At 40.6% G+C, this 63,525-nt stretch overlaps 4 protein-coding genes and 1 long non-coding RNA gene across 19 annotated transcripts in view; 3 read left to right on the top strand and 2 right to left on the bottom strand.

The window, feature by feature from the left end:
- Nucleotides 1-2,531: 2,531 nt before the first annotated feature.
- LOC117964958 (B-cell receptor CD22-like) lies at nt 2,532-9,891 on the bottom strand. 6 transcript variants are annotated; one of them, XM_059011027.1, is made up of 11 exons: nt 9,623-9,887; nt 9,111-9,252; nt 7,909-8,010; nt 6,624-7,001; nt 6,133-6,390; nt 5,356-5,622; nt 5,013-5,045; nt 4,690-4,774; nt 3,754-3,787; nt 3,448-3,528; nt 2,532-2,765 (listed from the first exon to the last, which is right to left on the bottom strand). In XM_059011027.1, the coding sequence occupies exons 3-11, from the start codon at nt 7,961-7,963 to the stop codon at nt 2,739-2,741; spliced, it is 1,218 nt and encodes a 405-aa protein (XP_058867010.1). In that variant the 5' UTR covers nt 7,964-8,010; nt 9,111-9,252; nt 9,623-9,887; the 3' UTR covers nt 2,532-2,738. The 6 variants fall into 6 exon arrangements, with proteins under 6 accessions (XP_058867010.1, XP_058867011.1, XP_058867013.1 ...); XM_059011028.1 differs by having other exon boundaries at nt 9,659-9,887; XM_059011030.1 differs by having other exon boundaries at nt 6,624-6,878; nt 9,623-9,886.
- Nucleotides 9,892-12,963: 3,072 nt separating this feature from the next.
- LOC131709101 (myb-related transcription factor, partner of profilin-like) lies at nt 12,964-18,442 on the top strand. The gene is made up of 4 exons (XM_059010989.1): nt 12,964-12,998; nt 15,685-15,991; nt 16,427-16,813; nt 17,267-18,442. Exons 2-4 carry the CDS (start codon nt 15,730-15,732, stop codon nt 18,058-18,060), a joined length of 1,443 nt encoding a protein of 480 aa, XP_058866972.1. The 5' UTR covers nt 12,964-12,998; nt 15,685-15,729; the 3' UTR covers nt 18,061-18,442.
- A 1,578-nt stretch (nt 18,443-20,020) lies between these two features.
- On the top strand, nt 20,021-33,628 carry LOC117972151 (serine protease hepsin-like). The gene is made up of 13 exons (XM_059010742.1): nt 20,021-20,590; nt 20,862-21,004; nt 23,674-23,775; nt 24,452-24,493; nt 24,758-24,887; nt 25,071-25,193; nt 27,035-27,075; nt 27,871-28,036; nt 28,272-28,459; nt 29,175-29,270; nt 29,634-29,776; nt 30,716-30,880; nt 31,465-33,628. The coding sequence occupies exons 2-13, from the start codon at nt 20,989-20,991 to the stop codon at nt 31,501-31,503; spliced, it is 1,251 nt and encodes a 416-aa protein (XP_058866725.1). The 5' UTR covers nt 20,021-20,590; nt 20,862-20,988; the 3' UTR covers nt 31,504-33,628.
- A 10,599-nt stretch (nt 33,629-44,227) lies between these two features.
- LOC131709060 (phospholemman-like) lies at nt 44,228-49,102 on the top strand. 2 transcript variants are annotated; one of them, XM_059010740.1, is made up of 8 exons: nt 44,228-44,383; nt 46,021-46,070; nt 46,315-46,350; nt 47,308-47,334; nt 47,619-47,693; nt 47,895-47,931; nt 48,374-48,426; nt 48,836-49,102. In XM_059010740.1, exons 2-8 carry the CDS (start codon nt 46,037-46,039, stop codon nt 48,853-48,855), a joined length of 282 nt encoding a protein of 93 aa, XP_058866723.1. In that variant the 5' UTR covers nt 44,228-44,383; nt 46,021-46,036; the 3' UTR covers nt 48,856-49,102. The 2 variants fall into 2 exon arrangements, with proteins under 2 accessions (XP_058866723.1, XP_058866724.1); XM_059010741.1 differs by having other exon boundaries at nt 44,229-44,383; nt 46,025-46,070.
- The window catches only part of LOC131709061 (uncharacterized), an 18,126-nt gene continuing 1,538 nt past the window's right edge, over nt 46,938-63,525 (bottom strand). The window contains exons 2-13 of one of the 9 annotated variants that reach the window (XR_009311354.1): nt 59,587-59,838; nt 58,763-58,940; nt 57,765-58,016; nt 56,789-56,966; nt 56,031-56,282; nt 55,219-55,396; nt 54,281-54,532; nt 53,301-53,478; nt 52,543-52,794; nt 51,731-51,908; nt 50,733-50,984; nt 46,938-50,112 (exon numbers count right to left, since the gene is read on the bottom strand). This is a non-coding gene — a long non-coding RNA (uncharacterized LOC131709061). The remainder of the gene's footprint in view (nt 50,113-50,732; nt 50,985-51,730; nt 51,909-52,542; nt 52,795-53,300; nt 53,479-54,280; nt 54,533-55,218; nt 55,397-56,030; nt 56,283-56,788; nt 56,967-57,764; nt 58,017-58,762; nt 58,941-59,586; nt 59,839-63,525) is intronic. The other 8 variants (XR_009311356.1, XR_009311355.1, XR_009311362.1 and 5 more) reach the window with 8 other exon arrangements.

Below are 63,525 nucleotides of genomic sequence, written 5' to 3'. Positions count from 1 at the left end.
CTTCTGAGCCATGATGCAATGCAATAAGAAAAGTGGCAAAAGAGAAGGCGATCATAAAAAAAAAAACTGTTTTTAATGTACTTGACTTTTGAATCTATTTTAAAATGTAGCTTTTTAAATATAATACATAAAAAATAAATATGTGGCCAGTTGTACATATAATTAGACACAATACGCAGTAATACACGTTCCATACATATGAATAACAACAATAGCTTCAAAAAAGCAATACACATTTTGAACGAGTCCCGTTCAGCTCGTCGAGACGTACGTCACATTGGGATCTGTATTCATTAATGTGTCAGACCCATAATGTCTCAATAAGGGACGTTTTCTGAGTGTCTGCGATACACCGAACACTTCTTTCCTTTCCGAGCGCAGTATCATGTCTTCGAATATCGAAGGTTCTCAAAACTCCAAGCAAGTTCTAAAAAGCCGCATCTTTCTTCCAGTTTGCGCATTATTAACTCTGTCAATTAGTTTGAAGTGATTCGTTATTACTTCACTAACGATTAAGGGAGCTCTACGCTGCCGGGTTTTACCATGAACCTTCCCACACGTAAACTATAGCAGAACCTTTCATTTTGAAATGCCCACGTTTACAACACATAACGCTGTCATGTCAACATGCTGCAATTGAACTGCAAATGTTAAAGGTATGTTAATAAAGAAAAGACAAAGAGCAAGAACAATGTAGCCTTAATTACTTCAAAAACGATGCATGCACTAGAACATGTACTGTATTATTATTGTACAATAGTACATGACAAAACATATACATAAATTAAATATACGACTTGCTTTAGTTACATGAATTGATTGCAGACACAATCTCGGCATGAATTCAATACATTCTGCGATGTTGTCTCTAAACTTTCTCAGACGGGTAACATACCGGTACTTTATTACATCACCCAGACGGACGAGTGATCGATCATAAAGGGAATTATCAGTGTGTGTCAGTCCTCTGTGGGGACCGACACACATTGATACATACAGTCCAGTGTGACTGTGCGGCTACCAGGTCTGCAGAATCCTTTTTTGTATTACATTCCACTGTTTTTGTGTTTAATGTATAATTTACACCTTTATATTTAAGATCTAAAGAGACATTTGATTTGCTCTTCAGCAGTCATGTTTTTGTTCAAATAATATATAACTCACCTGTTACTTCGATTTTAATTGAAAGTCACAATTTCATTAATTACTGACAGATCTCTGCAGAAAGGCTAATCAGAACTGTTTCAAAGCAGTGGAGCAATAACTGGCGCTTCAGTGCAGAACCGCACGTTCCGACCACAGTGACGCGAAATCAGTCGTCACAATTAGCAGCACAATGGGTTGGTTAGAATGCGTTATATTGCCAGCCAATTACACGTTTTGCAAGCTAGAGGGCGCTAAGTCGTTAGAAACTGTACAGCTATGTACAGCAACGTTGTAAAACATCAAACACGCCAGATTGTTTTACCTTCCAGGGATCACTTTTGAACCTTTAACCAGCCAGTTGTGCATCATCTTTTACTAAATTCCAGCTGTGCACTTCTCATAGTTTTTAATATGAAAGAGGCTGCAAAAGCAAGAAAACTTCACACAGACGTCGAGGGGCTTGGTGGTTGTATTTCCATGCGATTAATACCATGTTATAGGACACAGGTATCTTTCAGGTCCAGGACATATACACCCCCTAAATTATAAATACAGTTTTATCGATATCATTCAGATGATGCAATGATTGTAACTTAATTTCTACTTTTTTCTTTCAGAATTGTCTGTTCTGATCATGTGGCTGGTAAGGAGGTCTCAGATAGAAATGTATTGTAATGTGCACGTAGGGCTGGTAGGTGACGTAATCACACACAAAGACATAAGCCCGATATACGCTCCTTACAAGGGAGCCGGATCTTTTGTACAGCGGTATCAGCTGTGTATGGATCGCCTGCCTGCGGGAACCAAGATCGCTACAGTATTATTCTTAATACGCGTCGCTGTGCTTTTTGTGACCCTTGTGTTTCTCTATGGTATGGTAAAGGGGAACCTGTGTCTTGTCAGTTTACTGTGTGTAGCTTGGGAGCTTCTGTTCATTTCCTTTCTCATGTGATTGTAAGCAGATATGCAATGTAGAAACTTCCTCTTTATAAAACTGCATCTGTCGTTCTTGTTTTCTATAACTACTGTTGCTATAACCACTCATTTTATTCTATTCATTCTTAAATCTGTGTTGATATTCAAACCATTTCCTACTGCTGGTTTACAGCCACTTACTACACCACTTATTTTGTAAATATTGTGTTTACATTAAACCGGCACACACGCTTGACTATTATAAATACAAAACACTAAACATGTTATTAATATAAAACAAATAAAAGAGCAAAGACAGCGGGGAGCAGCACAAGCTCTATGTAATATACAACACAAGTAAAAACAGGTATTGATACACTATGTAATATACAACACAAGTACAAACAGGCATTGATTGCCAATAGAACATCACACTTTAAACTTTCAGCACAATATTACATACAATGGTATTTGTTACTGGTATTTTATTCATAAAAACAAACTATTTACAGTCAAACACCTAGACTTCAGAAATAACATAATAATAATAATAAAACAAACAGGGTTCTTCCTCCTCTCACAGAAACCCTTTTCCCACTTTGTAAATAACGCCCTTTCATACACTGCAAAGTTAATTTCCATCTGCCACTAAATAGCAGTTCATTCACAACTCCTTGTCACTTGTAATCAGCTCGATGTTTTACCTGAAAAATAAAGAGTGATACATTGTGTGTGTGTGTATATATATATATATATATATATATATATATATATATATATATATATATATATATATATAAATCTGCCATGTTGGTGGGGATGGGGACACATTTGGGGGGGAAATATAAACATCCCTCAGACCCCGGACTAGAATGGTAAAGGCTCATACAGATTGTAAGCGTGTCATCTATTATCCAAGTGCAATCAAGGCGCTGCACTGAGAACTGTTTGTGATACTGTCACACACTGTCCAGAAATACACATCGAGACAAATAAAATAAGAGCCTCAACATATGGAGCAGTAGAGTTGAGCGTTGAACAAATAAGTTCTCTATGGGCGAGTTATGAAACTGGCATCAAGCACTTATTTTTGTTGGCTCATCCAGCTCATTCGTGAAACGTGCTTGTATTATTATTTATTTATTTAGCAGATGCCATTATCCAAGGCGACTTACAGAGACTAGGGTGTATGAACTATGCATCAGCTGCAGAGTCACTTACAACTACGTCTCTCCCGAAAGAAAGAGCACAAGGAGGTTAAGTGACTTGCTTAGGGTCACACAATGAGTCAATCCTACATGGGGTGGACAGTTCAGACTGGACTGATTTCTAGTAAATTTGATAGAAGCAGGGCATTGGTATTCTCTTGTTTGTTATTGGGCTCACCTGTAAAGTGTCGTAATCTGAGCTGAGGGTTTTTAGATCAATAGTAGCGTAGGTGTCACCTCCACTGCTGGGCTGGATATTCTGTAAAACAGCACACATACTATACAATGTATTGAATGTTAACTTGCAATGCTGACAGAATACCCTTTAACTCCATAGCCAAGTCCAATTTCAACATGTAATGGTTAAAAACAAGGGGCATGTTATTTTTGCAAAAACATGTTTTATGATTTTATTTTATTACAGTTTAGTTTGCACAGTTATTTGTTTGTAAGTTGGCTTTGTAAATGTAAGAGCTTACTGTACCTGGCTGTTTTCTTGTGGTGATTTTGATTTTAACCTTTTAGAGAAAAGAAAAACGTCAGATGGATTTTGATAAATGTTTGGCAGACAGTCTTAAGTTTTAAACCCATAACTCAATACGTGTACATGAGTTATAACATATAAATTGATGTATACATCATTAGGGCAGCAGTGTGGAGTAGTAGTTAGGGCTCTGGACTCTTGACTGGAGGGTTGTGGGTTCCCAGGTGGGGGGACACTGCTGTTGTACTCATGAGCAAGGTACTTTACCTAGATTGCTCCAGTAAAAACCCAACTGTATAAATGGGTAATTGTATGTAAAAATAGTGTAAAAAAAAAAAAGTAAAAGTATTTGTTTTAATTCTGTATTAACTGTAGATTGAATCACGGTTGCTGCAAGGACTATTTCATTAGAAGAAGGTCATTAGTTTTGTGTATAAAATGTATTTTATATCTTTATTTACACCTCCTTTTCCACATAGGATCCTTGCCATGTAAATCATGCTCCACTGCATTGCCGTTTGCATCTGTCATCTTTGACACAATCCTTGCAACATTCTCTTGTATTCACTGATGGCTTCCTCGATCACACCCATTGCCAGTATTTTGTATTGCAATTGGTCTAAGGTTTGTCATGGGTGCAAGCGAGCAATGTTGTGACGTATCAAGACATTTTACATTTAAAAAGATTGTGAGATACAGTGCATACAATACAGGAGGCAACAGTGGTAAGCAATGTGTTTACCAAACTTAACTATAGGTTTACTTATATAAATATGTACAATTTGCAATAAATATCAACATGTATGTGTTAATTTTAAATGTAGATCGGATCTGTCTAGTGTATAATGGATGATGAGTTCACTGATGTTTTAGGTAATCCTTTCCAGTCATTATCCCAATGTATAAGTCTGCAGATTATATATTTTGGATTTTTACCATTGGACACAAATAACTACCAGGAGGGCAAAGATGATGGCTGCTTGTATTCCCACTATTGCGACTAATATAGTATTCATTTTGTCTGAAAGAAAAAAAAAAAGAGGAAAATAAATTGTTAATGCTGGTGTGCTAAACACTAAACCCTAAGCCCTAAATGCGTCTCCAGTCCTGGTAGTCACCATTACATAACAAAGAGCACATGTCCCGACCAGCTGCTCTGCTGAGATTCAGAACGGAAGGAGAAAAATGTCAGGAAGCACTTTTTTTTTTTTTTTTTTTTTTTTTTTTACACAAAGTTATAAATATATGGAATAGCCTACCAGGGTTGGAGTCTGAGGTGTCCCTTGGACCATCTGTAGTGAAAGAGATTGATAATGAACGTTCAATGTACCAATACTGGTACCTTGTCTATAACTTACCTTCCATTTAGTCAACAGGAAGAGGATTGATTGAGACTGATGTATGTTTTATTTATTTATTTATTGTGTAAAAAACAGTGTAAAAAACAGTACTTGAATTAAACAGAGCATCATCGCCAAAGCTGATAACACTTTTTACAAATGCTGAAACTGTTCTTGGGTATTTTGTTTTTTTTAAAAAAAGAGCGCATAGTGTATACAAAGTGCAACACAGTCCTTGTGCAGGCAAACAGACAGTACTTACATTTTACACGTATTTGCACTGCCGGAGATATTTGTCTTCCAATCTCATTGCTTGATTCACAGTAGTACTCTCCACTGTCACAAAGGCTGATGTTTGCAAAGATGAGATTCTGTTCACTCCCTGATTTCATGACATTACTTTGATTCTTGAACCAGGTGTAGCTGCTGACTGGAGGGTTTGCATTGCTGGTGCAGGTCAGCGTCACTGAGCTCCCTTCCACTATTCCACCAGGAGCCCTGACTGAGACAGAGGTGTTCTTTGGGGAGTCTGAAAGTCAGCACAGAATGAGCAGATCTTTATGATTAAATACTTAAGTGTGTTTCAGGAGCAGGTTCTCAATATTCTAAAGCATCACTGTTTTCTTGCAGTAGTGCGAGAGCTAAAGGGGTAGCAATGACTTGTGCATGTCAGGCTGATCCTGTGCACAGCACTAGCAGTGGAGCAGTAGGTGCTAAAGTAATACAAAGAACATGAGACATGGAAGAGATAACGGGGAGCCAGAGGGATGTGAATGAGTCAAACCCAATAGAGGCGTGAGTTAGCAGGCTGTTTCTACAATTGCATGAGTGATGTGCGTCAGGGGCAGTCTTCCCTTCCGGACCTACGCTTTTAAACTTCATTTTCTGGTCTTGGTTACTGTTTTTATTGCTGGATTGATGGATTAATAACAGTGCTGTTGGAGTATACTGTGTGTGAATATGACTTATTGAAAGTATTCAATACAGTATATCATAGTGTTCATTAAAATGCCTCAGAGCCCTTGTTCACTATACTCACATTTCACAATCAAGTTAATTTCTTCAGATTTAATGCTGCTGTTCTCAGCAACAGCACAGCAGTACTTCCCAGAATGCTCATAAGAAACATTAAACTGAAGTTTGTTTAATTTTTCGTTGCTGATTGGCTGCCCCTCCCTGTACCAGACAAAGCTGCTCTCACTCAGGGTGCAGCGGTCAAAGCCACAGGTCAGGTGAATGAAAGATCCTTCTTTCACAGTATGATCTGGAACAGGAGGGTCCAGGGTAACCTTGGGCTCTTCATGGAATAAAAAGACATGTTGGTTAAATAACAAACACTCAATTCTAAAACCAGAGAAAAAAAAACAAAAAAAAAAAACACACACACACAACAGATCAAGAAATCTCAGCCCAGTAAGCACACATTGACAAGATATTTTCAGTGATATGAAACAGAATACATGCTCAGTATGGTTTGGGGCAAAGTTTATTAAAACATGTTATTGGAGGAAACTTCTCAAAAACACTCACCAGTTATTGAAAGGGACACACCAGAGACACCAGTCCATTTAACATGTTGTAGATTTGTTTCAAATCTAAAATAATATCGGTCAGTGTCACTGCTTTGCAGATCACGTATCTGTAGCGTGCAGTTCTTCACTTTGTTCCCCAGATACTCTGTCCGGTGTTTATATTCAGGACTCACATTGATCCCAGTGCTGTGATACACGTATGTGTCTCGATCAGAAATACCAGGAAAAGAACTCCTGAACCACTTCACAGTTTCTACAGTTAAATTTGTAAAGCGTTCAGGATAATCATATGTACAGGGTATGACTACAGAGGATCCTCTCAATGCACACATCTCTTGCGGAGGATAATTCACTCCCCAGTCATCACCCTGAACAGCTGAAAAAGATTACATTGCGAACATGGAATAACATTTAACATGCTTACTAAAAAAAAAAAAAAAAAAACACTGTTGTGTGCGTCTAGTACAGTAGAATAATTCAGATCAATTGGATAAAGGAAAGATTTCCAGACTTATCTTTCATTGCTGAGAACTACTGCCTGCACAAGACTATTCATAAACACATTATTGAATCTGAAGCCAGGGAATTAAAATCAAACACTAAGGATATACAGTGGCTGCTTGAGATCTTGTTTCATGTTGATATTCACTCACGCGGTTTATGTGTGCATTTCAGATTAGGGAAGCTCTCAATGGTAAAGCAAAGCTTCAGCATTGTTGTTAATGCAGTCGTGTTTTCAAGGAATCTAATGCTATGTCTGTTTTTGATTGTAAAGCTCCACAGCACAAGACAGTACTGCATGTGTTAAATGGGTGCTGTTCTTGTGTGTATTCCACAGACACGCTGTCCGCTGTTTGAAGGCAGGACTCACATCCTGCTTTTCAATGGGTTTCTTTTTTAATTGAAGATGATCAGTGCCATGCCAGGGTAACATTGTCAATGAACCAAGATCCATGATAATGAGGGCTTTTCTTACTGAGTTTAAACATGTTTAACAGCGCTAGTGCTAGCAGGAGCTGCCTGCTGCTCAACAGGCTTACAAAGTGTCAGTGTGAACGGGTTTGAACAATGGAGGCTGCACTGCGGAGGGGGTGCTAAACAGACACCAGGTACATAGAGTTTATTAAAAACACTGTGGCACAACCAAGTTTTAAACACTTGCATATCGAGAATGTTCCTTCAATACAATATACATTTCTATTGCATTGTTTTTAAATATTCACACACAATACTGTCCTTAATAATATATTCTAATACATACTGTATAGAAGTAGTAGGCTTACCAGGCACAATGAAAAGACTTGTCACTAATGTGCAGAATATTTCTTTGACAAACATTGCTGCTTGTTCCAGTTTGTGATTTTTATGTGTATTGTTTTTTCATTCTGATAGAGAAACAAAAGAAATGTAATGTAATTACACAACCAATACAATGAATGTACATTCCTGTATGTATCTTATATTTAAACATTGTATTCAAAATCACTAAATGATAATATATCTCCTAATATACCCTTAATGAAATGCAAGTGTAAAATACTGTATAGTCTAATACTGTGTAGTCTAATACTGTATTAATGTATATTTAAAATAGTCAAATATGGTTCTACTTTATTTCAGAGTAATTTGTTTAGTTTATTCACCGTTACAGTTTATTTCAAATACAACAGAGGATGCTCATTTGGTGTTAATAGTTAGTAAATCTATATTAACATATTTGCAAAGCAATAAAAAAAATGTTTAATAAAAAAAAAACCTAATTTGCTGAAAACTAACCCAATTTCAATGATATCATGTACTTGGAGCTGACAATTCCAAAAAAGGGACTTTATGTTAATGTACATAGGTTACTATATATATGCCAACACTTCTCAAATAAACATGTGTTCATATGTAAGTGAGCAAGTTAATAAACATTTACTACAATTTAAAAAGCCCTAAACAGGGTGACAGGTATTAGTCTAAATCCTATTGAATTTTATATTCTGTTGTGGTAAGCATTTACCTTCCCTAAATAAATAAACATTTTCCCCCCATACTGTATGTCATCTGTACTTAAATCAGTAAATATAGGGTGCACAAGGTCCTGGAGAGCCCCTAACCAGCAGGTTTTATGGGTGTCTTTTGCTATATCAGTGGCTAAAGACCAGGAACACCTGTTCATCTTAACTAATTAAGCCAATAATTGGTTCAATTAAGTAACAGAGAATGGTTAAAACAAAAACCAGCAGCCCCACTAGCTCTCCAGGACCAGGGTTGGAGACCCCTGCCCTAGGGAGTACAAGCCAAGGCTAGTCAAAGTTTGTATCCTTGCAAAGGAGACAGTTGTGTCCAAGTGCAGTAGAGACGGCAGGCTTCGTGCTGCTTTGTGCAATAATACATAAATCACAATACCAACAACAAGAGAAAACATAAAATATGCAACATGTAAAAGTGCCCCATGTTATTTGACACTATGGAAACATTACAAGGGAATGTTACTCACCAGTTTGATTGAGATGAAGAGCAATAACCAAGGCTTAGGCTCACTCCTGCTAGATATCTTTGGATAGACAGTCAGTGCTGACCGACTCAAATTTGTAGAACTACTTCAGGATTGAAGTGGTTTGCAGATATTTCTCCATTTCCTAAAACAATTTACACAGCAAATTTGAATCCGCGAATTTAACACAGAGTGTTAAATTCAACACTTTTGAAGTGTTGAATTTAACACAGTGTTAAATTCAACACTTTTGAAGTGTATATATGGGAACCACCACAAAAGTGTTAAATCAACTGTAAACGAGTTGTCACTCACTGTCGTTCGCTGCCCCTTTAAAAATTGTAATAAATAAATGCATTTTTACTACACAATAAATGCATTTTTACTACACAGTTGCGCTAATTTTAATAAACAAATACAAAAACAAACAAAAAACAAACACCTAGCTCCTTTGGAGCACTAACTAAACTGTATGCAGGTCCCTGATTATCCTGCAGGACAGCAAAGCCGTTTACCTGGCATCAACAGAATACACTCTAACCACTTCATACAAGGGTGACTGCCTGGAAACACAGCACACCACCTTCTGCTTCCTTCTAACAACAATCATGAGCAGAGTGACTGCCTCTCTTAAATACCCTGCACCTGGTTCTGATTTACAACTACCACCAGGTGCAGGGGATAATTAACAATCAAATAATTAACTGAAAATTAAACAATAAACAATTAGACTAAACAAATGTGCCTATGCACATGTTTTCTGCAGGGAGGATTTAACCCACTCCCTGCTGTCTTACACAACACTTTTAAAAGTGTTGAAATTCTAACACCATCTCAGAGTTCATTTTCTAACACTGAGTGTTGGACATAAACACCACATCTGTGCTAATAGCACTATGCTCAGTGTTGCAACACAGCATTTTCCCAACACTAGCTAGAGTCAAAAATGTACTCTGTACCAGTGTAAACAACACTAGCACAGTGAAAAATGAGCATGTCTCTGAACATTGAGTTAGAATATTACCCTGTACCGTGTAGCCAACACCAATAAAGTGACAATATGGCGTGTTTTTCAATACTGTTTGTAGTTACATTTTTACTCAATTCCAGTGTAACTAACACCAGCAAAGTGAATACCTTATTCATGTTACCTTTTGCCAGTTGGTCAATGATATTCTAAAAGCTAAGTTCAAAACACTGCACAAGTTACAATTTAGAAAACTGACAAGTGGAATAATTAAGACATTTATTATGAACCGTGGCAGAATTGCATAAAATGTCATGTTGAAACATAACATAGAAGTTCCATTGACACAAAACGGAGTCTGCACAAAAGATCATTGGGGTGCACTAATCCTCAAAATATATGACATGAGATGGTGGACATTTAAGTCCTGATTTTTTGCAATTCTGCATTTTAAGCCATATCTACAATGTCTGCACAAATCATAAAATCATAAAAATGTCATTTTTAAAAATCAGTTCAAGTGCTTTTGACCATATTCACTTATCCACAGCGAGTCAATAGCATTCTAGAGATCACTCAAATAAATGGTGAGGTATCAGGGTATCAGCCACAATGGTAAAATTAACTTAAGCCTGGATTTAAAACAGCCAAATTCCCAGGGAAATGTTAAGACCAACATTTTTCCTGGCTTCCTATTTAACCTAAACTGCTTTTTTGACCAAATTGGCCTCATTGGCCGAACAAGCATATGACTTATCATTCTTAGAATACTAATCTTAGTTTCAGAGTAATTGAAAAATACATTTCTCTGTAAATTTGGCTGTTTGAATCCAGGCCTTAGTGTACATTGAATATTACACAAGGCAACAAACTGAAACAACATAAAAAATGAGTCATTTCTATATGACATCTGTAGATCAGACGGTTTATAATATCTCAAGTTGACCTGTTTGGCCACTGACACCTGTTTCTCCTCATTTTCCACAACATTAAATGCATGAAGCTGCTCAACAAAAAAGTTTTCAGCTCAAATACCACAAAAAAAATCTGATCGCTTTGCAAAAAGATATCAATTATTTTGCTAAACACCGGCATTTCATCTTTAATGTCTGTACAAATTGCAAGACCAATGCGATATTCAACTCCATTGCATCTGACCCAGGATGTAAGACGTATCTCGCTTAAAAGACCAAATTGTAGGTTTTCGGAGATCAAGTCACAGTTATCCATCTCATTCAGCCGCTGTGTTTTAACTGGCCCACACTCAATACCTTTGATGGCCATTGACTCCCAATGGTAGGCTAAGGCTATTTGATGTTTTTTCACAAGCGAGTTGGTCAAGTTTTTGAAATTCTTAATGCTGTTCTTAAAGAATTTGTGCTTCGCTTCAAACCTCATGGTCCAAACATGTAGCAAAGGACCAATTCTGCGTATGCACTCTGGATAATGTATCATAAAATGATGCTTTGGAATTAGGTTATTGACAGGGTACAACTCTTTAAACAATCTGTGATGCTCTTGAATAAGGTGCTTAAGGTAAATAGTCGTTCCTTCTGTAACACTTGGGAAGAACACAATGTTGATTATGTCCAACAACAACAATAGTATTATTTATTATTTTGCAGACACCCTTATCCCGGGCAACTTACAATTGTTGCAAGATATCACATTATTTTTACATACAATTACCCATTTTTACAGTTGGGTTTTTACTGGAACAATCTAGGTAAAGTACCTTGCTCAAGGGTACAGCAGCAGTGTCCCCCACCTGGGATTGAACCCACGACCCTCCGGTCAAGAGTCCAGAGCCCTAACCACTACTCCACACTGCTGCCCCAGTGTGGTGTAAATGCCAATGTCTGTTTCCTTCAGGCACAATATCTCCAAATATAAGAGAGGTTTGTAATTAAACACTTGTTTGGGTAGCATTAAGGTCAATACCATTGCCAGCCTGCTGCAAGTTTATCTTTATTGGACAATTCTTTTTCTCGAAATAGCCATAGTTAAATGCATAAATTCTACAGAGCAAGTTCTCCCTTGAGATGAAGTTTTTAACCAAATATTCAAAGAGCATTTTTATTTCATACTGTCCTACCCCCTCCAAGATGTAATGCATGATGTCAAACACAAAATTGTCAGACACATTGAAATATGCCAAGGTCTTTAGGATGCTGTTGCACTTTATGCCAAAGCCTGACGTTGTTAAACACTTTTTTTAAAGGCATGTTTAGTTCTTTAAAAAGTGTTTTACAAAGTGGGGATGTCCCCACAACGTCGTTTTTTCAGGAGTTACTATCTTTGTGGGGACATTTTCTCAAATCTTGTCCACACATTGATAGTAATATCTACCCCCCCCCCCCTATTTGAAATATTTGGTTACAGTGCAGAACGAAACCCGTGACAGGAGCAAAGCTGTGTCCTGCGCCAAAGTGGTTACCGTCGATGTGTATGACAAACACGTCATCATCCCACCTCAGCCACTGACCCATTGTGTGACCCTGAGGAAGTCACTTAACCTCCTTATGATCTGTCTTTCGGGTGAGACGTAGTTGTAAGTGACTCTGCAGCTGATGCATAGTTCACACACCCTAGTCTCTGTAAGTTGCCTTGGATAAAGGCATCTGCTAAATAAACAAATAATAATCATGCGCAAGGGAGACCAAGGGCAAGTCATGGCATGGTATCATTATAATACATTTAGCTTTGGTCAAGATTTCTTCTCTGGAAGCCTGGAAAAACTCATTGGTCCTCCTGCAGACGGGATTGGAGTATCAAACCTGCAAATGCTTATCTCCCAGTGCATTGCTGGAGTGGAAACAGGTGCATCTTGTGAAGTGTTGAAAGTTTCTGAGAAATTAGACACCTGTAGCATGTCTGCTGCATGAGAGAAACCCAACACTGAATGTCATGCAGGGGGTGTTCGGGTGAGGATTGAGCTCAGAAAACATGAACATGAACAGGATGCTGGGGAGGGTAAAAGGGTTTCTCAGTGGTGTGGTCAAGGGGAAGCTGTGTGTAGCCAGTTTACTGTGTGTAGTCTTTGTCTGGTTTGGGAACTGTTAATTTCCTCATGTGATTGCGCAGATATGCAATGTTGAAACTTCCTTTTTATAACAATATTACTGTCGTTCTTCTTTTCTCAAACTATTGTCGCTATAATTATTCATTTTCTCCACATTATTAGTCACACGCACAGGGGATAATACACAGTTTATGAAATTGCCAAGAGATTTCTTGTGAGTGTGTGTGTCTGCGTGTGTTTGTGGAAGTCAGTTCTGGTGACAGCGGAGCGTATCACTCCGAAGCAAGAGACGAGCACAGAGCACACACTTCTAGCACCGTGTCTCTGGTTCAGATACGTGTGTATCTTTAATTGTACATTTGTCAGAACATATTGTGCTATATATATATATATATATATATATATATATATATATATATATATATATATATATATATATGAGCTATCTTGTTTTGTTTTAAACTTTGCACAGCACTCTGGGATGCCATGGCGTGTAGGGCGCTATATACAAATACATTTCTATTTTATTGTATTTAAATAGTGTCTGCATTTCGGTCCGCCGCTGTTTCCATTCATTAAGCAGACTCCGCGGTGTTTTATTCTTTCACTCCGAGTCAATATGATTGCAATATACACTGCAATATAATTTGCACCTTTATATTGAAGCAGTAAAGAGACATTTGATTTGCTCACCTGTTACTTCGATTTTAATTGAAAGTCACAATTTCAGGATATAATATCATTAATTACTGACAGATCTCTGCAGAAAGGCTAATCAGAACTGTTTCAAAGCAGTGGAGCAATAACTGGCGTTTCAGTGCAGAACCGCACGTTCCGACCGCAGTGACGCGAAATCAGTCGTCACAATTATCAGCACAATAGGTTGGTTCGAATGCCGTTAGCTAACCAGCTTTTCACTCTAGAGGGCGCTAAGTCGTTAGAAACTGTAAAGCTATGTACAGCAACGTTGCAAAAACCTCAAACCCGCCAGATTGTTTTACTACCCAGGGATCACGTTTGAACCTTTAACCAGCCAGTTGTGCATCATCTTTTACTAAATTCCAGCTGTGCAATTCTCATAGTTTTTATATGACAGTTGCACAGGGTAGCTATTTTGGATTACAATATCCAATTATATTACTATTGGGTAGCTTTCAGTAACAATTTGTCCAACCCCAGCTTTCACTGCGTCACCGCTATCTTTACTTTGACCAACCTTAATCTACACCTACTGACGGGGCGCTCATCCAATCAGGCTTTTAGGATAAAACTTTCAGCCAATAATGAACACCGCCTTTCCAGCTATGGCTCAGAGGACAAACCGATGTCCACCAATCAAAGCCTTCAAAAACCAAGACTTTTGTATCTGGAAATCCCGATTGGCTGTTAGTCTTGTCGCTCTAAAGCGTATTCAGGCAGGTCCTGTGTTGCGAGACAATGAGGAAGAAAACATTGCATCTGGGTATATAAATATATTTATTTGAACTGCGTTTTTTGATTTATACGTTTTAGAATACAGAAATGAGACTCAGATTGTAAAACTAGCGTTAAACCCTACTGACTGTATGCTCGGAGCGCTTCTTACATCAAACCGGGAGGACAGCAGCCAGCGCCGAGCAGGTAATCCGCCTCACAACTGAACTGGACTCTATATATTTCTGGATGTATTGTTATTATGTTTAGATCACTTGGCATGCAGCAAAAGTCGTCAGATAGATTTCATGATGGCTTGGCATACTAGTTTTATCTAGGGCTCTGTTGCACCGGATCTGACGTAGTCGCAACTGAGCGCTGCATGGTGTTCACAATAAAATGAGAGTGTAATTACTATGAGTGTCTGGTAAGCAGGGATCGACCTAGTACAGTACTGGTGTGTGTACACTACGCCCCGATCGATGTGTGTTGCGGCTTTAGTTGTAGGTACACTCATATGTGACGTGTGCATTAGAGGGTAACGTTAGAGTTGTTAGCTTGCTCTTGTTAGATTACAGGTAGGTTCTGTTACTATGATTTACAGATTTTCTACACTGGAGTTGACTTCAATTCAAATGAACCGCTAATACTGTAGCAGCAGGCGGGTATGACGGTCTTCTGCAATCCCTGCTGTAGCGCTACTTGTAGTTTAATATTGTAAATGTGACATGTACCTGGAGGGCAGGCTGTGTATTACTCTATCTACCTAGATTACGATACTCCATATACTTGTGCCACATATTTCGTTGTGGGATGTTTGTTTATTTCCTTATCGGGGCATTCTTTGCTGTGTGTTTTTAATGACAGGCCAACTCTGAGTGCAGAATGCATTGCACAGGTAGACTCCATAGAGCTCAGAATGATAGGGAACCGACACATAATAGGATATCAAACTGTTATGAAAATTGTGAAAATGTCAGCGATGTAAAGTATCAATTTAGGATATTAAAACTGCAATATACAAATATAGAATTGTATGTAATTACTGTGTGTCAGCGTGGGGTGGGATTATACATGAATAAACCATAACCAGATATTTAAAACCCGCTGTCTGAATGCAAGCCTGAGAGTGTGTGTTTTTATTTGATTTTATTTTTTTGTATTTTCTTTTTCAGGGTTCAGTGAATGCCCCTTTGTTGGGTAACAAAGGATGTCCTGCAATGGATTCAGTGTACATTAAACAGGAAGCCCCTGAGTGGGAATCTGTGTTCATTAAAAAAGAGGAATCTGATCTGGAACCAGCACGCATTGAACAGGAAGAGTTGAGTGGAGACGTGAGCACTGCCATTGAGAAGGAGGTGCCTGAACTGGGAATAGCTCAGGGGAACCGCCTCCTCCCTGACGTGTGTGTGAGAAGAGGAAACTTGACAGCTGCCAGTGATCAGAGAGCAAGAGCAGTGACTCCCAAGAGCAATATAAAGGGCAAGTTAAGCTGAAATGCAGTTATGTTACAAAGTGATATTTGTGCATTTACAATGTTTTTTAATATATATATATATATATATATATATATATATATATTAAATTGTGCATATAGATATGTGTTTTATGTAACAACATGTTTACTTTAATTGTTTATAAAGTTTACTTGATGATCTGTAAAGCAGGTAGTTACATTCTGTTTCATGTTTCTTACGTTTTTATTCTGAAGTGCCTGAGAGGCCCACGAGGAGCTCTATGAGAGCTGCAGCATGCTGGGAATGGGCAGCTATCTGATACAATGTCCTGCTGAATCTGTGGCAAGGAGTTGGCGGTTTCCTGCCTCTGTTGACTAATGACCAGTATACTTGAATATTTGTTTTCTGCAGTTTTCAAAGCTTTCTTGTGAATATCGCTCTTCCGGTTTATTGCCCACAGATCTGAAGCGACGGCACAGGTTTTCCGAGGAAGAGGACATCGTGCTGAAGGAGGCGGTTGCTCTCAGGCACAATCTGCTGTATGGCAGGGAAAGCTGCCGGCTGGGGAGAGGAGGAAAGAAGAAGCTGTGGCAGGAGATTGCCAGCCATGTTAACAATGTGGCCGAACACCGGCGCAAGCCAGATGATGTCCGGCGCCGTTTTGAATTTATAAGAAATAAACTGCGGTCAAGAGCAGGGTGTCTGGCTACGGGAGGAGTGAGTCGGGGATCCGCTGTGCCCAACGGCCGCAGGTCTCCAGACACAACCTCTGATGAGCTGACACCCCTGGAGGAAGAGCTGATGATGGGAGTCTCCAATGCTGTGGACATCCTCACGGAGTGGCGTGGTGAGGAACAGCTGTCACAGAAGAGTTTCAAATGCAAAGATTACTACAGCAGACTACAATTCTATTGCTTTGCACTGTCAGAAACGTTTGACGGGCAGCTTTACTTTGTGGAGGCGTGCGCATGTGTGCTATAACATGTTTTAACCTGTTCCGTGCCACACTTGGCTATGCATCCAATTGTGATAAGACTTTGTATCGAACAAGCTATTCACAGTAACATAATTACTGAAGAAACAAGCAAGGTTATATCTTCAGGGCTGTTTGCTGTAATGTGTAACTTTTGCATTGACATTTGTTACAACTAGCTTTTCCACACACTGTGAATGACTGTCATTATGACCTACTTAACTTATTATGTGTTTCTTATGTCCTTGGCAGCAATATGTTTGTGCTGCAGAATAAATGACCTCCTAATGTGAGCCATTCCCTTTCTCTTCTGTCCTTGTTCCACAGATACCCCTTTGAGACTACAACCACCACCACCACCACCACCCCCTTCACTGGGCAGTCCTGCTAACTTTTACACCAGCTTCTCCATGGATGCACCACACCAAGATGCCACCAGTGTAAACGATGCACCTCACAACCCACATTCCCCCAACACCCGGGCTCCGAGTCTGTGCAATGAGGAGCTAATGCAGGAGCCGCATCACCCCAGGCAATGCCTATCACAAATAGAGGAACACAAAACACCAGCTTGGAACTTAAAAGGCCAACCACAGACAAAAAGAAGTCGTCCTCCATCCAGGAACACACCGACGCAACCAACGATTTCACCCAACCCGCCTTCTGCAGCAAGACCTCAATCTGCGCAAGCAACAGTTAGCCAACAAAAGAGTTCTCTGGGCAGAGTCAGGGGATCAGGTGAGGGCCAGGAGGGGTATGGGGTGCATGGGGCTCTGGGAGCAAAGAGATCAAGCCCTCAACCCCACCAGAATGACCCTGGATCTGCAGTGGAGCGAGGCTCTCTTCTGGAGCGGAATTATACGATGGAGGCCATCCAGGAGGCTCGACTGCAGGAACTGCGTGCAATCCGCCAAGTCCTGGAGAGAATGGAGGAGAAACAGAGCGCCTTCCTGGGTGCCATTGCCAGCAGGCAGAATGAAGAGCTAGAGACGCGGCAGGCTCTTGTCCAGGCTATTGGGAGCATAGGGACCATGATGAACAGATACTTTGAACATCTCATACAGAACTCTAACAGGGACCACAATGAGCGGGTACCTTCAACATCTCATACAGAACTTTAACTCGACCTTGACTCCTCCGGAAAAGCTTGATCCACCAGCGGGGGCGGATTCCCCAGCACAAGAAGCCAGTGACATATCTCCCACTGCCCCCCCTGGTGACACAATCCCAGGGGACAGGGAGAGGATGTCTTGAAAGCTTCCCACTGATCCATCCAAGTGCCTTCATACTGTACATCAGTTTTAATAATGTAGGTCCAGGCTTATACATATCTGTATGTCTGTAGGCAGAGGATGTTCTGCAGGGCGGTTCTCCACACAGAAACAGGCTTTCCCTTCCTTCTGAAGTCGTAGAGGATTGTATTACAGGGCTGTGTCCTACACACAGCCCTTGCTCCTATCCTGTGAAATACTAATTAAAGATCATTTACCAATACTGAATAAATGGTTTTATATTATTTAAGCATGGTCTAATCTAGGCTACATTTCACACAAAAACTGATTTGGGAACCCAGTATTTTAGTTACAGAACTTTAATTGGATCCAATTAAATATTCAGGTACAGTATATACAGTACAATATTTCTTACCAGTTTCATAATCCTGCATTACAATAGTAAAGCTGTTTTTCCATTCTTCCACAAGGTGTCGCTGTGAGACTAGGTATTCTTATTACTTCAATGAGAAAGTAAAGTAGTGAACTAGCTGAATTCAGCAAAACAGATGATATTAGTGCAATATTAGTCTAAATAATAATTACTTCCACTTCCAACATCCCAATTTTGAAACGATCCCAAAGCAAATATTAATTTAGTGCCAACACAGAATGATTAAAATGCATAAACACAATGTACTGTACTGTAAGAAGTGCAATCACTAACACTGTGCCATGCTTTCACAATGTACTGTAAGAAGTGCAGTCCCTAACACTGTGCCATGCTTTCACAATGTACTGTAAGAAGTGCAGTCCCTAACACTGTGCCATGCTTTCACAATGTACTATAAGAAGTGCAATCACTAACACTGTGCCATGCTTTCACAATGTACTGTAAGAAGTGCAGTCCCTAACACTGTGTCATGCTTTCACAATGTACTATAAGAAGTGCAATCACTAACACTGTGCCATGCTTTCACAATGTACTGTAAGAAGTGCAGTCCCTAACACTGTGTCATGCTTTCACAATGTACTATAAGAAGTGCAATCACTAACACTGTGCCATGCTTTCACAATGTACTGTAAGAAGTGCAATCCCTAACACTGTGCCATGCTTTCACAATGTACTATAAGAAGTGCAATCACTAACACTGTGCCATGCTTTCACAATGTACTGTAAGAAGTGCAATCCCTAACACTGTGCCTTGCTTTCACAATGTACTATAAGAAGTGCAATCACTAACACTGTGCCATGCTTTCACAATGTACTGTAAGAAGTGCAATCACTAACACTGGCATACTTTCACAGTGTACTGCAGTGCAATCACCAACATTGTTCCATGCTTTCAACTGTCTATTCCCAGCTTATCAACTCCAATGCTCAGATATTCCAAGATATTGAATCTGCCCTTCAAAGGAATATAACACGAGTTTTCCCAGGTGGGAAGTGGTATGCTGTTGCATTGAATATTCATCCTGCCCAATCCTCTGCGTACACTGCAGTCTAGCCGTTTACTTCTGTCCATACTGTAAACTGTCATATTATTATAATAGAAGAAGAAGATGAAGTCCTAGCCAAGGCTTTATACTATAACTTCATGCATATTATCAACATTAATGCCATTATGACGTGCCAACCTTATATTATCCAGGGGCTAAAGATTATTATTTTATTAGTCATAGTATTATTAGCGTTTTTTCAAAGCACTACACGGCAGCAAAATAAAGTATGTCTTCTTTATCAATTTACCATTTGACTGTTTATGGTCAAGATCAAGTGTTAAGCTACATGTGTGGAATAACACGATTAGTTGGCTAGTTGTGATCGTATATTTCCACGTCCACTTGAAGTGGTTCGCTTTAAGTTCTGACATGATCTGTAGGTGACTGCAGTGAATTCAGTGAAGGGGCCCCCGGTTATTCCAGGTAGACAGTGTTTTCCGGAGACAGGAGAACGGGGGGAGGGGGCTTTTATCTGTCGGCTGTGGTGATTGAATTACGTCAGCCTCTCTGTCTCTTGTTTGCTTTTTTGGGTCAAAGCGAATCACAAACAGCCCTTTACCAGAAGGTGATGAATCCTGCTTCATTGGACGCTAAGTACAGTAAAATAAAGAATAAAATATATCGAGTGCTTTAGCCGGTCACTTTTTCAGAGAGCTTAAAGGTGTATTTCTGAAGAACAAAGAAACAATCTGCTGCCAGCTCACCTTCTGAAGTCGTCTCTCTCTCTTCACTCAAAAGGCAACGCTCGGTTAGGAGAAATAACGAACTACTTCAATTATACCTTAGCCTGTTATTTATTGATCAATTCTGGCTACGGCTGGCTGTTTGTCTGGCAGGCACTTTGTATTGGAGGTGGATTTCTTAACCTCTCCTGTTTCTGAACTTTTAAACAGAATTGAATTACATTTTGGGCTGAAGTTGAATTCTGATCGCCAAGGTGAGTAAAACAGGATCTTCTATTTAAAAAGAAGTAAAGGTTAGATGAATGTTTAGATGGTTGTTTTAATAGAGTGATTTAGAAAGTATAGAGTATTTTATAAATATGATGAATAACAAACACCAAAGGAATACATATACATTTTTTTTAAAAGTACTTAACCCATGTATTTTGAAATTGCAGCATTGAGTATTTTTACAATATTATTATTATTATTATTATTATTATTATTATTAATATTATTATTATTGTTGTTGTTGTTGTTTTACAGATTTGGAAAAAGTCACATAAAAAATAAATAAAAAATAGCAAAATCCAGAACTTGGCAGAAAAAAGAATCAATCTTTTCCATGGGATACTAAGTCCAGTGCTTTGGGTGGATTATTAACTATTGAGACATGCAAGAGAAACAGGGTGAGTGCAACAGAACGGTCTCACAGCATCAAACCGACTCTTTTAAGTTAAACATTAATGGAATTTAACTTGGGCAAGCGAATAGCACACAGTGTACAGACTGCACTTGAATTCATACGGTCCCCATACCGGTCGATGGGTAACCCCCCCTCGGTCCAGTTTGAATGGCGTTCAGTTTTGCTTTGTTTCTGTTGTTGTGCAGTTCAGTTCAGGCAGGTGATATTGTTTGAGATGCTTCATTCACCTGTGTTTCTTCTGCTCGTGCTCTTGACTTTCTTCTCTTCAGCTTCATTCATTGGGAGGGGGGGGGGGGGGAGGGCATTCCTCCAACATGACTCGGTCGGTTGGCCACGCCCAGCAGCATCACACTCAGGTTGGAGATTGTGAGGATGCAGGAACAGGCCGATCCTGCATCTTTCTATTCCCAGGCTCCATGTCGGCTCTTGCTGTCTTGTGTTCTATAAAATTGTACAAACCAAATCCACTCTTAAAAGGATGTTAGCTCAGGGATGGAAATCAAAACTCCCATTGCATAGCAGTTTTATCTATTCCTGGTTTCACTGTGAGTTTAATAAGACACACCTAAGCTGGTCTGTTCTACAACTGATGGCTCCCTGCTTTCTTCTGAGTTCTGCAGAGCTGCAGCCCCTCCTTCCTCACTGAAACAATTGAGACTTGTGTTCCCTCTCAAGCTTCCTGGCATTGCACTCTGCTAGTTGGGAGTCAATCTTCAATCACTTGGAAAGGAGCCCTTGAAACTCCTTATTATAAACACACACACACACACACACACACACACACACACATATATATTAGTAATAGCATTTTACTGCGTGTTTATATTACTACACCTTTAGATGTTCTTTGCAGAAGCTTCCTAAAGGTTTAATGGGGTAAAAGAAAATTCTATAAAAAAGGCCAACAAAATGCTTGGATATATAAAGAAGTTGAATTCTGATTCTGATGTGATCAGAAGTGCAAATGATATGCCTGCTGGTGTCAATCACCTTATGTCAGTCACCTGGGTGCCCTTGAGCTATTATTAAGTGAATGCAGCAGAGTTCCCAGTGTGTGGGGGTATTAAGAGCATAACTTTACATTGTTAAAGTATAGCTCCAATGTGTGGGGGTATTAAGAGCGTAACTTTACATTGTTAAAGTATAGCTCCAATGTGTGGGGGTATTAAGAGCATAACTTTACATTGTTAAAGTATAGCTCCAATGTGTGGGGGTATTAAGAATGTATCCATTGGAGCTATACTTTAACAATGTAAAGTTTAGCTCCAATGGAGATGTCTTATTGAGACTGAAGAATACATATATTTAATACAATGTCAGTCAGCAGGAAAATTGCTTGAAGTAGGTGGTATTGCGGGGGGGGGGGGGGGGGGTTCAGACCACTATACATGCCTCCAGTAATACGATCTTAAATGAAAACGCATTTGTACCCAAGCACCAGGTCGCGCTCGTTCCAACCTTGTTATCTGTGTGACATCCTTGCTAATGCAATAACCAAGTTTGGGATGTCGTGTTAATATTTAACTGTTTAGACGTGTCATTAACGGGAACCGTTGTTTTTTATTCTTCTGTGGTAGCGTTTAGGCATGTGTGTGTGTGTTTCTTATATGCGTATTCTTTGCCAAAAAACATGACCTTATGCCAATGTAATTATACAGGCCACCAGTTGTTTAGTTTGTCTAATTAACATCAGGGGCTAGGGGTACTGTGAATCTCAATGAGGACCTTCCCTGTGAATATTTCATAAGAAATACTGTAACATCAGGGGCTAGGGGTACTGTGAATCTCAATGAGGACCTTCCCTGTGAATATTTCATAAGAAATAATGTAACATCAGGGGCTAGGGGTACTGTGAATCTCAATGAGGACCTTCCCTGTGAATATTTCATAAGAAATACTGTAACATCAGGGGCTAGGGGTACTGTGAATCTCAATGAGGACCTTCCCTGTGAATATTTCATAAGAAATACTGTAACATCAGGGGCTAGGGGTACTGTGAATCTCAATGAGGACCTTCCCTGTGAATATTTCATAAGAAATACTGTAACATCAGGGGCTAGGGGTACTGTGAATCTCAATGAGGACCTTCCCTGTGAATATTTCATAAGAAATACTGTAACATCAGGGGCTAGGGGTACTGTGAATCTCAATGAGGACCTTCCCTGTGAATATTTCATAAGAAATACTGTAACATCAGGGGCTAGGGGTACTGTGAATCTCAATGAGGACCTTCCCTGTGAATATTTCATAAGAAATACTGTAACATCAGGGGCTAGGGGTACTGTGAATCTCAATGAGGACCTTCCCTGTGAATATTTCATAAGAAATACTGTAACATCAGGGGTTAGGGGTACTGTGAATCTCAATGAGGACCTTCCCTGTGAATATTTCATAAGAAATACTGTAACATCAGGGGCTAGGGGTACTGTGAATCTCAATGAGGACCTTCCCTGTGAATATTTCATAAGAAATACTGTAACATCAGGGGCTAGGGGTACTGTGAATCTCAATGAGGACCTTCCCTGTGAATATTTCATAAGAAATACTGTAACATCAGGGGCTAGGGGTACTGTGAATCTAAATGAGGACCTTCCCTGTGAATATTTCATAAGAAATACTGTAATTAGATGTTTTTCTTTTGTTCTCTTCCAGACAGCCCCAAATTGAGCTGCCTGTCTCCCACGAAAATAACTGTACTCACACTCTGCATCCTAGTGTTTATAGGGGGGATCGGAGCAGCTGCCTGGGCCATTGGTAAGAAATTCACTTTACTGCCTGAGGAGCTGAGAAGGGGTGGGTTGCTACTCGCTATAGTTAGCTGTTGGAGTGAGTTAGCTGTTGGAGTGAGCTGAGAAGGGGTGGGTTGCTACTCGCTATAGTTAGCTGTTGGAGTGAGTTAGCTGTTGGAGTGAGCTGAGAAGGGGTGGGTTGCTACTCGCTATAGTTAGCTGTTGGAGTGAGTTAGCTGTTGGAGTGAGCTGAGAAGGGAGTGGGTTGCGTCTCCCTATAACTAAACTTGTTATTGTTTATTAAGTCAGTTTTTTTAGATGATAATGTATTTCTGTAAAACGGTCTATTATAGGAGACTTTTATTTAGATTTGGAACGCTTCTAAATGTATTGGAATGCTTCTAAATGTATTGGAATGCTTCTAAATGTATTGGAATGCTTCTAAATGTACTGTAATGCTTCTAAATGTATTGGAATGCTTCTAAATGTACTGGAATGCTTCTAAATGTACTGTAATGCTTCTAAATGTATATTACAGTAAACATTGCTGAGAGTGTGTGTTTGTGAACACTGGTGTAGGGATTGGCTGAAACATGTGTCTACTTCATTTATAGTTTAACCTCAGTTTTTTCTTTAATTTTTTGTGATTTGTAAATATAAAAAAAAAAACCTATTTAATTTCTAACTTTTTTTTGTTTCAGTTGCTTATTTATTCAAGGCTGAAAATCCTGGCTTATATGATGGTAGGTGTGTTTTTTATTTAGGTGTGTTAAACTCTCTCCCTCTGGGAATTGCTATATCAGTTTTAGCTGTACAGTGCAGTACAGATTTCTAAATTCAGTGTAGGCGTTGCCTTTTGTGCACTTCTATTTATGCTGTGGGTCTCAGATACAGTTTTGAAGTACTAGCTATAGAAAACCTGTGCAGGTTTGCAATTCTCTTTAATCCATGTCTCTTTGGATCCTAGTTAAAAGCTTGGAAAGTGCAACTTTCTCCTCTCTCTCCAGTCCAGATTAACTCAGCAGACTTGCGCCTGTCTGTGTTTGACCGCAGCGAGGGGAAGTGGAGGTTTGTCTGTTCTTCCAGCTCCAACGAGCTCGTTGCCAAGATCAGCTGTGAGGAGATGGGATTCGTCAGGTATTATTCATACAGGACTGTCATGTATTCCCCTGAAGTATTCCTCTGCATTCTCCAGTTAAACCGAAGGTTTTCTTGAGTTCACATCACCTAGTGTGGTAGAACATCACTTTTTACAAACTGCAGACCCTTTCTCTGCCTCCTCATCAGAATCCCTGTATACTTTTTGTTCCCTCTTCACAGATCGCTCTCCTATTCTGAACGCCCTAGCAGTATGGTGGCGGCTAACGGCTCTGCTGGATTTTTCTGTGTCGATGAGAAGCAGCTTCAGTATGGCAGGAAGATCCAGGAAGTCCTATCAGCCTGGTAAGAGCTGTGTTCCCACTGCATTGCTGTGCATTAGTGTTTCCACTGAAGTCCTATCAGCCTGGTAAGAGCTGTGCTCTCCACTGCATTGCTGTGCATTAGTGTTTCCACTGAAGTCCTATCAGCCTGGTAAGAGCTGTGCTCTCCACTGCATTGCTGTGCATTAGTGTTCCCACTGAAGTCCTATCAGCCTGGTAAGAGCTGTGTTCCCACTGCATTGCTGTGCATTAGTGTTTCCACTGAAGTCCTATCAGCCTGGTAAGAGCTGTGCTCTCCACTGCATTGCTGTGCATTAGTGTTTCCACTGAAGTCCTATCAGCCTGGTAAGAGCTGTGCTCTCCACTGCATTGCTGTGCATTAGTGTTTCCACTTCATTCCGATGTTGATTTCTCAGTTGTGTTCTGGGTATGTTGTGTATCTGTTTAAAAACCCTTTGAATTCCCCAAAAACCTCACAATGTGCACAATGTGGATCCAGATGTGTAATATGTGTGTGTTTCCTTTTGGAAGCGTACATGACTTCAAAGGCACAGTCGTATATTGATCACGGAAATAACAATGGTCTTATTGGATAACATTTTTAAGAATTGTAAAAAGAAACAAACAAATAAACCTCATTGTTTGGCCTGTCTGAAAAGCAGATTCATTTGTATAATAACTGCAGCTGTACAATACATGTCTTTTTTTGAACAAGCTGCAAGACCCAGTCTGCTGCAGTCGTCCATTGCCTTGACCTTGACCTTTGACCCAGCAGCCTGGCTGCCCGCCTGTGGGTTTGGTGTGTGTGTGGGTCCTGTTTGTTCATGGCCCTGATTTGCACTGTTGGGTTTTAACAGCGTGTGTTATCGCTGGACCTCCAGGCTTGTTTGTTCTCTCCCTGTGCTGTTGTACTTTGGTCTCAGTAAACACATTGCCTGTTGAATTTATTTTAGGAATCATCGAGGGATCGTTCTCCAGTCACCAATAGCACTCAGGAACTGCATGTAGAGCCACTGTTGGCAACCAGATTAAATGACTATTAGGTCTGTTATTGCAGCAAGCACAAAATTTGACCTATTTGTCTGAAATTAATAAAATATTTGAACAAGAAAGCTGCAAATGTATTAACTTAGCCTACCTGATGTGTGTTTCGTGCCTATTTGAGAATATCAGGTTGTTTTTTAGGGGAGCAAACTTGGTTTGAGGTTAAAGGGGCAACACCCTGACTGTTTGTTTACTTTTCCTTTGTCCATTGATTTGTTGTGTGATAGGCTGTGTCACCCTAACATGTCAGAGGTCCTCCTGCCAAATCTCATGTGCCAGCCCCAGCCCTACGGGAAGCTGTCTGCTCGTATCTGCATGTACTGGACAGTAAATCTCATGTGCCAGCCCCAGCCCTACGGGAAGCTGTCTGCTCGTATCTGCATGTACTAGACAGTAAATCCCATGTGCCAGCCCTACAGGAAGCTGTCTGCTCGTATCTGCATGTACTGGACAGTAAATCTCATGTACCAGCCCCAGCCCTACAGGAAGCTGTCTGCTCGTATCTGCATGTACTGGACAGTAAATCTCATGTGCCAGCCCTACAGGAAGCTGTCTGCTCGTATCTGCATGTACTGGACAGTAAATCTCATGTGCCAGCCCCAGCCCTACAGGAAGCTGTCTGCTCATATCTGCATGTACTGGACAGTAAATCTCATGTGCCAGCCCCAGCCCTACAGGAAGCTGTCTGCTCGTATCTGCATGTACTGGACAGTAAATCTCATGTGCCAGCCCCAGCCCTACAGGAAGCTATCGGCTCGTATCTGCATGTACTGGACAGGATTGGGTAACCTAACTGCTTTGTGTTTCTCTTTTTTGCAGTGCCTGCGAGAGTGGCAGGGTTCTGAGTGTCAACTGTCAAGGTAAGCAAATCCCTTCAAGCTGTTCAGATCAAAGTGGAAGAGTTGAACCCAATATCACAGAATATTGTATTGTGAGCTTGCTGTATAAAGAAATGAAGGGGTCTTATTTCAAGTTTGCACTTTGCAACAAAATACATGTTGGGAATGTTAATAGTTGCAAATAATCATATAATATCAGGATTAACCAGCCATGGATTGGAGCAAAAAGCACCCTTTAGTTACTTATTGTCAATTTGCGGAATTCTTTATGTATTTTTTTAAGTATTTGAAGGTTATGGATGATAGCACTGGGGAAGCTACTCCATTTCTTTTTTTTTTCTTGGAATCAGCTATCATAATCTCATTTTGTCAATTTGGAAAGCCCAATTATTTTTTACTTCAACCCGGCTCACTGCTGCCACCCCTGCGCTGACTCGGGAGAGACGAAGACGGACACACGCATCCTCTGAAATGTGTGCCGTCAGCCGTCTGCTTCTTTTTGTCAGAGGAGCACGCAGCTCTGGGAAACTTACAAGCAGGCCCGCAGCGCCTGGCCAGTCTACAGGGGTCACTGGTGCGCAGTGAGCTGAGGACACCCTGGCCGACCTAGGCCCTCCCCACCTGGGCGAAGCTCGACCAATTGTGCACCGCCCCCTGAGAACTCCCATCCATGTTCGGCAGTGGAATAGCCTGGACTCGAACCAGTGATCTCCAGGTTATAGGGTGCATCCTGCAGTCCACGTGGTATGCCTTTGCTGGATGTGCCACTTGGGAGCCCCTAGCTCCTCCATTTCTAACCCTGGCCTCTCTTCCTAGACTGTGGCCGGCGCAGGCTGCCCGTGGACCGGATCGTAGGAGGACAGGACGCCAGCCTGGGGAAGTGGCCGTGGCAGGCCAGCCTGCGCTACGACGGCAGCCACCTGTGCGGTGGCTCGGTCATCTCTGACCGCTGGATCATCACCGCCGCCCACTGCTTCCCAGAGTATGCAGGGCCAGGTTAAGCCAGGGGAAAGGGGCCCAGGTCAAGCTTGGATCTGCTTTATTAGAGCTGAGATGTGTGAACAAGCACTGCTTCAATATGTATTGATAACTGGCACCACCAAGACCAAGTCCAAGATAACTGGTTTGCATGTCATTCAGGGAGATAACCGGTTTGGAGGCATCCTGTTTATTTTGAGTATGGCTGAAGCTGCCTGCCTGCTTTCTTGTCTCATCAGGAGGAACAGGGTGACGAGCAGGTGGCAGGTGTTCACCGGCTCCATCTCGCAGGCCTCCTCTGGGGTTTCCATGCCAGTTCAGACCATCGTCTACCATTCAGGTTACCAGCCCTTCAAAGACCCAAATATCGATGACAACAGCAACGACATCGCAGTCATCTACCTGGCCACACCCCTGAACTTCTCAGGTAATTATCAGCCTACTTCACTCAGTGGCACCCAGCATGTCCAGCAATCAAATGAACTAAAAGCTGATGCAGGATGCACTAAATTAATGGACTGATATGTGACTGATAAATGTATTGTGAATGGCTAAATGTTCAGTACAGCCAAAATATACATGACACCCCCTGCTGCATAACATCTGTGTTGTCTGTCAAAAACAACATTTACATGTAAAGAAATACCACACATGTCCATAATACAGAGGCCAATGTTTGCATGACCACACTATAAAACCTGGTAAACTGACAATCGAATTTAAAATGTGAACTGTAGAGAAGCCTGGAGTGAGCAGTACTCGGAATCCCATACCTTCCTGGAACTTACAACTGATAACACGAAAAGAGAAAGAATTTCAAGACATGTGGATAGTTGCCAACCAAGTAGAACAGAGAGACTCATAGAAACCAAGGTTTCAGGTTTCATGTTAAGCTTCAGAACAAAGACCTTGTTTTACCAGCTGTGGAGGCTGCAGAGTTAATGTGGTGCCATCTAGTGGTCAGATCCCAGAATAACATGGGATTCGCACAGTGGAATAAAGAGCACATTCAAGCACTGATTTCCCCTGAACCCTGACCACTGTATATATCACTGTGATCAGCAGAATGCATTGCAAATTACATTTAGTTTCATATGATAGTGCATACTAAAATGTCTATTTTTATTTTATCCTTGCTACAGATTACATTCAACCAATCTGTCTCCCTGCCCACAGGCAGCCCCTGGTTGATGGGAAAGTATGTACTGTGACAGGGTGGGGGAACACGAAGTACTATGGTGAGTGTGTCCTTCAATCTGCCAGACAGGTTCTTACTAACAAGGGTTTCAGTGTCCCTAATACATACCAATAAATTATTTGAATAAAAACTGAATCAAGGCAAACCGCTTGGATCTTTATTCTGCTTTTTGGCCAATTATGCCACAGCATTGAGCAGCAGTCTTTCCCTCTATATCATACTGGAAGGTAGACCTGATCTCAAATAGGGGACAGGCTGAAAGCTTGTAGTGCTTGATAGACTTGATATCCATGAGAACGTGGTGGGAGGTTCTGAGAGCATGTACTCCTGATACTGAGGGAATCTGTGCAGGATAGCAGGTGATGCACAAATCAAATAAGACAGCATCTCATTGTATCTGCAGGTCAGCCATCTGTAATCCTTCAGGAAGCCAGCGTGCCGGTCATCAGTAACAGTGTCTGCAATGGGGATGAGTACTATGGGAACCAGATTAGCAACTCCATGTTCTGTGCAGGCTTCGCAGACGGAGGCATTGATGCATGCCAGGTACATACAGTGGAGGCTTATGATCGACAGTGCTCCCCCCTTTGAAACACATTTGTCCAGAGCCATAGTTAAGAGGCAGTTCAATTTGTCTTCCACCTACTGGTAGTGGAATGGCATTACAGGGTAAATCTGTTGGTCACCTTTGTTTGGATCATCTCTCAGATCGAATCAGCAAACTTTTATATGAAGGGGGAAAAAATATTCTTCAGGCCAATTTAAGGGCGTCGTTTGATGGCGTTCCTCAAAATACTTTCGAAAATCAAAATGCACATTTGTCTCAGCCTTGCATGTAAATGTCACACTAAATGTGTGACCGGATTGGACGTACCATGTCACAGACTATAGGTTGTGGGGATCTACTGCCATGATACTATAATTATAGCACCAGGACTTGGATGTATTTTACTGCCATGCCTATTTTTACCAGCATCTCTCTCCCCTGTCTCTGTCTCTCTGTATGTCTCTCCCCTATCTCTGTCTCCCTGTCTCTCCCTTGTCTCTCTTTATCTCTCTGTATCTCTCTCTGTCTCTGTATTTCTCCCCTCTCTCTGTGTCTCTCTCTATCTGTCTCTCTGTCTCTGTATCTCTCTCCCCTCTCTCTGTCTCTGTATTTCTGTCCCCTCTCTCTGTCTCTGTATTTCTCTCCCCTCTCTATGTCTCTCTATCTGTCTCTCTCTGTATCTCCCTCTCCTCTCTCTCTGCCTCTCTGTCTCTCTCTGTCTCTCTGCATCTCTCTCATCTCTCTCTGTCTCTCTGTATCTCTGTCCCCTCTGTCTGTCCCTGTCTCTCTCTGTCTCTCTGTATCTCTCGCCCATGTCTCTCTGTATCTCTCTCCCCTCTCTCTGTCTCTCTCTGTATCTCTCTGTCTCTCTCTCTCCCTGTCTCTGTGACTCTCTCTTTGTCTTTGTCTCCCTCCATCCCTCCCTGTCTCTCTGTCAGGGTGACAGTGGCGGTCCCTTTGTCTGTGAGGACAGTATCTCAAAGACGAGCCGATGGCGCCTGTGCGGGGTGGTGAGCTGGGGTACCGGCTGTGCTCTGCCCCGGAAACCAGGAGTTTACACCCAGGTCAACCAGTTCCACCAGTGGCTCTCCAATGCCATGCGGGTAAGCACTCCTTAATGTTGATCTTGAATAAAGTTTACTACGAACATTTAAAAATGGCAACATTGCATTTGCACCTGACAGTTCGATTTCAGCAAACTACAGCAAATTTGATGACCACTGTAAATGAACAGAGGTGCCCTCTGATGTGCCATGATAAAAATTGCATGGAAATGTTATTATACAGGAGACTATCACCAATCCAAACCAGTTGTGAGTGGACTCTGTGCAGATGAATGACTCGCTGGGATGTGCTGACCTGTACCATTCTAACAGTGCCTCATCTATTCTCTGCATTTGATTCTCAGCAGTGTAAAGGCTCTTAGCTTTTTCATTTTCAAATGATGGCCTGCACTGTACTAGAGATGTGAAGGTCACTATTTTCAGTAATATTTCAATTCAACAGTGTGTGGGAAGGAGTTTCTGCAGCTGCTATCAGCATGCATTTCATTATGGTAGCTGGAATGGTGTGAAATACAGGTACTGTAAACTAGGACTACAAGGGGCCAGATTAGTGAGTCCTTTGCAGTCTGAAAGCAACCAGTTATTCAGATTTATGTTGTGACATTTGTATTTTGTTTTTTCAGACGTACTCTCAAAGCAGTGGAGTGTTTAGCATGGGATAGCACAATGAAACCAATGGCCACTTCCATTAAGAAGCTGGAACTTCATATGTGACTTCAAATTTGAAATTAAGGATTTACAGAGAATCTCAGTTCTCTGCGGCCATCTCCATGTTCAGATCTCGTGCCTTTTATTCATACTATCACCTTTCTTTTCTTTCTTTTCATTGTGTGTTTGTTGAGCCATGGTCTGTTCCATCTTCATTATATTGCAAGGCCGGTTGTGTGACATACCCTACCGCATGAGTCATTTCCTTATTTTAGATCACAAGGGAGAAAATGTCAGAGCTTCCTCACTCTATTTCTTAAGCTCCCTCACATAGCCCCAGGCATTAAAGCCATTGAGAGACAGCACCTACAGTACAATGCTGTAGAAGAATGAAAACACTACATGTCTCTGGCAGGATATCAAACAGTTGCTGCTGTACTGTTTTTCTTTTCTTTTCATCTTCAGTTTCAGCAACAATCAATAATGTAAGAGGTACTAAGAACAAGATCTTATGGTTTGTGTTTTAATTAGAGAGACAATTGGTTGCATCTGATTGACTGATATGATGCATGTGCTTGATAGATCAAGAGTTTACTCTGCAAAGGAGATTGAACTGAAATCAGGAGAGGTCATGGTAATGAAAGGATCCTGCCTAACAAACTACCAGTTTCTCCACAGACTGGTAGGATTAATATAATTTAGGACAGCGTGTGAGAAAGCAAGCTGAGGGGAACCAATGAAACTTCTTTATAGTGTTAGTTTCTTTTACCTGTCCAGCATTGAGTTTTGAGGATTTTTCTAATGGTTAGGGAGTTGAATTTAAGGGCTGGGATCAAAGTACAATTCAACTGTGAGATATGTACAGGTATAATTGTTGATAACAATTGATGTTTCTAATATTTCCTTTCTCAATATCCTTTCACGTGTGCTCTGTACATCCTCTACAGTTGTTTTTGCTTAAACCATTATTTCTAATCCTTTTTTACAGCCACATGGGCTGCTTGTGGAATGAGGGGAAGTATTTTAATGATGCACCCCCAATGGGGCTTAGGCTGTGATTCCCACACTTATATACGTCCCCAACTCCCTTCAGAACAACAGCTCTGGAAGTCTTTTCAGAAGCAGCCCAGCTGTTTTGTGGTGTTTTTACTTCTTGCTTTTGCTTAAAACTATAGTAGACACTGATACAAATAACATATGGGCTGGAAAACACATATATTACACTTGCAAAGGTATGTAAATGTAGATGATATTAAGTATCTTGTTTAACTTATTAAATAAGGTAATTCTGAGGTTCACTGTTTTTACTGCTATTCTTATTAATATTTACACAATGCTAGCAGTGTTGTTTGTTTAACTTCTGGGATGAATTCTGGTGCTCATGAAAGGTTCTGGATTGGTAACCCTGCAAGACGCTAGCTAGCCCCCTGTCTTTCCTGTGAGAATGTTTATTACGGACTAGATTGGAGGGACCAATTATAAGTTTTAATACAATACTTAGATAACATTAGCTGGGCCTCCAAACCTGTACAATAAAAATATGTTTTAAATTGTTTGTAGAGACAAAACAAGAAGGCTAAAAGTTTGAAAATCTAAATAAAAAGATCAACTTCTTACTAGATTCTTAGTGTTCATGGATGACAAAATGTGTTCCATTTTCAATGTTGATCCTTTTCCTGTTTATTTTTTAAATGGTGGCCTCATCTGAGAATGAACTCCAGGCCACTGTCTGTTTGATGCAATAAATATTAGGGCTCTTTTATTACATGAACAAAAATATGAAGTGCCTTATCTACACAATGCTACATTTTGAGTACAATGTTGTTTTATGACTAGGACCAAACAAAGTTTGCTATGCAATTAATTTATTTTAAAACAAACCTTAATTAAATGATTGAATGTTATAATGGAGCACGTTTTGCACACTGGATGTTGGGTCACTCGACCTTGTTTTTTATTTTTTCATGTAAATATTCTCTATGCTTGATGTTGTGGGGTGTGTCTCTGCAAACCTGTTGTTATTACACAGTGTGATTTTAATTGTGGACATCATGTACTCTCACATTATTATTATTATTATTATTATTATTATTTTTGTATTTTAAATCCATACCAATTTAATTAAATTGTTAAACATGAGATGTGTCCTGCGTCTTTACTTGCAAGAAAATGGAATGGGATACAGGGCTGGACTGTGGTGTAAAGTATAAAAGTGTAAAACAGTATTAAATGCATACCTCTACACTCTTTTCTGTTACATGTGTCCATAATTCTCATGTTTTACTCTTTCCTCATCCATGGATATTTAGCATGTTTAATAAAGTCATTTTATCCTTTGAGTAGTCCTTGAGCAAGCCTGAGCTTGCTTAGAGACTTTCTGTAATTATGCTAGTATCAAAAGGGCCTTTGCAAATCTTTAACAAAGAAGAAATTGCGCGTGCACTAGCGGCCCATGAAGACAGAAACCTCTGAGGAGGGTCTCATAACGGGGGTATGCATATGATATATAGATATAATTTTTTTTTAAAACTTACGACAATGCAAATCCCTTTATTTGAATGAACCAAAACTAAATGTCATTGAAAGTTCAACGATGCAAAAAAGGCAGCCTATTTCCACTAACATATTGGTGGTAGAATGAAGCAATATGATCACATTTAAGCAAGATGTTTGCAAAAGAAATGACATTTAATATAGATTGTACTTTGCTCAGGAAATTACAGCTCTTTAATATGAATACTTTTAATATGACTTAACCCAGGCTTGAACTCAGGTGGAAGCACAGTACCTGTGAATGTTGCGAAGAAACCCAGCAGTACTATCAGCTGTAATGGATGACACATTGGTTCAGAGAAAAACATACAGCGCTGGGGAATCACCTTGGAATGCACTAACCAATTAGCCAGGATATACCAAGATTATCCCTAAAAATAAGTAGTTTCCTTGGTGCTGTGAAATGTTATAACACACACAGCAGAACTTTTCCCAGCAGGACATTGGGTGATAAAATTGACCCCTTAGTTTATTAGTTCTAAGTTTGAACTTAAATGTTTACTTATACAAGGGCTTACATTATAAAATGAATGGTAAGAAATGGTTCTTAGTCCTGGCGCTGTTCTTGTACAGTATATACAGCTTTTGATACAGTGGATCACACTATTTTAATAAATAGAATCAGAGAGATTGGGCTGAGTTGAAATTCATTGGCTTGGATTTAGAGTTAGCTTCATCAATGCACACAGTGGCTTTATTTATCATTAATTTATCAAAAGGGGTTACAGTATGTATGGCATGTGGTAAACTCCCACAAACAAATAGGAACAATTAAAATACAAACAAAACGAGTTACCATCTGGCAGCTGTAAGCAAAACACAGTCAATTTGTAAGGGAAATACCCTGGGAAAGAGACAACAGCATGAGCCTATTTGCAAGAAATAATAACAGGAAGAGTACAAGGTACAAACTTGTATTGGCTCTAATCTGAACTGTGGCAGTCAAACTATGAGAGGAATCCATCCTGCTTGCCTGGTTCCTCCTCCTTCTGTCACCTCAACATACTGATTGGTCAGCGCATGTTGGAGGCTTCCTCTTGTCAAACAGCTGGGCTGGTTTTGAATTATTCAGCTCTCCTGCAAATTTCTCTTGGGTGAAATCAATAACTCTTGTTCTCTCAGCCAAGAAGATTGCTGTAACCCCTGGACTGGGAGCTCAAAGATGAAGGCAGTACCCCCTCTTCTGGATCTCTGGCTTCCCCTCTGTTCCACCCTGCTTCTCTACAGTGCTGGCAGTGCAGCAGGTAAGAGCAGCAGCAATTATTATTCATTTAAATGGGTTTTTAAAATAGGCACTAAAACATACTTGTTATCAATTGACTATAACTTGTAACACACTAGTAATAAAAATAAATCTGAACCAGTATATAGGAGTGTTTTTTTAGCCCTGATATCAATGTGTCAATCTGGCTAAAGGGGTGCAGAAAGAAATATACTCTAAACTGCAGTGGACCGCTTCATTATAATGTATATTGTGGGGCAGTCCGTACAGAAATGTAAAAAATATAATGCTTTCCCTTCAGTCGCTGGTAGTTATTTGTAAATTAGTACCACCATCACACATGTGGAGCAGAGTGCTTATTATAATTTATTGAATGCATTTGAAGATGGAAATCATTGTCTTTAAGGTACACATGATGTTAAATTAAAGTGGGTCTGAGAGAAACAAATACTAGACCGGTCATTCTGCATTCATTCCTCTGTCCAAATACAGGGCATTGTGTGCTGTTTATCATCCCCTTGCTTACCCTATTGGAGTTCATTTTGTATGTGCTATTCTGATTAGAATTTCATCAATTGAATATATTACAAATAATTGTGAGTGCTTCATAATGAGAAGCATCCATCATCATTTTGAAGTCTGAGTGTTTCACAATGAGAAAATTCCAGCTTCACTTAAAATTCTGAATGTTTCACATTGAGAAGCTTCCAGCTTCACTTTAATTCTGAATGTTTCACAGTGAGAAGCATCCAGCTTCACTTTGACACTGTTTTATTTGGAGTTGCACATGTGGCGAAATTTGAGTATAAACTAGTGCCCAAATATGAAAACTTAAAAATAAAATAACTTCCTTGATTGTTTTGTGTAGAACTGGAAAGTTCAGTTCGGTAGTTTTCAAGGAGTGCTAAACCAATCAATTTCCATGCCTCTTATTAGATAGCATTGAGATGAAAAAAGATTAAAATCTTCAAAGGGTTTATTGCCTAATATTCTTTGCAGTTTGAAATGCAATGTTGTATCATAGGAATACGATTCGAGTCAGGGTATTGTAGAGCTAACTCAGATGGCCTAACCTAAGTTTGTAGAAGCACAAATCAGCCATTTCACTGGCAAATACAGAGTGTCAGTCTGAGAGAGCGACAAGTGAAGTCATTGCTAAAGACATTGCTGGAGAGGTGAGAAGGTTAAAGCAAATGTGTGCTTTTCCTGCAAGATGCACTTCCTTTGGAAAACTGGGCCCTATTTTAATTATTTCTGCTTTTTTAAGATAAACACCCTATGTAGCTTTTGAATCCTGATGAAATTGAACTTGTGTTATGTGAGACAATATGGTGGTAAATCTTTCATGTTAAAAATAAGACCCTACCCCTGACATTTAAGAGACAAAACATACACTAAAGAGCTGTGCTAAACAAAAGGGACCAGTTTTATTTGTATATGATTAAATATGAGACACATTTAGTCCTAGAATGCACTACTATCACCAGAGAGCATGAAGTAACTCCACTGCCATTCCGTCCAGTTGCTCTGGATAAGTGCGTCTGCTAAGAAATAAATAGTATATATATATATATATATATATATATATATATATATATATATATATATATATATATATATATATATCCTTATTCAGCAAAATAGCAAAACGAAAAGCAAATTTGAAAAAGCACATGATCTTTAATTTGACCAGTTTGTTTATTTTATTGTCGTTTCACAGAGAATAGCTTCTTGAACAGCCCACAGAACATGACTATAGCGAGGGGCACCACGGCTCTTTTCACCTGTGCTGTGAAAGCTTCCCAGACGAATAACTCATTGGCTATTGGGTTCAAAAGCAAGAGCGCAGGAAACTACAACATGTTGAAGTGCCAGGGTGGCACTAACGATGTAACAATGGTGTCTAACGTTGAAGGCAGATGCAAGAAAAATGGTGACACGCTGGAGGCCAGCTGGAGAATCGCAATCGCTCTGATGTCTGACAACGAGACCATGGTGATCTGCAATGCCCCTGGCATAAAAAACACTACAGCCTACCTTTTTGTATATGGTAGGGTTATTACTTTTCCTGGGGGTTACTGATTAGAGCTGAGGGACTGGGAGGTAAGCAGTGTGGTATAGTGGTTAGAGCTGAGGGACTGGGAGGTAAGCAGTGTGGCATAGTGGTTAGAGCTGAGGGTCTGGGAGGTAAGCAGTGTGGCATAGTGGTTAAGGCTGAGGGTCTGGGAGGTATGCAGTGTGGCACAGTGGGTAAAGCTGAGGGTCTGGGAGGTAAGCAGTGTGGCATAGTGGTTAGAGCTGAGGGTCTGGGAGGTAAGCAGTGTGGCATAGTGGTTAGAGCTGAGGGTCTGGGAGGTAAGCAGTGTGGCATAGTGGTTAGAGCTGAGGGTCTGGGAGGTAAGCAGTGTGGCATAGTGGTTAAAGCTGAGGGACTGGGAGGTAAGCAGTGTGGCATAGTGGTTAATGCTGAGGGACTGGGAGGTAAGCAGTGTGGCATAGTGGTTAATGCTTGGGGGCAATGTAACCAGCAAAAAATGCACAAGCAACAGCAGCTTTAATTGCTATGATTACCTGACTCCGTCCCTGCCAAGATGTTTCAGCTGATTGAACAGAGTTGCTGCATTCTTCACAGATAATAACCACAATCAAACGATCGTTGGCTGCGCCATCGGAGGCTTTTTTGGGATTATCATCGTCTTCGGCTTCACTTACTTGCTCTTGAAGAGGTCGGAGAGGTTCCAGAAGTGTCTGAGTGAGTACAGTCTACCTATTTGACTCCAGCTCTATAGGCAGTGGTCATAAAGGTTTCATTTTCTTATCTCTTTACCACTAGAAATATCATTGCTGTTCCCTGTGTTATTCGGTAAAATATATTTTTGAGTAAGCAGGATTCAGTCTGCTGATACTTCCTGGATACCAGGGGCATCTTTAGGATGCTCATTTGTGGTTTGACTTAAATTAGAGACTGGGAGAGAAGCGTGTGACATCAAAGGACAGCAACGGGTAAGCAGTGCAGGTTGGTAGTGGTTAGAGCTTGTGGGTAGAGCTGAGGACCTCAGAGGCTAAAGGTAATGTGAAGTGCCACTGCACTGAATATGTGACAAGACCTTCTTTTTCTTCCTCTTTAGAAGGGAAACCTGCTGATGATGAAACCACAACTACATACACCATGTAAGTGACCGAGCTTTTATTCTTATTTTCACTTGAATCACTTCCACACTTCCACCTTGCAAACTAATCACATTGAACCAGTGCTATCCAAAGTCCTATTGTCAATGTTCTACCAGGTGTTTGTATTGATTTTGTACAGCCCCAGTGTACACAGTATGTTTGATGTATTGCCTGTGAGAAAGAGAAGGGCTGTATGACTCCTATTGGGGTATCACACCTCGTGTTTCTGTGATTCATTCAGCATGTCTGTGCATTTTACAAAGCATTCATCTGATATGACGTTCCCCTTGCACCATGTCCCCGGGATGCTTTGTTTTTGTTCATTTCCATTTATACAAATCCAGCCATGGAGGATGCAGTAAGGGGGCCGGCATGGAAACTACTGACCTCGTGACAACAGGGAGCATCAACATAAAGAATACAAACTTTGCATGCACTTGACACATAGTATCATTTTTGTTTTGCATCTTGCGCATTCTAGAATCTCCCATGGCAACTTGTTAAAAAATAAAACAGAATTTATTGCAGAGCTCTGGCAAACCATAATTAATTATTTTTATTTCATTCATATTTTACAGGTGATGTGAAATTCTCTGCATCGAAGAACCTTAATGTGATCTACAAACATTTAATTGTAATAACAAATTGCAACCTGACCATCTTACAATGATATGTAGGACCCAGTTCACAAAGTTTTAAGAAAGATTTTAAGCCTCTTGATCTGCATGTGCCCTCCAAGCAGGCAGCCTCTGAGCAAGCCTGTGTATGGTGGTATTTCTGTAACTGTTTAAATTACCACTCGGGATTTACATCTGGAATGTCTTTCTCCCTACAAACATGTGAGTGACTTTAGACTTTATTAAACATGCCAAATACCCAAACGATGTTTACTAGTTATCGTAGGATAGTACTAAACAGATTTAAAAATGTCTTGTACACATTTAGAATGTATATAGTACTGTATTCCTTTAACTCAATAGCTATTTAAATAATATGTTTATTAATAAAGTGACCTGTTGTTGGCTTTTTTAACAACAGTCAAGAACATTTTCATTGCAGTTGAATAGCAAACTGTATTTTATTTTTAGAATAAATACTGAAGTTATAACTTTGTAAAAGTGACCTCTTGTATTGTGTGTTGTATATTTATTCATCTTTCTCGTAAATTAAAATAATGCACTTTAAACGATACCTTTTGTCCTAAAAAATAAATTCTGTTAGTATACTGTTTCCATCAATAAAAAATATAATTAACAATCTATCTTCAAGGTCTGAAAACTGGTATTTCCAACAAAGGGTCATAAGAATATTCTTAAATATGTTACTATTATTTTCATATACAGTTTAGTGCTCCATTATATAATATACACTCATCTCCTGTAGTAAATATAGTGAAGCACACACACTGGCCTAGCCTCTCGCAGCTCGTCCTTCTGAGTGCAGTGCAGTGGAGTTTCTACATGGCAGTTCACAATGTAACGATTACCCTCATTACCTTTCCAAGCCTCTGTGAAGGCCAGCTTCCAGGGAATCCAGGGAAAGATGAAGAATTCCATATTGGGAAAGACCTGTCATGTCTTTTTAAAACCTAACCCTTCACCTCCACCAGGGGGCAGGCTTACCTCAAATATGCTTTTACATCATTGAGCATTTACCAGAGCAAAGTCTGGGACACAAACTGCAGGTATATATATCCAACACTGTACCAGGACGCTGTACAATAACCTTGATTGGGAAACAATAAGGTTACGAATGTTCCAGTTGACTCCTTCACACACAGAACTAAAGGAATCAGGGGGGAATGTCACATAATGAAAACGTATGCCTAGAAGTGTCATTAAACACAAATGCATTTAACCACGAGAGGGAGACAATTACCTAATTATTGGTGAAAAGCCCAATCATACCATTCAGAGCAATTTTCCTTCTTTTGTTGTACTGCAGCTGTTGTAAAGACAGTTATCTATTTCCTCTGAGTAAAATAAAATGGCATTCTCTTTCTCACACAGAACACTGAGGGGAGTGTAATACATACAGAGAGTACACTGAGGGGAGTGTAATACATACAGAGAGTACACTGAGGGGAGTGTAATACAGGTGTGTAGGACAGGGCTACTCTATAGTGTTGTGGTGTAACTTTACGTTAAGTTGGACTAAATCAATGAAAAGGGTATAAGGGTCTCTGCACAAATGTAAGCCTGATTAAAAGCCTGATTAAAAACTAGCTTTCATGCAATGCAGTGACTGTATTTCATTAAATGGGTGTGCTTTCATAAAAGAACAGTGCAAGCCAATGTTTAAACCAAGTTTGGTAAGATTCTTAGGGGGTTTGGACATTCTCCAGACTATAAATAGCGCTTTATTAAACCCATTCAGAAAGAGAAGGATAAAGTGAAGTCTGTAGGCCCAATTGTAGCAGCTTTGTTTATTCTTTAACCCATTAAGTTTGTATTATTTTCAGAACATGTGTTTTTGCTACAGGTATATATATATATATATATATAATTAGTCTTTGCTTTTGAACTTGCTTCAAAACAAGGTGCTTTGCCTTTTGGCCTAGTTATGCTTTTTCTTACAAAAGAGCTAGAGAAGTTAAAACCAGAATCTACATGTATAAGTTTCCTTGTGCTTCAAAAACCTCTCTTTAATAACAGCTCTTTCTTGGTCAGGTTATTCCCATAAAAACAGGAGGGAGTAAAATGTTACAGCAGTTTTCATATTTCAGATATAACACAGACAGCTCAAATTAAAACACAGAGACAAGAACAACCACAACAATAACTACTTGTCAAGGATGTTGCCTAGCAACCTGCTCCTCCCAGACAATTAGAGTGCATTCCACATTGCCAGCAATAACACAGACTCAGAGGGACTAGGAACACTGGAACAGATAAGAGCTATTGCAAAGTGGTTTCAACAATGTCACACTTTATCATGTAGCCTTCTCACTAAGTTCACAGTACAGCTTGACATGCATTAACCACTAGGACTCGTACCTCTTTTCCCTGGTAATTTCTCAGAGACCTGTAACACCACTATATATAATAAAATCGAATGATGCTTGTTTCAGTCAAGCGCAGAGTGTATTCTACGCTGGTTGCTTCTGGGGTGGTATTTTGGTATCTAGGCAGCCCTCTGTGTTTTATGGAAAATGTTTAACCTTGAAAAAGGACATTCAGTAGTTTCCAATGAAAGACAGATTTATAATAGACCAAATTATCACTCGCTCTCTCAAAAAACTATAAAAAAGTCATTTGAAACTACCTGTTCTTTAACATTATTTCCACTGTGAAGATTTGCTTAATTTGGAGTGTTCACATTAATGTCAGAGTCTGATACACCCTCTCAATACATCATCATCTCAGTTACAAGGGTGTCCTTGTGGAGGCACACACAATCCAGATACTGCTATGCAATACAATACATTTACATACACATAAAACTAAAAGTATCAAACTGAATTTGCATTTCTTCTTAAACATGTAATGCCTCTATGTTAGTCAGATGGCCATTCCATGCACAAGGTACTGTATGCAAAACCAAGCTTCTAAAATGTGTAAGTAAGAGACCTGGAAAACCCCAGATAGCCAGCGATAGAGCCTTCTGTTTGACAACCCTGACTACAGCATGGGTTCAGATAGTCCTTTAGGTTGCAGGGACCATATTTGTTCATGTGTTTACCTTAACAGTATCAGAACCATTGTTTAATATTGAGTTGCCACTGACACTGATATGGTACTATGGCATTGAAAATGAGTTAGCTGAGTATGGTGTATGTTTTCCAGCAAACCCATATTACATTATGTAGGTGAAAAACAATGACTGGATTATAAGAAAATGCTATAATATATATATATATATATATATATATATATATATATATATATATATATATATATATATATATATATATATATATATATACACACACACACACAACACTTTTTTTTGCAAAGAGCATTTTTTTAAAATTGCACAACAACTGTTTACTGTAAATAAGCAATTGAAACATGACTAAACCAGGGTACCATTGCATGGGCTGACACTGTGTCAACATTAACCTTTAAAAGCCACATTAACTCTGAGCAACAATAAATAATGAATTGACTGGACTTCTTGTTTCATAACAAACAAGATCAGACCTATACAGACAGAGACCACTGTTACACTTTATTATATACAAAATATCTATTTATTATTGTACCCAGAAACACATCTAGTTTATAATAGTGCCCTTGTGCCAGAAGTCTGCTTGATTATACAATTATACAATTTCCACTACATACTGTACAGAAGCAGCCCAGTTAAAATAAAGGTTAGCTACTTTGCACCAAACACTTCCAGATTTACACACTGAAGCATGTTTATTGTGTGGTCCAGACAGCTTTAATATTACAGAGAGCACTTATGTATGTAAACTATGTGTTACAAGTTATAGTTTTTTACCATTTAGTTTTTCAAATTCATGTAGAATCCTGCATAGGTCACCCCCGCTACCCTAATCCCCCACCACCACCTCCACACCCACCTCCACCCCCCTGAAGCACTTCACACACTATGGCTGCATTGTCTTTTACTTATGACAAATGAAATGACTAACTTGTGCCTTGCACTATGTCAGAAGTTCATGCCAACTTTCCTGTAAGACTGTTTCCACTGCCTGCCAAAAGTGAGCAAATAAAAATAAAAGAACAACTCCAGAAACTGGAAGAAGTGACCCCGTAATAACTTTGCAGTCACAGGGGGAGCAACAAGTCTTCAAAAAAGACTATTTTACCCACCATTCTCACACTACAGGATACAATACGTTCCTTAGTTCTATTTATAAACCCAAACTTGTCAGCTTATGGAAAGTCATGTCAGCACTTCTTTCAAGAAGAACAAGAATGGCAAGATTTATTTTTGCATGTACCAAGACTAACTTAGACTTCCCATGAAGTGTCAGGCTGTGAAACCCCTACCTGCTCACACACTCACAATTCAAACACATGCAGGCTGTACCTCTACTTACTCTCACACTCACAATTCAAACACATGGATAGATACAGAAGAGTTTGAGCAGAAATGAAGCCCAAGAGAAAACAATAGAGCAGTCAGGGGTGAATCAGGGCCATGTGGATATGTTGGATATATTGTCATTCCTGGAATGCTGCTACACATTCCTCCCTAACCCTGCTAAGAGAGCGAGTGCTCCCCCTCCCCCACCCCCTTCATCACTTCATGTGCTGGCGTGTTAAGAGAGCGAGTGCTCCCCCTCCCCCACCCCCTTCATCACTTCATGTGCTGGCATGTTAAGGAGGTTGATCTAATCACATGGTTCATGTATTTATTAAAGTCACAGAACTGAAGAGGAGGAGACTGAAGCTGATTGATTAACCCTACAGATTGACTCCTGATCCCAGTGGAAATATTTAGAAGTACATTCTGCATGATCAATAATGAAATTGGTAAACTCTCAATACTACATTTGAGGTGAAACTTTAAGGAACTTTGGGCCATATTTTCAAAGTGTTTTCTTTAATAAAATTTAACTTTTTGAAAGGAGAACATTCCACAATAATGTTACAATATTACAAACAAACTATTTGAGTGTTTAAGAGACTTTAAATATGTGTCTTAGTTGTTTAGTAGAAATGGTACCTTTTAACATGAAAAAATTACTAATTTCCAATCCCTATCCCTATCCCCCCTCCCCCCTCCCCCAGGCCTGAAGCCTGAACTCCAGCCAATCCGGAGTCAGGAGCGCCTCAAAACGCCACAATGAAGCTACTCTTTAACAAGCCCCTATCACCCTCAGCTGTGTCAATTGAACCAACCTGGTGTGTGTGTACAAAAGGGCGTTGGCATGTAACTGAGCAAACAGACTTTAACTAGGTCAGTCCTTCCTGGGTTTGCACTGCAGACACAAGTCCTGCCTCCTCTCCTCGTGTGAGTTCATCTGGAATAGGGTGAGTGCTTGCCTGTTTCAGATTTTTAGTTTTAGTCATTACTGTTTCTAGACAAACATTATCTTGCTTTAATATATTACCTTTTTTAGTAGAATTCAATATCTTCCAGTATGGCTCTTCTGTGCTTTGATAAATCGTCCTTTGCTGATTACAAAGAAAAAGACTGTTGCGTGTGACTGTGCTTTGTGAAGGCCTGTTGAATTATTGAGATAGGCTATACAAGCAGTCCTTGTGCACACAGTAATAAATGGTTCTGTTTTACTTTTCAGTGCATTCTGGTAACATTTCTTCTTTTGTTTTTCAAACATTTTTCTTTGGTACTTTTTAAAATTCTAAGTCAGGAGGGCAAAGTATTTACTTGTTTAAGATGATGCCTTGCTTTTTATATGAAGCAATAAACTATTGTCTCTGTTTTTTAAGTTCAGTTGAGATATATCATTGAAGCATGACTAAAATTATTTCTGAACTTTAAGCATATAATCTACAGTACAGCTTTACTAAAACAAGAAATAGGTACATGTTTGGATGGGTTTTCTCTTCTCAATATATACCTTGTATTTGGAAAAGTTAAATATTAATTTACCTTAAAAGCCAGAGAATGAAAACTGTGCCATTTCATGATCAGTTATGTTAGTTTTGTCTAATGAGGATTAAGATGAGGTCTAACTGTTTTGAACCTGTGTCTCCAGTGGTGACAGGCTAGTAAATGAGACCTGTGCACAAGTAGTGAACCCCTGCAAATTGAAGTCTATTGTTGGTACTCTTTTAAACTGAGAATAACCCATAATATATCCCTTGGTGATGGGCTCTGTTTGTATATCAAATGTGTATTTTACATTCTGAGGGTCATTTATCCAGTTAGAGTGAAACTTGGCATGTGCTCTTGATAGTGTCTGACCTTGTGTAGCTTGAGTTCTGACCTGTGATTTTTAAAAATTCTAATCAAGACATACATCCTTAAAACTTGGAAAAAGTTCAGTTTTTGACAAAGCATCACTTATGATTTTTTCATATGGGCTCAGATGGAATTCTAGTACTTGTCTATATTGTGTGTTAAAGGTGACCTTGGCAAGCACTTGCATACATTATTTGCTCTCCTGTAGTTTTGGAATTTTAAATATTCATCTGAATATTGTATTTTCTATAGTAATAGTATACAGCAAGGAATGATTATCAAATACATTTAGAAGACATTAGGCTGTTGGTTAATTGAAGTAAGATTAGTCGAGACAAAAATTGCAACTGTAAAATCAAAGGGCATTGTTTTGTGCAAATAGTCGAAATTGAGGGAAATCAAGTTTCCTAAAACAGTGCAAACTTCGTCCGTGAGACCTAACCCTATTATCACCAGGTTCACTAACTCCAATGCAAAGTCTGTATAAAATAAAAAGTCCAATCTTTAACTTACAGAGTGGCTGTAAAATATCATTAATCACAGAAATAACTCCTAATAAGGACACATGTATTTTGTATGCTTGGAAACAGAGTGGAGCAATGTAAAGTAGTTTTTTTGCAGTTTTATAACATTGTAAAGTTTTATATACACAATTTATTTTGCATCGACTACAGTGAGAAGCAGCTGTCTGGCTCAACAGGCTTACATAAACAGCCTGACTGAATATTACATTTATTTTCAGGCAGGTCCTGCTGAAGATGGCTACAGTCACAGCCTTAGTTTTTCTAACAGGTAGGATATGTACTGTATTTGTTAGGTGAGCTTCCAGTTGCATGGTATTGCATAAAAATTGCCTAGTAGCATTTAGGAGGAAATGTTGATCCGATTAACACTTCAGTGATAAATCCAAATGCAAATGGATCCAATGTGCCCTCTCTAATGCTTTGTTCTCAGTGCAGTCCCAGCTTTCCCTTCCTTCCTTCCTTTGCTGCACTGCATTGGAACAAATTTAACTTCTAATTCTATTTATTTTCAGTACTTGCTGCCGCTTTAGTAGATGCTACAGAAACTGGTAAGAATTTCTTAAGGCAGGGATGGGGGCATACCTCCAATTTATATATGTCTAGCTAGGAGGCTGTGTGGTCCAGTGGTTAAAGAAAAGGGCTTGTAACCAGGAGTTCCCTGGTTCAAATTCCCCCCTCAGCCGCTTACTCATTGTGTGACCCTGAGCAAGTCACTTCACCTCCTTGTGCTCCGTCTTTCGGGTGAGACGTAATTGTAAGTGACTCTGCAGCTGATGCATAGTTCACACACCCGAGTCTCTGTAAGTCGCCTTGGATAAAGGCGTCTGCTAAATAAACAAATAGCTGGAAGGGAACCATGAACCATTTTAAACATTGAAACAAAATTTAAAATGATGCAGATTGTTCAGCAAGCAATTGTCAAAGGTCAACACTTTTATACTGTGAATAAAGGAAGTTGTGCTGGGTGGGTGCGGGTAACTATGTCTGTTCACTATTGCAAATTAACTGTCAAATATTGACAAGACTAAAGTTTAAATGTGTTATGTAAATATAACCACTTTGAATGCAATGCATAATCAATTCTTAGATGTTCCAAGTACTGGGTGTGCATGAGAAACAGTGTAAGAAATCAAGATTTATTTCTCAAACATAATTCCAGTCGTCTTGATGTGATTTCCAATAAAGTTTAATTCCGGAACGGAGGAAAAACCAATGATACAGAGTACAGAACGTAACCACATATGAACTGCACAGACAAATCTTAAACAATACTGTAGGTTTAACCTTATGGGACTCTATTGATTTGAAAAATCTTCAGATCAGGCTCTTGACAGTGTGTGAGATTACAGGGGGAGAGAATTAAGGATTTATTCCTTCAAGAGAATTGTACAATGGTCACAATTAATACAATATAACGTCTTACAACTGTTCAGTGAAATTGTTAAAGATGTATATTGTGGTACTGCAAGTAAGCCAGGTTTTATCATGTATAATTCTTTTTTCAGCAGAGAAAACGGACCCCTTTACATATGGTAAGTCTGCTCCTTTTCATAGATCACTATCTTTCTAGCTGATCGCATACTTTTGATATTATAAACATAATAATTTAATCTCTAAATGACACTTAAACATTTCAGTTCTCGCATAAAGGCGGGGGGTCCCATCCATAGATACTTGTAGAAAATATAAACTGATTTGTGGCGCCTGTAATATATGTAAACAAAGACAGACTACCTCAGTTCACAAACTCGTCAGATGGGTGCGTTCATATTTTCAGGTGGTTTTAGACTTTTTTTTTTTTTTGTTTCAACTCCAGACTACAGTCAGCTGCGTGTGGGAGGACTGATCATGGCTGCTGTCCTCTGTCTCATTGGCATCTGCATCCTCTTCAGTAAGTACTGCAAGGGGGACACCTGCATATTGTTTTAGATTAAAGGGCAAAGATGCAACTGAATGAGCTCCTAACAACCAAGATGGGCTGAAATGCCTCCTTGTTTGTAAACTTTCTTGTGTTGTAATGGACAGTGCAATGCGTTTTTGCACGCATTAACAAGTGAGTTTAGTAACCTGGTTCTATGCTCCTCTTTTGCAGGTAACCATTGCAGGTGCAAATTCAAACAAGACAACAGGTATTAACTTTGTGTTGCCTTCTAAATAATTAGGTTGTGTATTATGTTGTATAGTGTCCTTGTGTGTGCAAAGTACCCTCGCAACGAAAGCAGTACTGGTGCCAATTTAACACATCTATTTAATCCACTCTTGTGAACGCATTTCTTTTTGTGCTTCTATTTTATAAGTGACCAAGCTTCTATTGGATGGTAAAATTATGTAGTGAATGTGAATGCTATGTTGTAACTGGCCCATGCCATTCTTTCTATAGCTATACAAGAAACATTTTGGATACAGAAACGCCTGCCAACCATGTATTTGTCATGCATCTCCAATACGTTTCAAATATGCTGTCTTTACCATTGAATCTGCTCTTGCTAACGGGGAGAACTTGTAGAAAAAAGGTGTGTGGGGGGGGGGGGTTGATGTACAATCTATTTTGTTTATTTATTTTTTTTGCAGGAAAAGGGCCAATGGCACTGCAGCCACAACCGAGCACCTGCTTTCATCTCCAGGTAAAACAGATTTCCGTGTCAGTTTCCTGTAGTCGCAAAATGTCACTAGTATTTTAAGGCAATGCATTTTATTGTATTGGCTGAAAAGACGTAGTAATCCAATCAGGAGTTTCAAAGTGTTGTAATAATGACAGAGTTGGTTATTTAAATTTTAGTTTTTATCCAAATTTAACTTTCATAATATTGGTATAACAGACATGTACATCAACTTAAGTATATGGGGTAGGGTGGCATCTAGTTGCATTGTAGGCCTGGGTTCAAATCAATGTTCAGAAGTGGAATAAATTCAAGGTTCCCAGCCCCTGCGGGACAGGGTGTGCTTGAGTGAGAGGCCCAGAACTGAAACACCATTTTGCAAATTTTTGTGGGGAGGTTTTATTTGTAATCAATTTTTTTTTTTTTTTACCAGCCCGGGCGAGCGAGTGCTGAAACTGCAGAGCAGGTCAAACAACAAACATGGCCACTTGCAGCTACTGTTTCCATGGTGATAGGTCAAGGGTATAATCAAGCTTTCTGAAATCGGTATAGGTCAGAGGTTCCCATCCCCAAGGGTACTGATGCATCCTGGAGCCGCGATGTGTCTGCTTTTAATATCATAACATGTACACTGCTCCTAGCTTTTTGTAATAAATTTGTATTTATATTCCAATAAAGTTTCTCATATTTGTTTGGTTAATTCTGTATTCTAGTGTAAATATTCATTAGGCAAGACTATTTTTTATTTTTGTTTTTTTTCCTTGCATCTGAAATCAAACCCCTGGGATTGTGGTTAACAAGCCTCAGGCAAATCAAGCTGTAGTTATTCCCCACCCCAGTTTAAATATTTAAGGCAGTAGACGTCAAACATGATAAAATACGAGGTGCCATTTATTTCCCTGCACTGCAAAACTGTTAAATATTTCAGTATCAATGCTGCCACACAGTGGTGACTAAGTGGAACTGCTGTGTCCACGCAGTATTTTAAAATAACATGTTTTATTACCTTCAATCACTTTTGATTGGATCAAATATGCTCCTGGTTTGACATAGGTAATTGGCTCCTCAAACAGAGTGTGTCTTTCTTTAAAATATACTTTGGTGTCTAGTTGGTGTGTTTGTGAAAAATGTGGTCCTTTGTAAGTGGTGGTGTCTAAAAAGTTTACTTCGCTGTTATGTGGTGGTGTGTGTTAAGTAACGAGATGAAATTTGTGAATTCCTTCTATGAAGTCATATGGGTCTTTAAAGTAGTGCTTTAAATGAACAAGCATGCCCTGTGAATGCCAGCGGTGTCTCTCCTACAGTGCAGTGTGCTTTAAATGAACAAGCATGCCCTGTGAATGCCAGCGGTGTCTCTCCTACAGTGCAGTGTGCTTTAAATGAACAAGCATGCCCTGTGAATGCCAGCGGTGTCTCCCCTACAGTGCAGCATGCTTTAAATGAACAAGCATGCCCTGTGAATGCCAGCGGTGTCTCCCCTGCAGTGCAGCGTGCGTACAGACAGTGGCATCAGAGTACAGTAGATCACTCACATTACAAGACAAATCCACAAACAGCAGCCTTCAGAGAGTCCCTCCACTGCGATGACTTTGTTATTTCACATGCAGACACGGTGCTGTCTCCCACACCTGCTCACAACGGCAAAACCAAAACCACATGAAAAGGACACTTCTCTCATCAGGCCCCATATTCAAAGTGTCACTTCATTACCTAAAAAAAAAAAACATTAAAAAATCTATAAATGCTTTCAGCCTAGTTGGACATTTTATACAACTTTACCTGTCCCAAGAGTGACCCCCAAAAAATACATAGCATGCACCCCAAGTTGAAAGAGGCAGCATTAATCCTTACAATAGTTACAGGGAAGAACAACTTCTGCATTAATTAACTGCACTGAAATCAAGACAATCAAGGCTATATAAAGAATCATTAAATACAATCACAAGTGTTACTAACTACCTTAACAAACAGTTACTCCGGGTTCAAATACAGTCAGCACTCTTTATTGCCACTCAATATTATTTTGAAAATATCACTTTCCAAAAGAGACGACATGTGGCACTGTAATACAGAACATACTTTTAAATCCGGTGTGCAGTGTGTGTGTGTTTATTGTGTTCAGGTTACCTTGTGTAGCTGCTCCAGACTCTCACTGTGTGTGTGTGTGTGTTTATTGTATTCCGGTTACCTTGTGTTGCTGCTCCAGACTCTCACTGTGTGTGTGTGTGTGTGTGTGTATATAGCAGTGTGTGTGTTTATTGTATTCCGGTTACCTTGTGTAGCTGCTCCAGACTCTCACTGTGTGTGTGTGTTTATTGTATTCCGGTTACCTTGTGTTGCTGCTCCAGACTCTCACTGCGTCGGCAGAGCTGAAGTGTTTGTTCAGAAGAGCAGGCAGGCTGTGCCACACTGACCCGGGGTGAGGCGAGGGGTGAGAGGAGGGGTGAGCTGTGCTGTGCTGTGCTGTTCAGCCTACCTGCCAGCGCCTTGCCTTTGTAGAGGAGTCCCTGTTGATTGACAGGTATGTTGAGCCTGTCAGAGACCAGACTCCAGACTGTGGAGACCTTCTCATCCGCACAGACCTGTCAAGAGACAAAAACACACAGACACACAGTGAGGGGATGAGCATTAAACACTGAAACTACATCTTCATCCTCTTCCAACTTGATGCATTCAAAACTTCACCTGAAAATAAGATACAAGATCACTGTGCAAACATCCCACAGCAGCATGCTTTAAATGAACAAGCATGCCCTGTGAATGCAAGCGGTGTCTCCCCTACAGTGCAGCGTGCTTTAAATGAACAAGCATGCCCTGTGAATGCCAGCGGTGTCTCCCCTACAGTGCAGTGTGCTTTAAATGAACAAGCATGCCCTGTGAATGCCAGCGGTGTCTCCCCTACAGTGCAGCGTGCTTTAAATGAACAAGCATGCCCTGTGAATGCCAGCGGTGTCTCCCCTACAGTGCAGCGTACTTTAAATGAACAAGCATGCCCTGTGAATGCCAGCGGTGTCTCCCCTACAGTGCAGCGTACTTTAAATGAACAAGCATGCCTTGTGAATGCCAGCGGTGTCTCCCCTACAGTGCAGCGTACTTTAAATGAACAAGCATGCCCTGTGAATGCCAGCGGTGTCTCCCCTGCAGTGCAGCGTGCTTTAAATGAACAAGCATGCCCTGTGAATGCCAGCGGTGTCTCCCCTACAGTGCAGCGTGCTTTAAATGAACAAGCATGCCCTGTGAATGCCAGCGGTGTCTCCCCTACAGTGCAGCGTACTTTAAATGAACAAGCATGCCCTGTGAATGCATTACAGTACAGTAGATCACTCACATTACAAGACAAATCCACAAACAGCAGCCTTCAGAGAGTCCCTCCACTGCGATGACTTTGTTATTTCACATGCAGACACGGTGCTGTCTCCCACACCTGCTCACAACGGCAAAACCAAAACCACATGAAAAGGATATTTCTCTCATCAGGCCCCATATTCAAAGTGTCACTTCATTACCTAAAAAAAAACAAAAACAAAAAAAAAACATTAAAAAATCTATAAATGCTTTCAGCCTAGTTGGACATTTTATACAACTTTACCTGTCCCAAGAGTGACCCCCAAAAAATACATAGCATGCACCCCAAGTTGAAAGAGGCAGCATTAATCCTTACAATAGTTACAGGGAAGAACAACTTCTGCATTAATTAACTGCACTGAAATCAAGACAATCAAGGCTATATAAAGAATCATTAAATACAATCACAAGTGTTACTAACTACCTTAACAAACAGTTACTCCGGGTTCAAATACAGTCAGCACTCTTTATTGCCACTCAATATTATTTTGAAAATATCACTTTCCAAAAGAGACGACATGTGGCACTGTAATACAGAACATACTTTTAAATCCGGTGTGCAGTGTGTGTGTGTTTATTGTGTTCAGGTTACCTTGTGTAGCTGCTCCAGACTCTCACTGTGTGTGTGTGTGTGTTTATTGTATTCCGGTTACCTTGTGTTGCTGCTCCAGACTCTCACTGTGTGTGTGTGTGTGTGTGTGTATATAGCAGTGTGTGTGTTTATTGTATTCCGGTTACCTTGTGTAGCTGCTCCAGACTCTCACTGTGTGTGTGTGTTTATTGTATTCCGGTTACCTTGTGTTGCTGCTCCAGACTCTCACTGCGTCGGCAGAGCTGAAGTGTTTGTTCAGAAGAGCAGGCAGGCTGTGCCACACTGACCCGGGGTGAGGCGAGGGGTGAGAGGAGGGGTGAGCTGTGCTGTGCTGTGCTGTTCAGCCTACCTGCCAGCGCCTTGCCTTTGTAGAGGAGTCCCTGTTGATTGACAGGTATGTTGAGCCTGTCAGAGACCAGACTCCAGACTGTGGAGACCTTCTCATCCGCACAGACCTGTCAAGAGACAAAAACACACAGACACACAGTGAGGGGATGAGCATTAAACACTGAAACTACATCTTCATCCTCTTCCAACTTGATGCATTCAAAACTTCACCTGAAAATAAGATACAAGATCACTGTGCAAACATCCCACAGCAGCATGCTTTAAATGAACAAGCATGCCCTGTGAATGCCAGCGGTGTCTCCCCTACAGTGCAGCATGCTTTAAATGAACAAGCATGCCCTGTGAATTCCAACGGTGTCTCCCCTACAGTGCAGCATGCTTTAAATGAACAAGCATGCCCTGTGAATGCCAGCGGTGTCTTTCCTACAGTGCAGCATGCTTTAAATGAACAAGCATGCCCTGTGAATGCCAGCGGTGTCTCCCCTGCAGTGCAGCATGCTTTAAATGAACAAGCATGCCCTGTGAATGCCAGCGGTGTCTCCCCTACAGTGCAGCATGCTTTAAACAAACAAGCATGCCCTGTGAATGCATTACAGTACAGTAGATCACTCACATTACAAGACAAATCCACAAACAGCAGCCTTCAGAGAGTCCCTCCACTGCGATGACTTTGTTATTTCACATGCAGACACGGTGCTGTCTCCCACACCTGCTCACAACGGCAAAACCAAAACCACATGAAAAGGATACTTCTCTCATCAGGCCCCATATTCAAAGTGTCACTTCATTACCTAAAAAAAAAAAACATTAAAAAATCTATAAATGCTTTCAGCCTAGTTGGACATTTTATACAACTTTACCTGTCCCAAGAGTGACCCCCAAAAAATACATAGCATGCACCCCAAGTTGAAAGAGGCAGCATTAATCCTTACAATAGTTACAGGGAAGAACAACTTCTGCATTAATTAACTGCACTGAAATCAAGACAATCAAGGCTATATAAAGAATCATTAAATACAATCACAAGTGTTACTAACTACCTTAACAAACAGTTACTCCGGGTTCAAATACAGTCAGCACTCTTTATTGCCACTCAATATTATTTTGAAAATATCACTTTCCAAAAGAGACGACATGTGGCACTGTAATACAGAACATACTTTTAAATCCGGTGTGCAGTGTGTGTGTGTTTATTGTGTTCAGGTTACCTTGTGTAGCTGCTCCAGACTCTCACTGTGTGTGTGTGTGTGTTTATTGTGTTCAGATTACCTTGTGTAGCTGCTCCAGACTCTCACTGTGTGTGTGTGTGTGTGTTTATTGTGTTCAGGTTACCTTGTGTTGCTGCTCCAGACTCTCACTGTGTGTGTGTGTGTGTGTGTGTATATAGCAGTGTGTGTGTTTATTGTATTCCGGTTACCTTGTGTTGCTGCTCCAGACTCTCACTGTGTGTGTGTGTGTGTGTGTGTGTGTGTGTATATAGCAGTGTGTGTGTTTATTGTATTCCGGTTACCTTGTGTAGCTGCTCCAGACTCTCACTGTGTGTGTGTGTGTGTGTGTATATAGCAGTGTGTGTGTTTATTGTATTCCGGTTACCTTGTGTTGCTGCTCCAGACTCTCACTGCGTCGGCAGAGCTGAAGTGTTTGTTCAGAAGAGCAGGCAGGCTGTGCCACACTGACCCGGGGTGAGGCGAGGGGTGAGAGGAGGGGTGAGCTGTGCTGTGCTGTGCTGTTCAGCCTACCTGCCAGCGCCTTGCCTTTGTAGAGGAGTCCCTGTTGATTGACAGGTATGTTGAGCCTGTCAGAGACCAGACTCCAGACTGTGGAGACCTTCTCATCCGCACAGACCTGTCAAGAGACAAAAACACACAGACACACAGTGAGGGGATGAGCATTAAACACTGAAACTACATCTTCATCCTCTTCCAACTTGATGCATTCAAAACTTCACCTGAAAATAAGATACAAGATCACTGTGCAAACATCCCACAGCAGCATGCTTTAAATGAACAAGCATGCCCTGTGAATGCCAGCGGTGTCTCCCCTACAGTGCAGTGTGCTTTAAATGAACAAGCATGCCCTGTGAATGCCAGCGGTGTCTCCCCTACAGTGCAGCGTGCTTTAAATGAACAAGCATGCCCTGTGAATGCCAGCGGTGTCTCCCCTACAGTGCAGCGTACTTTAAATGAACAAGCATGCCCTGTGAATGCCAGCGGTGTCTCCCCTACAGTGCAGCGTACTTTAAATGAACAAGCATGCCTTGTGAATGCCAGCGGTGTCTCCCCTACAGTGCAGCGTACTTTAAATGAACAAGCATGCCCTGTGAATGCCAGCGGTGTCTCCCCTGCAGTGCAGCGTGCTTTAAATGAACAAGCATGCCCTGTGAATGCCAGCGGTGTCTCCCCTACAGTGCAGCGTGCTTTAAATGAACAAGCATGCCCTGTGAATGCCAGCGGTGTCTCCCCTACAGTGCAGCGTACTTTAAATGAACAAGCATGCCCTGTGAATGCATTACAGTACAGTAGATCACTCACATTACAAGACAAATCCACAAACAGCAGCCTTCAGAGAGTCCCTCCACTGCGATGACTTTGTTATTTCACATGCAGACACGGTGCTGTCTCCCACACCTGCTCACAACGGCAAAACCAAAACCACATGAAAAGGATATTTCTCTCATCAGGCCCCATATTCAAAGTGTCACTTCATTACCTAAAAAAAAACAAAAACAAAAAAAAAACATTAAAAAATCTATAAATGCTTTCAGCCTAGTTGGACATTTTATACAACTTTACCTGTCCCAAGAGTGACCCCCAAAAAATACATAGCATGCACCCCAAGTTGAAAGAGGCAGCATTAATCCTTACAATAGTTACAGGGAAGAACAACTTCTGCATTAATTAACTGCACTGAAATCAAGACAATCAAGGCTATATAAAGAATCATTAAATACAATCACAAGTGTTACTAACTACCTTAACAAACAGTTACTCCGGGTTCAAATACAGTCAGCACTCTTTATTGCCACTCAATATTATTTTGAAAATATCACTTTCCAAAAGAGACGACATGTGGCACTGTAATACAGAACATACTTTTAAATCCGGTGTGCAGTGTGTGTGTGTTTATTGTGTTCAGGTTACCTTGTGTAGCTGCTCCAGACTCTCACTGTGTGTGTGTGTGTGTTTATTGTATTCCGGTTACCTTGTGTTGCTGCTCCAGACTCTCACTGTGTGTGTGTGTGTGTGTGTGTATATAGCAGTGTGTGTGTTTATTGTATTCCGGTTACCTTGTGTAGCTGCTCCAGACTCTCACTGTGTGTGTGTGTTTATTGTATTCCGGTTACCTTGTGTTGCTGCTCCAGACTCTCACTGCGTCGGCAGAGCTGAAGTGTTTGTTCAGAAGAGCAGGCAGGCTGTGCCACACTGACCCGGGGTGAGGCGAGGGGTGAGAGGAGGGGTGAGCTGTGCTGTGCTGTGCTGTTCAGCCTACCTGCCAGCGCCTTGCCTTTGTAGAGGAGTCCCTGTTGATTGACAGGTATGTTGAGCCTGTCAGAGACCAGACTCCAGACTGTGGAGACCTTCTCATCCGCACAGACCTGTCAAGAGACAAAAACACACAGACACACAGTGAGGGGATGAGCATTAAACACTGAAACTACATCTTCATCCTCTTCCAACTTGATGCATTCAAAACTTCACCTGAAAATAAGATACAAGATCACTGTGCAAACATCCCACAGCAGCATGCTTTAAATGAACAAGCATGCCCTGTGAATGCCAGCGGTGTCTCCCCTACAGTGCAGCATGCTTTAAATGAACAAGCATGCCCTGTGAATTCCAACGGTGTCTCCCCTACAGTGCAGCATGCTTTAAATGAACAAGCATGCCCTGTGAATGCCAGCGGTGTCTTTCCTACAGTGCAGCATGCTTTAAATGAACAAGCATGCCCTGTGAATGCCAGCGGTGTCTCCCCTGCAGTGCAGCATGCTTTAAATGAACAAGCATGCCCTGTGAATGCCAGCGGTGTCTCCCCTACAGTGCAGCATGCTTTAAACAAACAAGCATGCCCTGTGAATGCATTACAGTACAGTAGATCACTCACATTACAAGACAAATCCACAAACAGCAGCCTTCAGAGAGTCCCTCCACTGCGATGACTTTGTTATTTCACATGCAGACACGGTGCTGTCTCCCACACCTGCTCACAACGGCAAAACCAAAACCACATGAAAAGGATACTTCTCTCATCAGGCCCCATATTCAAAGTGTCACTTCATTACCTAAAAAAAAAAAACATTAAAAAATCTATAAATGCTTTCAGCCTAGTTGGACATTTTATACAACTTTACCTGTCCCAAGAGTGACCCCCAAAAAATACATAGCATGCACCCCAAGTTGAAAGAGGCAGCATTAATCCTTACAATAGTTACAGGGAAGAACAACTTCTGCATTAATTAACTGCACTGAAATCAAGACAATCAAGGCTATATAAAGAATCATTAAATACAATCACAAGTGTTACTAACTACCTTAACAAACAGTTACTCCGGGTTCAAATACAGTCAGCACTCTTTATTGCCACTCAATATTATTTTGAAAATATCACTTTCCAAAAGAGACGACATGTGGCACTGTAATACAGAACATACTTTTAAATCCGGTGTGCAGTGTGTGTGTGTTTATTGTGTTCAGGTTACCTTGTGTAGCTGCTCCAGACTCTCACTGTGTGTGTGTGTGTGTTTATTGTGTTCAGATTACCTTGTGTAGCTGCTCCAGACTCTCACTGTGTGTGTGTGTGTGTGTTTATTGTGTTCAGGTTACCTTGTGTTGCTGCTCCAGACTCTCACTGTGTGTGTGTGTGTGTGTGTGTATATAGCAGTGTGTGTGTTTATTGTATTCCGGTTACCTTGTGTTGCTGCTCCAGACTCTCACTGTGTGTGTGTGTGTGTGTGTGTGTGTATATAGCAGTGTGTGTGTTTATTGTATTCCGGTTACCTTGTGTAGCTGCTCCAGACTCTCACTGTGTGTGTGTGTGTGTGTGTATATAGCAGTGTGTGTGTTTATTGTATTCCGGTTACCTTGTGTTGCTGCTCCAGACTCTCACTGCGTCGGCAGAGCTGAAGTGTTTGTTCAGAAGAGCAGGCAGGCTGTGCCACACTGACCCGGGGTGAGGCGAGGGGTGAGAGGAGGGGTGAGCTGTGCTGTGCTGTGCTGTTCAGCCTACCTGCCAGCGCCTTGCCTTTGTAGAGGAGTCCCTGTTGATTGACAGGTATGTTGAGCCTGTCAGAGACCAGACTCCAGACTGTGGAGACCTTCTCATCCGCACAGACCTGTCAAGAGACAAAAACACACAGACACACAGTGAGGGGATGAGCATTAAACACTGAAACTACATCTTCATCCTCTTCCAACTTGATGCATTCAAAACTTCACCTGAAAATAAGATACAAGATCACTGTGCAAACATCCCACAGCAGCATGCTTTAAATGAACAAGCATGCCCTGTGAATGCAAGCGGTGTCTCCCCTACAGTGCAGCGTGCTTTAAATGAACAAGCATGCCCTGTGAATGCCAGCGGTGTCTCCCCTACAGTGCAGTGTGCTTTAAATGAACAAGCATGCCCTGTGAATGCCAGCGGTGTCTCCCCTACAGTGCAGCGTGCTTTAAATGAACAAGCATGCCCTGTGAATGCCAGCGGTGTCTCCCCTACAGTGCAGCGTACTTTAAATGAACAAGCATGCCCTGTGAATGCCAGCGGTGTCTCCCCTACAGTGCAGCGTACTTTAAATGAACAAGCATGCCTTGTGAATGCCAGCGGTGTCTCCCCTACAGTGCAGCGTACTTTAAATGAACAAGCATGCCCTGTGAATGCCAGCGGTGTCTCCCCTGCAGTGCAGCGTGCTTTAAATGAACAAGCATGCCCTGTGAATGCCAGCGGTGTCTCCCCTACAGTGCAGCGTGCTTTAAATGAACAAGCATGCCCTGTGAATGCCAGCGGTGTCTCCCCTACAGTGCAGCGTACTTTAAATGAACAAGCATGCCCTGTGAATGCATTACAGTACAGTAGATCACTCACATTACAAGACAAATCCACAAACAGCAGCCTTCAGAGAGTCCCTCCACTGCGATGACTTTGTTATTTCACATGCAGACACGGTGCTGTCTCCCACACCTGCTCACAACGGCAAAACCAAAACCACATGAAAAGGATATTTCTCTCATCAGGCCCCATATTCAAAGTGTCACTTCATTACCTAAAAAAAAACAAAAACAAAAAAAAAACATTAAAAAATCTATAAATGCTTTCAGCCTAGTTGGACATTTTATACAACTTTACCTGTCCCAAGAGTGACCCCCAAAAAATACATAGCATGCACCCCAAGTTGAAAGAGGCAGCATTAATCCTTACAATAGTTACAGGGAAGAACAACTTCTGCATTAATTAACTGCACTGAAATCAAGACAATCAAGGCTATATAAAGAATCATTAAATACAATCACAAGTGTTACTAACTACCTTAACAAACAGTTACTCCGGGTTCAAATACAGTCAGCACTCTTTATTGCCACTCAATATTATTTTGAAAATATCACTTGCCAAAAGAGACAACATGTGGCACTGTAATACAGAACATACTTTTAAATCTGGTGTGCATTGTAGCAGTGTGTGTGTGTGTATGTGTGTGTTTATTGTGTTCAGGCTACCTTGTGTAGCTGCTCCAGACTCTCACTGTGTGTGTGTGTGTGTGTGTGTGTGTGTGTATATAGCAGTGTGTGTGTTTATTGTGTTCAGGTTACCATGTGTAGCTGCTCCAGACTCTCACTGTGTGTGTGTGTGTGTGTGTGTGTGTGTGTGTGTGTGTGTGTGTATAGCAGTGTGTGTGTTTGTGTTCAGGTTACCTCGTGTAGCTGCTCCAGACTCTCACTGCGTCGGCAGAGCTGAAGTGTTTGTTCAGAAGAGCAGGCAGGCTGTGCCACACTGACCCGGGGTGAGGCGAGGGGTGAGAGGAGGGGTGAGCTGTGCTGTGCTGTGCTGTTCAGCCTACCTGCCAGCGCCTTGCCTTTGTAGAAGAGTCCCTGTTGATTGACAGGTATGTTGAGCCTGTCAGAGACCAGACTCCAGACTGTGGAGACCTTCTCATCCTCACAGACCTGTCAAGAGACAAGAACACACAGACACACAGTGAGGGGATGAGCATTAAACACTGAAACTACATCTTCATCCTCACAGGACAGGCGAGAGACAAGAACACACACACACACACAGACACACACACACACACACACACACAGACACACACACACACACACAGTATCAGAGCAATCTAGCGAGGGGACGGTCGAGTATTGTCAAGAGCAAAAACACACTTTCATAAAAACTGCTGCTTTTGTATTATTATGGTCTGTATGTGTGTCATGCTATAGAAATGTATTGTGGTTTGTTCTTTTTTTGTGCTCTGTACTGTACAGTGCTTTGTGAAACGCTTGTACAAAAAGCGCTATATAAATGCAATAAATAAATAAATACACTGGAAGCGCTTCACATTGTCACAGACCAGTATTATGAACTTGCTCTTGGTCTACAGCCATAATATTGTCTGAGAATTATTTCTCAGTCTCACAGATGAAGCGACATTTAATACAAGTGCAGAAAAAAATGTGTCAATTTAAACACAATATTAACACTGAGGTGAAGATACAAGCCCAACATATTTCTCTTAGAGGTAGTCGAGCAAAGCAAGAGGCGAGGACGGATACATCTGCAGGAAACGCATGGATTTGAATTTGTTTCCAGGTTCAGTATTCCCCTCACGTGTGCAGGAGTGATGGCAGGCGCAAGAACGCTGTGTGTTGTGTGTGGAGAGAGTTCGGGTGCGTTCACGACACGCAGCCTTCCGTCATTCTGCGCAGAATCCGCACAGAATCGGAGCAAGTAGCCAATGAATTTTCAGAATCTTTGCAGACTCTGCGCAGACTTAGCGAAGTCTGCCTCTCGTGAACGCACCCCCTGTATTCTTAAATCGTGGGTGACGTGATTACGAGGCACACACTGACAAACCCCACACATTGTGTTTTTTCAGTTTATATCTTGTTAAAACATAAAACTGTATTAATTAAAATAAACTCCACACAAATACATAAACACAGTGAATTCTAATCAGAAATTACAGTTTAAGTGACTAATGTAATCAACCACCATGGATCCCAAAATGATAGATACAGATTGGCTAACATTTCAATGCTGCAGGGAACAAGAACAACAATATAATAAACAGCGACGTCACTCCTTCAGAACTCGTGTGCAGCGAACTCCCAACAATAAAAAGAAATTAACACACACCCGGTGACATTAAAACCATGAAGAGGCAACAACCTCGTGTGTGCACAATAAAGCATTAGCGGGGGCAATCAGATAAATCATCCATAGCAAAAAACAACACAGCAACATTAATTTGCGGTCCATTGTCGGACTGGGTCCGACATTGCAATTATTCCTCACAGGTCCTTTGTCGGACTGGGTCCGACATCATTATAGCAACGCAATAAACGCGTGTTTAGTCGTTTTTTCTCCGGAAAAAGCCGAGACAGCCATTCAATTGCCGAGTGGGAGCGACAGGAGCCGAAACAAGTCGAGAAAAAAAAATAAAAAGGCGTATCTCATGAATAGTCATACATGGTATCAGGTATCAGATAACGGGGCGTTCATAGTAAACAAGCTGGCTGAGTGCGTCAGCGCACAGAGACTATATCATGGACATTTGTAGAGATTTTTTCAGATGTTATAGTAATAAAATAATGACTTGGATCGCATTATTGAGGAGTTTGGTGATAAAACGAGTGATCCAGAGATGATCGATCGGTATGTACGACTATTATTATTACTATTATTATTATTATTATTATGATTATTATTATTATTTATTTCTTACATAGGTAAACGCTATAGCAAACGAAAGGGTGGGGTGGGGCTGGAGATGCCTAGTGAGTGCTTTGTTGATATGCAGGGCCATTTAAACCCGTTTGACTGTGAAAAAAAAATACTTTTAAACAGCGCGTCTAAAATTAACTGCGCGTGTGAAAACCTGACGTGCCTGTTGCGCACTTAATAAATGGACTGCAAAGGGTTAAAACAAACACAGAAAACGGAGGCTGGCGCGCTTTCGATTATGACAAACAAAAAGGATGAGATGAAGCCGTACAGCCAAAACACAAGCCCCTTAAACAGGTATAAATAACAATACGGTTTTGTTTTACCTGAGGAGAATCCTCCTATTGCGATGTGAAACTCCAGGCAAGCATGGGGGCGGACATTCTGTGAAGCGCGCATGCTGACGTAGGCTTTGTTATGACCGTGAACGCGCCTGATAGAAGTCTGTGGGGACCCTGCTTTCACTGCTCGTGCTGTGCCCTGTAGCTCAATATGCAGGGGTTATTTTTTTTATATAAAAAAGCCGTTTTGTGGCTTTCCAAAGACGTATCATGCGTCTGGATCGGATGTTCGTAGACAAAATGATAATTGTTTACATTTGGTCAAATACAAGATTGCATGCAGTTTCCGAACATCTCCCCCTGGTGGTTAATTGCGGTGTTTACGGCAGAATAATTCAATGGGTTTCTCCATATCCCATATATTTTCATATTACCCATAATTCAATTTGTGACACTTAACTGGAAAGGTACATATATTTAAATTAAATATATATTTTTAATAATTAAAATTGTATAAAACATTTAACATATATTATCCACAAACGCCGTTTTGGTAACAATATAATATTTGAACTTATTTTAATATATAAATTAATGAGTAATAACCCTAAATTGAATTTTACGTAGTTATACGAATTATAAATAGCTATTGGAATGATGTAATTAGCATATATCCCAATTATCCTGAATTGTAAAATTACTGATTTGTGAGGAATAAATCAAAAGTTATGTGTAATATATATATATAGATATATTTTTTTTTTATTTTAAAGAATTAAATTGTATAAAACATTAACCATGTAATCCTCAATGACCACGTTGGTGACAATATAATATTTTTTATCATTTTAAGATAGAAATATACTGTAATAAAACCAAACCACAAATAGACTTTGGACTAATTATATGAGTTATAAATAACAATTGAACTCTTTATATATTATATAGCAAGAGCTGTGTGGCTTGAGCTAGTGGATTGTGCTTGGTATGAGTGAAGTGGCTGAGATGAACGTGTGTGAGTAAATAAAGTGCTGAGAAAGAAGGCTGGTTGGAGAGAGAGAGAGAGATGGGAGCCCCCCAGGAAAGGAAAGTGGGGGGGTGGAGAGATGGGAGGAACAGAGAGGGACAGAGAGGGACAATGGGGAGGGGCGCGGAGGATGAAGAGAGGCAAAGACGAGCCACGCGCGTCAAAAAGTCCAGCGCGCGCTGGACTTTTTGACGCGCGTGGCTCGTCTTTGCCTCTCTTCATCCTCCGCGCCCCTCCCCATTGGACATAGACCACCCGCCCCCCCCCCCCCGACCACTGACTCTTGACCCATGACCATTCACTTATGAGCCCTTCAACCTTTTAGGATATACATTTTATTTTCTTTTATATATTTTAACCCTTTAGACCCCTGAATAATTAAAGAACCCTTTTGGAGATTCCTTGAAATTTTGGCAAAAAACAGATTTCACTTGACTTATTGAAATAACTGTCTTGGAAATTCTATTGAAAGGAAGAGAGACTGTAGATTCTCAAACAGCAAGCTTTATTAAGATTTGCAAACCTGGAGCCTGTCACAACACTCAGTGCAGAGTCAGTTTGAGAACAAGCCCACATAACACTGCCAAACTTGTGACAGTTGG

The sequence above is a fragment of the Acipenser ruthenus genome, chromosome 41 (assembly GCF_902713425.1).
Source record: "Acipenser ruthenus chromosome 41, fAciRut3.2 maternal haplotype, whole genome shotgun sequence".
NCBI classification, from domain to species: domain Eukaryota; kingdom Metazoa; phylum Chordata; class Actinopteri; order Acipenseriformes; family Acipenseridae; genus Acipenser; species Acipenser ruthenus.
This window is presented reverse-complemented; position numbering and strand designations above follow the sequence as displayed.

What these genes read in the sequence shown, in the direction of transcription:
- LOC117964958 (XM_059011027.1), bottom strand. Translation starts at nt 7,963, where the DNA reads ATGTTTGTCAAAGAAATATTCTGCACATTAGTGACAAGTCTTTTCATT. An exon ending in CACCTCAGACTCCAACCCTG is followed by an intron (nt 4,775 to 5,012) that starts GTAGGCTATTCC and finishes TTTTTCTTTCAG; the next exon opens with ACAAAATGAATACTATATTA. An exon ending in CACCACAAGAAAACAGCCAG is followed by an intron (nt 3,529 to 3,753) that starts GTACAGTAAGCT and finishes GCTGTTTTACAG; the next exon opens with AATATCCAGCCCAGCAGTGG.
- LOC131709060 (XM_059010740.1), top strand. Translation starts at nt 46,037, where the DNA reads ATGGCTACAGTCACAGCCTTAGTTTTTCTAACAG. An exon ending in AGTAGATGCTACAGAAACTG is followed by an intron (nt 46,351 to 47,307) that starts GTAAGAATTTCT and finishes TTCTTTTTTCAG; the next exon opens with CAGAGAAAACGGACCCCTTT. An exon ending in TGGCATCTGCATCCTCTTCA is followed by an intron (nt 47,694 to 47,894) that starts GTAAGTACTGCA and finishes CCTCTTTTGCAG; the next exon opens with GTAACCATTGCAGGTGCAAA.
- LOC117972151 (XM_059010742.1), top strand. An exon ending in AAATCCTGGCTTATATGATG is followed by an intron (nt 24,494 to 24,757) that starts GTAGGTGTGTTT and finishes CTCTCTCTCCAG; the next exon opens with TCCAGATTAACTCAGCAGAC. An exon ending in GGCTCTCCAATGCCATGCGG is followed by an intron (nt 30,881 to 31,464) that starts GTAAGCACTCCT and finishes TTGTTTTTTCAG; the next exon opens with ACGTACTCTCAAAGCAGTGG.
- LOC131709101 (XM_059010989.1), top strand. Translation starts at nt 15,730, where the DNA reads ATGGATTCAGTGTACATTAAACAGGAAGCCCCTGAGTGGGAATCTGTG. An exon ending in TCCCAAGAGCAATATAAAGG is followed by an intron (nt 15,992 to 16,426) that starts GCAAGTTAAGCT and finishes TATTGCCCACAG; the next exon opens with ATCTGAAGCGACGGCACAGG. An exon ending in CATCCTCACGGAGTGGCGTG is followed by an intron (nt 16,814 to 17,266) that starts GTGAGGAACAGC and finishes CTTGTTCCACAG; the next exon opens with ATACCCCTTTGAGACTACAA.